Source organism: Amblyomma mixtum, chromosome 9, assembly GCF_055824585.1.
Source record: "Amblyomma mixtum isolate Tamu chromosome 9, ASM5582458v1, whole genome shotgun sequence".
NCBI lineage: Eukaryota > Metazoa > Arthropoda > Arachnida > Ixodida > Ixodidae > Amblyomma > Amblyomma mixtum.
Genome location: NC_143020.1, coordinates 29,495,522 through 29,567,610, shown reverse-complemented (window position 1 = coordinate 29,567,610; position 72,089 = coordinate 29,495,522). Strand labels below are relative to the sequence as shown.

At 47.9% G+C, this 72,089-nt stretch overlaps 1 protein-coding gene across 1 annotated transcript; it reads right to left on the bottom strand.

The window, feature by feature from the left end:
* Positions 1-15,249: 15,249 nt before the first annotated feature.
* Positions 15,250-71,752, bottom strand: LOC149328633 (uncharacterized). Its single transcript, XM_089559041.1, has 10 exons — positions 71,637-71,752; positions 47,491-47,579; positions 46,069-46,203; positions 41,473-41,749; positions 35,031-35,187; positions 33,080-33,201; positions 29,684-29,792; positions 26,735-26,896; positions 21,163-21,285; positions 15,250-15,401 (listed from the first exon to the last, which is right to left on the bottom strand). Exons 1-10 carry the CDS (start codon positions 71,750-71,752, stop codon positions 15,252-15,254), a joined length of 1,440 nt encoding a protein of 479 aa, XP_089415167.1. The 3' UTR covers positions 15,250-15,251.
* Positions 71,753-72,089: the final 337 nt, after the last annotated feature.

Here is a 72,089-nt window from a genome sequence, read left to right as displayed (position 1 = left end):
GTATCTGTTCGGCCACATTTTGTGATACATGGCTCTGCTTGGGTAGGTGTCTGTTTGTAGTCGTCTGACCGTGGTGGCCTGCTCTCTGTCGAGGATATCCGCCGGAGCCGAGTACTTATTGCGCGCTCCCAACAACGCCTTCATTGCCTCCCCGTAAGATTCTGGCGTGCTGAAGGGTTCCACAGGCAAACCCGGGTTTCACGTCCCAAAGCAATTCAGGCTATGAGAACGCCATAGTGAAGGGCTCCGGAAATTTCGACCACCTGGGGTTCTTTAACGTACACTGACATTGCGCAGTACATGGGCCTCTAGAATTTCGCCTTCATCAAAATTCCGTCGCCGTGGCCGGGATCGAACCCGTGTGTTTTGGGTCAGCAGCCGAGTGCCGTAACCACTGAGCCACCGCGGCGGGGTAGCTTAAATCTGTTTTCTTTGAAGTAATCTCGGAGAGACCAGGCATTCTCGTCGCAGTGTCGTACAGCCATCCTGCTTCCCAAATACTCTGCAGACCAAAAAGGAAAATAACATCACATTTGTAAAGATCCGGCTCAACATGCAGGAATTGTATTCCATACGGCGGCAAGGGTGAGTCTTTCATTATTGTAGTCTGGACCTCGTCCCAAAAGGGCAGCGCATCCCAGTAATCAATAAAGACGAGTTCTATTAACTCCGGTTTGTGACACAACAAGCAGTTAGCATCCCATGGTAAGAATAATCCCTTCTACTCCATCCATGATTTAACCTGCAACGTACCATTGTGAAACTTGAGAAAAAAAAACGTCTTCACACCCGCTGGCACCACCTTTTTCCGTACTCTCTTGAAGACATTAACTACTTGGCCTCCGCTATTCAGAGACCGATATATTGGCTCCGGGAAGACCAAGCAAATCGTTTAACAATTTCTTACGCGTGACATCTTATCATGGTCTTAAGGTGCGTCAAATCAAGTGTCGAACAAATGTTTATTAGAATTCCTTCTTTCCGCATGTCATATCAGTTTCCAATAAACTCACCAAAATCGTCGTTTACTGCACATCTGTTGAAGCGTTTCCTGCTTTTATTCGAGCTCTCGTTCATTAAATCACTTAATCTTAACTTTGTATTATTAATTTACGCGTGTGTGTGCCTGATTTTGCTGTAGTTTATGGCTGTTACGTTTGTTTGAATGTCTCATCTCCTGACTACAGCTCTTATAGTTCTTGATTTCATTGTACGCCCGTCTGCAATAATGCCTTCGGGCTCTGCTGGTATCTGAGAGCAAATAAATAAATAAATAAATAAAAAGGAATGCCAAACTGGAGCGAGCTTTAAGAAACCGGAAAGCAAAGACCACTTCTTTCAAAATCCTACTTGCACTGCGTCTCATCCTGTCTACAGTGGAAATAGCAGAGTTTGGCAAAGCCGAAGAAAGTCTACCTTGAATAAAAGTCCACATTAGAGGGACGCGCTGATCTCAAAATAACAATCTTTGGCATCACCTGCCACCGGTACAAGTGTGGCAAGGAAGGACCCCCTTTTCTCAAACGCAGAAATAAATTATAACGCTTAGTTCTATCCCATGAAGACTGCCAAACAAATACTGCCAAGAGACGATGAAAATTTTGAATGCTAAGTCGAGAGCATGAAAGGACCTGCAACAAATAGCACACTTTTGATACCACGTATACATTAAATATGTTTGCGCATGCGAATACAGACAGTTTCTTTCCCGACCATTTCTGTGTACGCATGGAGAGTTCTTAAATTTTCTCCTTCCAAAAGTCATGCTTATCTCCATACTTAAGAGGAGCACCTAGATATTTGGAAGTGAGAGGTGACCATTTTACACTTGCATGAAACAAAAGCGCTGGTGCCCAGTTCCCATGCCAAAAACCCGCACATTTGTCCAGATTAAAAATTCGCTGTGGCTTAGCTTGGCTAAGCCCGGTAATTGCGAAAGCAGTATCCGTACCTACGCCATGGCTCAGCTGATAGTGTAGCTGGTGGTGGTGCTTGTGGATAGACTTTTGGCGATGCATCTGTTATACAATCCAATCCAATCGAATCCAATCGAAAGTCATCTAATGTAATATAATCTAATCTATTCTAATCCAATCCAATCCAGTCCAGTACAATCCAATCCAGTCAGGCCGCCGTTCATGTGCACCGCCGTCGCACGCGGACGGCGCGAGATCGCGAAGCAATGTTATGCCGCTGGTGGTTGGCACAGCTACTGCTTTCTAGCGAAGTGAGTCGAGCCTAATCTCTTCAGCGTAACGCCACAATCGCTCTCCTAGCGGAGAGCGCAGGAGTTAGGCGCCGGTGGTGGCACCGGCGCGGCTTGCGACGGCGCGAGTCGGTGGCCGTGCTCTTCGGCGTGACGTCACAACCCCTGTTACGCTCCTAGCGGAGAGCGCAGGTGTTAGGCGCCGGTGGTGGCACCGCCGCGGCTTGCGACGGCGCGAGTCGGTCGCCCTTCTCTTCGGCGTGATGTCACACATCACGTCACACAGAGGTCAACTAAAGGTCAATGGTGGCACCGCCGCGCCACAGCAAAGGCTGAAAGTGCAAGTAGTAAAGCTTTCGCTTTAGAAACGCTATTGGTTAGATCACTGAACCTGCGAACAACCGACATCGCATGTTCAATGCTGCTAAGGTTGCTACAAAAAAAAATGTCACATCGTCGACATATGCCAATACTTTAATTTCACATGCTTCCACTTCAAAACAATGAATAGAGCTGTTATTTATTAGATTCCGACCAAGTGGCTCTAGGTACAGAGCGAAAAATAGCGCTGACAATGGGCAGGCTTGCCGCACGGATGCTCCAACGGCAATTCTCTCTGGAGCTCTCGGTTAACAACCAGATTCGTAGTCAGTTACTGTAGGCCATTTTAACCTCTTTTAAAGTATATTCTCCAACAAAAACATGTTGTTTTGAAACCCAGGAGAGCCGAACGGAGCGGACGCGATTGACTTGGGTGCCGTGAACTACAGGCTTTATTTTCCAAATTACCCTTCATAGCGCCCTAAATTCCTACCTCAGGCTTTCTTGAACACCCAAGGGACCTTTACAAGGACTCCTTTGTCCGTGAGTAGATTGTATTTTTCACAAGCACCTTACGAAGATCTCCGAGGTGGAGTCGCCGCACTAAGCCTAACCTCCCTCGGCGTCGCACGGCGGAGCAGCGTTCCACGTCAACGCATCATATGGCCGACGCCGCTGCCTTGCCATCCAGCCACAGCGGGTCGAGCTCGCTGTCCACGGCAACGGAGGGAGTCCACCAAATTGTCGACATGGAAACCGAGGACGCCACAACCGGAATTTCTACTGCCGACACAACGGAGGGGAGCCTACGGCACGACACGCCTCAGGAGGACCCGTACTCCAATTCCTCCTACAACTGGACGACACGAGACATGACTGATGCCTACCCGAAGGCTACGCCATGGTTCAGTATGATCGACGCACGCAAAACACGATTCAAACCTGTAACGGAGGCAGAAGCACACACACCTGCGTAAGGATCACGACCCGCAAGCCCCATCAAATTGCCGAGGCTGCCGCATGATGACTACAAGGTGGCAATACGTCTACGGGGAGGGGTGACGCTGCATAACAACTCCGGTAGATCACTTCTTGCTGCTTTGGAATTCAATCTCAGCCGCCAATTCACCCACGAGGCCAGGGTCAGGATCAATCCGGAAAAAAACATCGCTATTCTGAGCACCCCGGATCCGGACCTCACTGAACGGATATGCAACATCCAGGCAATCAATCTAGGAGGAAAAGAATATTCAATGAACGCTTATGCAGCCTCACCAGACAACTCATGTAAAGGCATCATTACCGGCGCCTTACCGATACCATCAGAAGAGGAATTACTAAACTGCACGGAAATATATCCCCAACAAATAAACATCATTCAAGCGAAGCCTTTCGGCACAAAGCGGGCATGTCTATATACCTTTGAAGGCAAAGTAGTACCACGGTTTGTCTACCTCAGCGGCATAGAATACAGGTGCAAGCCATTGCGACCAGTGATTCAGGTTTGCGGGTGCTGCCTGAAAACAGGACACCGTGCTGACATTTGCCCCACTCCGCAGGAGAAAAGATGCTACAACTGCGGAGTACGCAATCCTCCACCAGGACATGTCGATTGCAAAAAGTACTCCATCGTCTGCGACACATCTTACCACTCCACCATTGACACGAACTGTCCGGCAAGACAGAACTACACCAAAAGAGGGAAAAAGACAAGCAAAGCTGATGAAGCCGTCAACCGACGCCTTCCTTATGGAGACGATGCTGCACAGCGCACTCTTCTCGATGTGCAGAAGAACCAACAGACTGACCAGAAGCAAATGCAACGCAGAACAAGACTGAGCAAGAGAACAAGGCTGAAAATCGACCCAGGAAGGAGCGTCGGACCAAATTGAACCAAACCCAAGTCAACCGGCCGGGAGAACCGCAAGGATATACGAGTAGCACAACACTGCCCACGAAAGGGAATGAGAACAACGGTCCAAATAAGGGCACTCACCGTCCACCCAAAGAAACCTTCGAACCGAAACACAGAACAATGGCCACCCCTCGCACCAATGAGGAAAGAAAACCCAGTGGCCACAACGGCTGCCCAGATACCTTTGGAGCAGGCCATGGAGACCGAGAGCTCAGAACCGTCGGACAAACAAGATAGGAAAAACCACATGGAAAAGCACAAAGGAACGCCGGACATCAGAAATTGGAACGCGATTTCGCACAACTTGAACTTCTTCGGGGGCCCAGTGGTACCACGATAGACGCCACCGAGCCACGGGCCTGTACATCGAAAGCCAGTGACTGCACAGCCCCCATCCAGGAGACGCAGTCACTCCTGAACGCTACACCCGAGAAAAGGGCCAGCCCTGCTGAAAAGGGTGAGTTGTCCGTCCAAGCAGCCTCCACTCCTACCTCTTATCCAACCACTGACCCCCCCATTACACCTCAAGAGGCGGAAAATCAGTACATACGTTCCGCCGAGTTTCGCTCAGAAATCACTAGCATAATCAACACCATAGCTGCTGAACAACTCGGAGCGATGCAGCAACAGCTCTTACTAGCCCAGACACAGTTGATACAGACCATGACTGGCAGAAGCTACAATTAACACACGATTGGAAAAACATAAAGCCGGCATACCCAAGCTTTTCGAACAAGTACTAGGTGTAGGTCCCGAACTAGGGGCCTACACCTAGTACTTGTAAGGGCTGACTCTTTCTGGGCCAGCTCGTACAGAACCTCCTTAAGTTTATCTGTCTACAAATGTTTTTCACCACCACCACCATCTTCGCAGTTTTTTGTGTGGCAGTCTTCATGGTATAGAACTAAGCGTTATAATTTATTTCTCCGTTTGAGAAAATGGGGTCCTTCCTTGCCACACTTGTACCGGAGGCAGGTGATGTCAAAGTGTATGTTTTTTCGAGATCAACGCTACCCTTTCCTGCGGACTTTTATTCAAGGGAGGCTTTCTTCGGCTTTGCCAAACTCTGCTATTTCCACTGTAGACTGGATGAGATAAAGTGCAAGTAGGATTTTGAAAGAAGTGATCTTTGCTTTCCGGTTACTTAAAGCTCACTCCAGTTTGGAATGCCTTTTTATTTATTTATTTATTTATTTATTTATTTATTTATTTATTTATTTATTTATTTATTTATTTATTTATTTATTTATTTATTTATTTATTTATTTATTTATTTATTTATTTATTTATTTATTTATTTACAGATACCAGCAGCGCCCGAAGGCATTATTGCAGACGGACGTACATCAAAATCAAGCACTATAAGAGCTATACTCAGGAGATGAGACATTCAAACACACGGAACAGCCAAAAAATAAAGCAAAATCAGGCACACATACGCGTAAATTAATGATACAGAGTCAAGATTAAGGGATTTAATGAATAAGAGCACGAATATAAGCACAAAACGCTTCAACAGATGTGCAGTGAACGACGTTTTTGGGGAGTTTGTTGGAAATTGATATGACTTGCGGAAAGAAGAAATTCTCGTAAACGGTTGTTCGACATTTGATTTGACGCACCTTAAGACCATGATCAAATGTCACGCGTAAGAAATTGTTAAACAATTTGCTTGGTCTTTCCGGAGCCAATATATCGATCTCTGAACAGCGGAGGCCAAGAAGTATATGTTTTAAAGAGATTACGGAAAAAGGTGATGCCAGCGGGTGTGAAGACGTTTATTTTCAAGTTCCACACTGGTACCTTGCCGGTTAAGGCATGGATGGAGGAGAAGGAATTATTATTACCATGGGGTGCTTACTGCTTGTTGTGTAACAAACCGAAGTTAATAGAACTCGTCCTGATTGACTACTGGGATGCGCCGCTCTTTTGTGACGTGCTCCAGAGTACAATAATGAAAGACTTACCCTTGCCGCCGTATGGAATACGATTCCTGGATGTTGAGCCGGATCATTACAAATGTGATGTTATTTTCCATCTTGGCCTAAAGAGTATTTGGGAAGCAGGATGGCTGCACGACACTGCGACGAGGATGCCTGGTCTATCCGAGATTACTTCAAAGAAAACATATTTAAGCTACCCCGCCGCAGTGGCACAGTGGTAACGGCGCACGGCTGCTGACCCGAAATACGCGGGTTCGATCGCGGCCATGGCGGCGGAATTTTGATGAAGGCGAAATTCTAGAGGCCCGTGTACTGCGCAATGTCAGTGTACGTTAAAGAACCCCAGGTGGTCGAAATTTCCGGAGCCCTTCACTACGGCGTCCACATAGCCTGAATTGCTTTGGGATGTGAAACCTAAGAAAGAGAGTTGGGGTTTGATTCCCCAGCAGCTAGTGCCGACGAAGGCGAGAAAGAAGAACGAGGGCGAAGCTGACGAAGTTCGGGTTTGCGCTTCCGAACGCTGGCCTGCTGAGCAGCATCGCTGTGGCTGGTCTTTGGCGTCCAAGGGCCGTTTGCAGTTGGCGGCACACCTCCCGTCTACCCCGCACCGCACGGGCGGCGCCAGAGCTAGCCTTGGGACTAATCTCACAGCTGTGCCTGGTCGACCTGAGGACACCGCTTCGACTCAAGGTTCGGGCTGCTGACACTAAGCCTGCAACACATATTCCCAGCAGTCGATCCCTTGCCGTCCGGACCAGCCAAGCACGGCTCTCGTCCACTGACTCTTCCTGCTGCCATGGAATTTCGCTCCCCCGGCCAAGACGATACGGAGAGTTGGTCGGAAGACAGGACGCCCCCTATGATCCTTCAACTCCTCTTTGTACAAGTTTTCAAAGCTATACATTCGGCTCTGTCACAGCATGCACGATCCCACTTCGGTCGATCGAGCCACTCTGCACGGAACAACAACCATGTAAGAAGCCCCACTGCTGCGAGGTACCTTCCACTGTCGCGACGACCGTCCTACCGCTACAGAGCCGGAGCTGGCCGCTCCAGGCATGTCCTTAACCCATCTATGCCCCACGAAGAGGAAAGTCAGGGCGAAGAACTGAGCCCACAGGACGCGCCAAAGAGCGCTGCCTTTGAACACCTCCTGCGAGAAACGCAGGAAAACCAAGGTATCGACTGTGGTGTAGTAATTGACGCATCCGTTGGAAGTGCACCGCGGGAGTCGACAGTGAACCCAGTATCAACCTTTGAAGCGACAGACCCGCTGTCCGTCCCACCGGGCGCCGCGAATACGAGCGTGACTGTGGATCAGAGTTACTTTAGGGATCCAGACACTTCAACCATTGCGTTTGCGGAGGACTCTACAACGTTCAGCATCCGAGGTGTTTCTCCGCGCCTCATACGTGATTGGCATGACGGACGCATCGAGCTAGACGTTTTCATCGACATCCCTATTCCACTGGTATAGCGCAGCTTGGTCCCGCCAGCACGAACGACTACAGCCGAAATGAGAGGAGATCATCGGCCATGCTCACCTGCTTGCACCAACCGCGGCAAGAATGCGAAGCAGCTTCGAATTCCACTAAACAGGATGCCTTTTCTTTTTTTTTGCGCCCTTGAATTAAAGTCGATTGCCCTTCTCGCACTCGCAGCTGCACTTGAAAAAATGTCGCTTTGGCGCCCGACAGGTGACACTCGTAGGCCACGTTGTGTCCAAGGAAGGTATAATCCGGGACCCAGCCAAGCTCCGCGCAGTTGCTGATTTCCCGAAGCCCACATCCCTGAAATAACTCAGAAGCTTTCGTGGAATTTGTCCTACTTGCGCCGGTTCGTCAAAAATTTTGCTGCCATTATCGCCCCGCTGACACTTCTCGCTGGCAGCCACTACTTGTCGGCTTGGTCCGCTGAATGCGACGAAGCTTTTGCAACGCTGCGCCAGCACCTCCCCTCCCATCTTGCGCCATTTAGACCTTTCCGCGCCATAAAACTCCATACAGAAACCAGCGGCGTGTGTCTGGGTGTAGTTCTTGCTCAGTGGAATCCTAGTTTCAATGAGTGCGTCCTTTCTTTCGCCAGCCGTGCGCTGACAAATGCACAGACTAATTATTTGCTCACGGAAAAAGAATGTTTGGCGATTATTTGGGCGATTAGAAAATTTTGTCCTTACTTATATGGGCGCCCGTTCGATGTCATCACAGGTCACCATGCCCTTTGCTGGCTGTCGTCACTCAAAGACCGTCACTCCCTTACCACCGCGATTCGTCCGAATTTACAACCGTCTCTCAGGCCGCTGCGCATGCTGAAGAATGCCGTCAACTCGTCCGTTCCTTTACTTCTCCCGACCAGCACCGTCAGAAAAGCACCCGCGCCGCTTCTCCCGGTCTGCCGCCGTCCTCTCTTCCTAAATCCTTGGTTTGGCTTTGGGTGCGCTCCTCCAGCTCAGGAAAGTCTACAAAACTGCCGAGCAAGTATCAGGGCCCTTATCGCGTTGTTCATCAGACATCCCCAGTTACGTATCTCGTCGAGCCCATCACGCCTTCGTCTGATCATCACCGCCGCGGCCGTGAAATTGCGCACTTAGACTGCCACAAGCCCTACTACGACCCAGCTATCGTTTCGTGCCCTTAGGCCGCCAGGAGGGAGCCTTTCCACCCCGGGGGTATTGTAAAAAAAAATTTCGGGTTTGATGCCCCAGCAGCTAGCGCCGACGAAGGCGAGAAAAAAGAAGGAAGGCGAAGGTGACGAAGTTCGAGTTTGCGCTTCCGAGCGCTGGCCTGCTTAGCAGCACTGCTGGAACAAGGACTGTGGTCGTCCATACTAACTGTGCGAATCGCGTCATTACAAACCCCAATAAACCAAATCAAACATTATTCAAGCTACGTGAAGTGTACATGCAGCTATGTTTTGGAGATGAAGTTGTCCAGTTGATGGCAGAGTTGTGTTCTCTGAAACAGTTTTGATTTTTTCACGCGAATGAAACATATCTCCGCTCTTGATATTTGAGAGTGCAGCGCAGAACACGTTTGTGATCTGCTGTAATCTGTCAAAACAGGCAGTAAGGCCTATAAAAATAGCTGGCGTGGCGTGATGGTCCGCTTGCTCGTCTCGCACTGATGACGCCCTGGTTCGATTCTCAAACTCGACCAATTTGCTGCTGTGTTGTATTTATTAATGAATCTGGTATTTCTCGCTCACGGCCAACGCCACCAACGCCGACACCGGCTTTTCTGCGAAACGGGTCCCTTAACGCTGTCGAGTTAATAAATAAAAGAGTCCCCAACCGCCGTACCACCCTGGCAGGTGGCAGTTAATGGTTGATCTCGAGAGTTCGCTCACCGTTGTCAGCACTAACGCATGCAGACCACATCTCTCTCTGATTCCCCGACGTACCTTTAAGCACGATTAAGGCGTCCACCAGTGATGCCAACCCTAGATATTTTTCCCTAGATCTAAGGAATTTGGACGTCTTTTAGGAATTTTTTGTATAATCTAGGGAAATTTCGTTTGCTCGGCGATTTATTCTTTTTTTCTCCCTCAAGTTGTGAAGACAGTACAAGCTTTTCGTTGTTTTTTCTCTACAACTGAAGGAAGCCCACACTACACCGCCGCGCGCACGAGTAAAGCTTGTTTCACATGCAGGTGAAAACGCTTTGTTGCTGCAGCGCAAAAACTGTTTAGAGCCATCGCGGCGGCCGCAGCAGTCAGAGCGGCGATGTTACACAAGGTACAAATTTTTCGCAGCTTTGCGCTGCTGAATTTTTAGTCGCTTGCATGCATGTGAACGAGGCTTTACACGGACGTAGTCAGACGTGTATGGTCCCTGACATGGCCAGTGGCACCCGCTGATGTGATCTGGCGCTCCATCATCTTCCCTCAACACGCGCGCCCCTTCCTCACGCTGTATTTGGAGCCCGGTGCACGACGAGAAATCCCTATTTAGTAAGCAAATCTGCATGTTGGTTTTGATAACTAGAACAAAATAAGGGCGCCTATTTTTTTATAAAGGAGCGCCATGTTGGAAATCTGAGCTAGTCTAACTAACGGAAAAATTCCCAGTTCGCCCGCTGCGGTGGCTCAGTGGTTATGGCGCTCGGCTGCTGACCCGGAAGATGAGGCTTCAATCCCGGCCTCGGCGGTCGAATTTCGATGGAGGCAAAATCCTAAAGGCCCGTGTACAGGGCAATGTGAGTGCAAATAAAGAACCCCAGGTAGTCGAAATTTCCGGAGCCCTATCACTATTTCGTCCTCTTTGCCTGGGTCGCTTCGGGACGTTAGACCTGCAGGTCCGTTCTCGAACGCTAACCTGTTGCCTTGTCTTCGCCTTTTTCCCTGTCTTCAGTCTTCTTGCTGCGCCGTCTTCCGATGGCCGCAGGATCCCTGTCGACTGCGCCAGTAAAGTTCAGGTTCATTTCCTTCCTTGCACCAGAGGTGCCCCGCCAGAGACGGTTTGTAGACTAGAAGACTGAATCGTTATCTTCGCACCAGCGGAGCCCCGTCTGAGACGGTCTCAAGATGAGTTGGGACGCAGAGATAAAAAGGGAATACTTGAAGATTTATATGCAGATATTTACATCACATACAAATTTAGGCACTCGAGACAAATTTAGCGGCAAAAAGACAAACCACAAAAAGGCGGAACTGGCTAACACTAGGGGAGGCCCCTTCTCGGCATACCCGAATATGCATAGCACCTGACCTTAGCTCAGAGCCCTGATTCCGGCTCCGGGGCCCGGTTTTAAAGATCTAGAGGCCCGGCCCACCTTTAGTAGGACCCAATCATGTTATACTCCTAACACGTTATACCCAATCATGTTATACTCCTCGCACGTGCTGGCACTGACGTGCCAGCACGTGCGAGGTAAAACATTCTCTTCCTCGCAAAAGAATAGGAGAAAATCAAGTGCAAACACGCAGTCGTGCCCGCACGTGCGAGGTAAAATATCCTTTCCTTCGCACAAAACTACACGCGGGGCGGGGGACACCCGTACTTCCTGGTGATGGTGAAAAACATTTATAATGCAATAAATATTTACAGAGAGGTGATTGGGGTAGGCCCTATTGGCCCTTTCCCCTAACAATACTAGGTGGAGCCCCTATTCCGGGGCCCCATTGGCAAGCAACGCCGCCCGCGTCCGGTGAACCAAGTCCTTTTGGGTCTTTAGGTCCTGACAGCCGAGCAGGGCCGCCTCCCAGTCCTCTCTGGTGGGGTTGGGGTTGGGGGGGGTAGATGGGTTTGACTGACACGCCCAAACAATGTGGAAGGTGTCAGCCACCTCCCCACAGAACTGGCACGCGCCATCAAAGGATGTATTGAAATGTTTAAGCACCGCCGGGCACAGTACAGTGTTAGTAAGAATTTTGATGAGGAGGCGCTCGTCAGAGCGATCCAAACCCTTACAAGGGGCAGGGTAGCGCCGGTGCTCCTCCTTGTAGTAATCGGTGATTTGTTTGAATGTAATGGCCAGATTGTCTGATTGGGAGTACCCTTCCAAGGACAGGGAGATAGCCCGGGGAGAGAGTGCGCGGGCAGCCTGATCGGCCTGTTCGTTTCCCTGGAGTCACTGGTGACCGGGGGCCCAAATCAGGTTGCGTGGAGTTGGATCTTCAGATCGACAGCTATATTCCAGTATGCGCCAGGCAAGCGGGGGAGCCCAGCCCAACTCGTAGTTCCGATAGGCCCCTCGCGAGTCGGTGATGATGTGTTTCGACTTGGGAGTATTGAGAGCAAGAGCAATGGCAATCTCCTCCGCGTGTGTTGCGCTGTAGGCTTTGAAAGTGAGCCCGTTGACTGTGTTTGTGTTGTGTACGACTGCGGCCGTGTACCACACCCCGTGGTGTGGGCCAGCAACGTCCACGTAATACACATGTTGTTGGTTACCATAGTATCGCGCCAACGCTTCCGCGCGCGCCCGGCGACGACAGCTATGGTCTTCTCTGTACTTGTTGCGGGGAAGGGGTCGGACCCGGAGGGCGCGTCCCCAGGGTTCCGGCACTCTCTCCCTTTCCTCAATATGGTAGTCATGTTTGATGTGTAGCCGGTCCAAGAGGCTGCAGACCACGTACTTCCTGGCGCATTCGCGAGCGGCCGCGTTCCGAAAATGGAGACGCTGCGCTTTGAGCGCCCCGGCCGCCCCCCTCACGCCGGTGCCGTCCATTATAGACAGCAGCGGCGGGGTTGTGAGGGAGCAATACCAGTCCGGATGGCCCCGCGTACAGTACCGATACCTTACAGACAGGTTATAGGCATTGAGTAGGAGGCCATGAAGCGGTATTAATTCTTAAGCATTTGGACGCGCACGAGAACGAAAACCCGGCGCAGGTACTGTCGGTAATCAGCCTCCAAGGAAGCAAACGATATTTATAGCCTCGAGCGGGATTCAACCCCACACCGGCGCGAACATGTGAGGTTCAATTTCCACTTCTTTAGCACACTTTGGGCAACCAAGCACTCTTTGGAGATGGGTGGCAATACCGCCAGGCTGTCGCGATTTGCTTTGGCTAACGTTATTATTATCTTGCATCTATGCCTCTTGTGATGATGATGACGTCCTCAGGCTTAATGGCATATATCGATGGCGGGGGATTGGCCAGGGTGCATTACGGTACAAACGCACTCAAGTGCAAGGAGTGAGTATTTGGATAATCTGGGGACTTGAACCTAGAATTGGTACTGGGCTTTGGAAATCATCGTCTTCGCCAACTTTCATGCGCTTTCAAGCCTAACATTAAATATGAAGCCAGTTGGCCTAGGGGGAGATTTTAAGGTTACTGAAAGATAAAAAAAAAATTCTAGTCACTCTAAGAAATTCAAACCCCTTGCTCCATTTCATCAGCATGACGGAAGCCAAAATATTGGCAGGATATCGGGCCACCGCAGCAGATCAAAAAGGGCGTGAAATGTCCTTGGTGTGAGCGAACTGAGGTCTCCAACGCAAGGCGCTCACAGTATCTGAGCCGACATGCTAACCTATATAATACAGAGAGAGAGAGAGAGAGAGAGCAAACCTTCATTAAACAAATATAGAGGATCAGCCAGCAAAGATAGTGAATGCCGGCATCTTTTTGGCCCATGTCTCTAGTCCGGGTGCCGAGAGATCCCGGAGCGCCTCGCGAGCCCGCCCGGTGAGGGCAACTTGCGCCGTCACACGAAGCTGTGAATCCGGCTGCCCGAGCACTTATCCCCTAACACCTACTTCCGCATCTTACACAGCCGATGAGCCTATCCGACCTTTGCGGTTTTGTGAAATTATCTACCATTACAAGAACAGGCATCGCCAGTTCCCTCCACCGGTAAAGGGGCTATCGAAGGCAGACGAACGTATTATGCGACGGCTACAAAAGAACAATTACTGGTGTCCCGCAATGGCTCCTCGCAATGCCCCTAAAATGAACGCTTTGTGCCCACATCGTGACGATCTACATTTTCTATCTCTCACGGTGTAAGCCTGCCAACACTGTCCATTTCCCGCCCCACCCCACCCGCACTATTCTGTATAGTAAGGTAAAAAGTTGGACTATTTGAATCGATGTAACAGTGAAACAATTATTGGTTGTTGAGGAAATGGTGCAGTAGCTGATCAACTTCTCGGTGGATACCTCAGCCGTGCCATGAGAGAAAGGAGAAATATGGAACTGAAAGAAGAGAGATGCCCTACTGCAGCGCTCCGAATTACTTTCGACCGCCTGGGGATCTATTACTTGCAATGACAGCGCCGACCACATGGGCGCCTTTTGCATTTCACCTCCGAATCGCGGCCTCCGCGGTCAGCTTCGCCCTCAGGTACTCCGGCTGAGTAGCCGAGTGCCCAACGACCTAGCCACAGCGGCCATTTGTAGTAGCGGACAGTCCGTGGAGTAAGCGCAGTTGGTGTTTGCCGCGCTAAGAGGAGGAGGATCATGTGCGTATGTGGCATGCGCCGGCAGGCCGCAGCTGTGGCTCAGTGATTAGGGTGCTTACCTGCATAGCCAACAGCATTCCCACTTCTTGCTGTGGATCTAATCGCTCTCGCCCTACCATATACCAGCTTTCCCGATTGTGAGATAGATTGCGAGACTTACCCGTATTGTAGTGTTGTTTCCACTTCAACGCATACGCACACATTTTTTTGAATAGTCAGTGCGGGAAGTAAGAAGCCGAAGAGAATGTTTTAAGGTTCTTACAATGATGTTCTTGCGATAATACAAGATCGGGAAGCCCTTCCTACAAATGTGTTACACTAGCCAGGGTTATTGTCTACTCTCGGCGCTCATAACTGATACGATTGCTCTCAGATTTTATCGCGTTATATGGCATATTTTAAGTAATTGGGAAGCGTAGCTCCTCGTGTTCCAATGACAGCTGGTGCAGTTATAATCTAGGAGCATCCGGAGGAGCGAATATTCGACTAACACGGCAAAAACTGAAAAAGCCTGTTGCTTCTGTTGTCTGGTCGTGGTTAGTAATAAATTTTACAGGAAATAAACTTGTGGAATGCTAAACTGTCGTCTGCAAAGAACATTTATTGAATATTGAGTGGAAATGTGTTCAGCTTAGGGGGCTCAGGAAAGTAGATAAAACGACTTTCAAAACATTTATTCTGAATTTAAATTGATTAAATTATTACAACAGAAAATTAGATGTGCTTGGCAATGGTCTGAGAATACTTTCTTCTCTTCCAGGATATTCGAATTATCTGCAACGCTAAGGTGCTGCATTGCAGCGCATTTACATTTTGCCTACACCCTGATATGTGACTAAGACCAAATTTCACATTGCAACGTTCGTAACATAGATATAAATGAGGAAATATTACATTAGGACACCAAAACACAAGAAGCCATCTTCGTTTCTTTTCTCTACTGGTCGTCGCCCGTTGCGTCAGAACATCAGGTATTTCTTTATGACCTTCAGACGAGTGAATGCGGATCCCATTGAGCAATTGTTGATGTAATCATCGTAGTCGACGTCGTAGAGCGCCCAGCCGTGCTTTTGCGGGAGTGGATCGAAGGCGGAGAAGTACATCTGCATCTGGTTCAAATTAGACATGAACAGTTAATCAATATTGGGTCAATAATATATGGCAAACCTCTCTTCATTGTCACCAGCGCAATCAGCGTGAGTACACAGACGAACAAAGGCACCTATCACCGGCCTATAATTAACCCGGTTCTTAACTCACCCGACTATTTTGTTCCAACAAATTTTTGAACCTCATCCACCTACCGGACTCTCTCGGACTTGCTAAAATGGCATCACCTTTCTCTCGGACTTGCTAAAATGGCATCACCTTTGAATCCACTCATTTACTCTAAGCGATCACCACTTTGTGTTATCGATGTTGCATCCCCACCCGTGCCTATTTATTCTTCTTGATCTCAGCTGATCTCATGTAACAGTTTTTGCTTTGTGATGAAAAAAAAAACTTCAAACTTCAAATTATATTGATTCCTTCTTTCTACCTGCCGTTGTTAGCTTTTTGTTTAAGTTACAGAATTTATTACCCTTTCATTAAACCACTGGGCTATTCCAGATGAGATTTCAATCCTTTTTTTTAACTTCAGAATTAGTGGTCCTTAGTTGGCGCTGCCGGACAACCGATATGCGGCTGTTTGTAAAACAGTATTGCGTGCGACTCTCCGTTCCATTGCAACACCAGTAAAAATAAACCATGAACATAAAATAGCCCTCACTACCGTGTACAAATAACTTGGCTTTCGTATGCCGCAAAAGGAAAGTGGAGCGTTCGGACCTAATGTAAACACTTGCTATTAAGTGTGCGTTGCGACTAAAATGAAGTCAGTAATTAAGGTACAGCGACTGTCACACATGCCACAGTTATGATGATTAATTCTACGATCAGTGCGCTGCTCAAGCTCTTACGACACATCTCCAAAATAGCATCGCGGTAGATGGGCAACCTAAATTGCATTCGCAACCAACTGTGATGCCGTTCAGTGCTAGCCATTTCAACTGTGTGTAGATTTCGTGGCAACATAGTTCTCAGTATGATGGGCCGTTTCTTTGGGAAGGATTGCGCAAGCGCGGCTCAGTGCGTGCAGCTGGGCAGTGCTTACACCAGTATCACGACCGGTCCTGGCTTAGAATAAAGAATGATCAGTGTCCTAAATCAGTGCATGCAGGTAACACGAGTTGCACGGATGTTTACTGTGATTTCTCGCAATTTTCTTGATAGAGATCTTTAGATTAGTGCGCGGGTTACCTTTGATTGGCATCAAATTATTCGATATGTGAATTACGTTATCATCCCGGGTTGTGAACAGCAAATTCATATACACTGTATTAAAACAAACGGTGGAGATTTATTCACTGAGTGCATGTTTGCAAGAAACTCAGAAGAAAAAAAAGGTACTCAGGACTGCTTACATTTAAGAAGGCGTGGGCCTGCCCTCTCACTTTGTGAACGCACTAGCCACGCGCTGCGCCGCGTTGTAACCCCACGCCACGCAGTGCCAGTTCTGCCTATGCATGCATCTGCGTGGCCACCGCCGAGCTGTCGCCGCACCCTCCTGATCTGCGCGCTAAATTAGTGAATGGACTCGTCGCCGTAGCGCGGCCCGCGCTCAGCGTTATCAGTATGACGCGGCAGTTAAAAGGGTAACGTCCGTCATATTTACAACGAGCCCCTCATTCCCCTTCCTTGTTTGCTTAATTGCTTATCGAGGGCCTCGATTCTGGCAGCCTTGATGCCATATAGGAAGCATAAGAGGGTTCTCACACAGCTTCCACCCTCTCCGTTCGATGACGTTCTACGTCACACCAGCGGTAAATCAGGACGTTCTACGTCCGCCGCTTATGAACGTGGGTGGCGCTGATGAACACTCTCAAGGTTAGGTTACTTGTAAACATAAATACCCCCGAAAGCAGAAGGTTTGACAGCCGCCGCCGTAGCTCAGAGGTAGAGCACCAGACGCGTAATTCGGAAGTCGTGGGTTCGGATCCCACCGGCGGCATGGGGTTGTTTTTTCTTCTGCTTTTCTAATCAATTAGCTTTAAGCGATGACATAATATGTAATATTCTAAATTGATCAACACCACAAAATAAACAAATTAATTTAAGAAAAAAAAAACCTGTGCCCCTTGGTTTCTGTGGCTGTTGGCTTCTGTCATATATTCAGAAGGGTCTTTCTCTACTCAACGTTCATAGATCCCCTAGAGTACTCAACCACTCCTAGCGCAGTAGTGCAGCGGTTAAGCATTGCGCCACTGCTCTGGGATGAGGTGCCAGGTGCTGACACTGGTAGAATTTGTGCTATCCAGATTGTGTTAAATAACCTCGAACCACCAATTATTAAGCTAACCGCCACCTGCCAGGTTTGAAGAAGACGCCATCTTTTATGAGTACCAACGAGTGTTAACACACACCAGACAAGTTTGTGCTCAATGGGCGAGTAGAGCTTGCGCCTTAAGAAGTGGTCTTGGGTTACGTGCAAGGGCGTCCGCAGAATTTTTTTCAGGGGGGGGGGGCCATTGGTTATTGGCGCCGGAGGGGGGGGGGGGGGGTATATTCGTAGCGAAAAGGCACTATTTGCGGAGTAAATTTATTTATTTATATATAAATAAAAAATAAGTAAAATACACACATGAAAGAAAATTACAAGCAGCAAATTAAAGCGCGGATTGTAGAGATACATTGGAGTTTATCAACAAAGAAACAATTAAAATTAATAAAAATGCAAAAAGATACTATCAATACTCGAAGTGCTCAGTCTTACTGCATACGGGTTCTCGACTCACCCGAATTGATGACCAGCACACAGCGCAATATGTTCACAAACACGCAACTACAGTCACTCAGTCAGTCTTCCTTGAACAGCAACTGTAGGCGCCTCGGATTTTTCTGGGCGAATTGCGTAGTTACACGGGTGATAAATTCATTTCTGTGCTTCATTACACGCTCTCAGTGCACAGTCATCATATATATTGATTGGAAAAATGGTTGAACGCGTACGTTGAAAACAAAAGATGACTATATACAACGAAAACTTATTTACAAGATAAATGCACGCTCGCAGCTTCATACACCTCGCTCCATCTTGCTCGCGCATCCGCACAGTCGAGCAACCGCACACACACTGCTCGCCGCTCGTCGTTTTCTCGTCCGCTGTCTTGGTTGTTCTCACCTTCGTTGACAACCCGCCACTAAAAACACCGAAACACAAACACAGAGGCGCGCACATGTGCAAGGGCTTACTTGCCACAATATCCACGAATGCGCACTTTTGGGGTGTAAGGAACGCCGCGCGACTTCCGAGGGGAAGGGACACCCGCAATTAATTCGGTCGGAAAATTTGTTTTTGTGCTTTTATGGGGTTCAGAGCCCCAAAACGACTCAGGCTATAAGGGACGGAGTAGTACAGAGTTTCGGATAATGTCGACCACCTGGGTCTCTTTACCATGCACTGACACGCACAGTACATGGGCGCTGTTGTGATTTGAGGCCCAGCCAGAGGTGACAGGCGAGCCAGGCAGGCGCCATCGGGCTGCGTTGACCAAAGGCGCTGGTTTTCGGAGAAGACGCAAGGAACGCTGGTGTGGGGGCGCCTCTGGAGACTGCGTCGCCGTGAACAAAAGCAGCTAATCCCCTTTGCCGAAGGTTCTGAAAGCGGCGCTTCTACCGCACTGAGCTCTCCCGTGGATCGGAGGAGACAGCGAGCGGCGGCGGCGCCAACTCGTCGCCCGCTTGCCCCTGAGCAGCCCGACAAAGCGGGGGTGGACACGGCTGATTTGTCCTTCCCCCCTCAAGAATTCATCGGTGGCCGGCGTACGAACGTATCCTGATTCTAGCGAGCGACCTGTGCCCTCTTAGCGCGCGAGCGGCGCGAACTTGATTACTTTTGTATTTTGTAAATAGTGTACAAAGCTCTCCCCTGTCCTTTCTCGCTGTCGCTCCCCTCTATACTTCTCCTCACTATCCTCTCCCTTTCCCTTTCGTTTCCGCCGACTGCAGCTCGGGTGCTTAAGATATTAGATAGCAATTGCCGCGGCCGGCAACACTCTTTTGCTTCACTTTTTATTTTTATTTTTTTTTTTAAATAAACCACTACCACCACCACCACCTGTGCCCTGTGCACTGTCTGCCTCCGTGTCGCTATCTCTCTAGAGATCAAAGAAACAGACACCCATCTCAAGACGGCTTGAAACACATGCTCGCCGGTGCCGCTGCATGTCTGCAACAGGTCGTCCTTCAGCAGAGCTGGCGGTGGCGTGGTTTGAAAACGGCGGAACGACGCGCGCCCGGACGCGGCATTTCGCAGATGTGACCAAGCGTCGAAGCGGGGCTGCTTTTACCCTTTTGGCTGAGCGCACCACCGCCCCTGGCGTGCGGCCATCACTCACGGTTCGAGTGAGTGATTTTCCAGGGGGGTGCAGCCGCCCCCCCCTTGCCCCCCCCTCCGGACGCCCATGGTTACGTGTACGAGCACGATTTTGCTACCATAGGCCTCAAGTGGTTTCATCTCTAAGACATGAATTCGAGGTCTTGCACCTTTAATGTTAGCTTAAGAGTCGCAGAGGCAAGAACAACAGTTGTTGTGACCTTCAAGAGATTTAAAAAGCTAGAAATGTATAAAGATGCATAACAATTTTACATGTTAGATGACTACACGCGGCCCACTAGGCACCATTTTTTCACCTGTCCCTTCCAAATGAAAAATTGGCGGGGGCTTAGGTTTGGTTAAGCCTGGTATGTTGCGAAAGCAGGTGTTTTATACTGCATATGCAGGGCCTCTAGCGGGAAGAGCGCGGCGCGCCGTGCCAAGCGGCCGCCGTTACCCGACGCGCCGAATTGGTAGCCTGTCTCTCGTTCCTGGTATGACGTCACGCCATATCGTCACTAGCGCCTCTCCTCGCCGTGCCAAGCGGCCGCCGTTACCCGACGCACCGAGTTGGTAGCACGTCTCATTCCTGGTGTGACGTCACGCTGTGACGTCACTAGGCATGGTATGACGTCAGGGGTCATTCTAAAGGTCCAACGTGCTAATTGGCCGCCGCTACGCGAAAAGGCCGTTCTTAAGAGTAGTATTGCTTTCAAAATAAAAACAAGAATAAAATGGGGCAGCAGGACATCATAACTTCCACTTAGTAAAGGACGCAAGCAAGGACATCCAAGTGCCTATGTAGTTACATTTCCTGGCATTACAAGGGCACGATGTATAAGCCGATAACGGCACACCAGCGGGAGCGCTCTATGCCAAGCGCTTTAGAAAGATGTTTCGCCGCAGCGCATTGCGGCCTCGGCGGACAGCCTAATGTCCTCTTGAATATGGTGCCATGCTCCTAGTTCTCCTACAGATGACAACCAACTCGCGTAGCTCTGCTGAACAGTGCACTCGAGTCATAGCCGCTGGCTCTGCGAATGTATTATCGCCAAATTGCGCTTCTACAAAAACCTGCGGGGAAGGATGTCATCACCTGCAAGGCACACGGGCAGCTTGTTTAATCGGGAAAAATTACCTGCATAATATATTTTTCGTCGCTGCCGCGGTGTGCAGTGACCCACAATGATGACCAAATAAACGAAGGCCCTATCACTAAAGGAGCACGGAACTAGATGAGCGCAGGCATGCGGACTTCATCACGAATTACATTTTTTGGCGATTCCTTTGCAGTCGGTGTGGTAAAGAGTTCAACACTCCGGTTTTTTTTATCCTTAGCGTCGTGCTCGTAATATCCGTGCGCTCTGCATGTGATTTCAGTTTTCAATGCTCAAAATTTCAAACGTTTTTCTTTTTTTTAAATCACTTGATGTCAGGAATTTTAAAAGACGTACCTTTTGCAGCATTGTGTCTGCAGTGTCGAACGTGATGAGATCCTTGTTGTTCGGCCACCCCGTGTACATGTGCATCGTCGACGGACTAAACACGGGTCCCTGGTGGATCAGCTTGTCGCAGACCTGCGTACAAATGCAAGTCATGTTGAGGCTAGGACGAGACATTTTTGCGCGACAGTGTTGGAGCGGATGCTCGCAGCAAAAGCCATGTGCATTGTCACCAAATTCAGGATTGGTCGAGAGGATTGTGATGTTGCTAATTCAGCTCTTCAATGAAAATATTAGAACCTAAGCTAAAAGTCACACTGTGGTGACGGCATGCCTGATTTGTTTTTATGAAGTATAAGGATGCAAAATGAATGAATTAAGCTCAGAACAAAACAGGTAATTAGTTTATAATTGTACCCCTTACCATTGCGGTGATAGTCACACACGCTACCCTAGGCAGCTGATGCAGGTTCGTACGACACGGTTAGATCTTGTGTAAAACCTGTCCCCCCCCCCCCCCCCCCCTTGTGTCGACGCGGCCAACCATTTTCATCATTGTGCGTCAGGTTAGCACCAGCTGGGCGAGGAGGAAATCTCCCTCATGGTGGAAGTGAAAGCAGCGACGGGAGTGCCACCTCGAAGGTTACGCGGAGTTCTGCGGAGCCACTGAGAGTCTCTTCGGGATACGGCCAGCTTCACGAGCGGTAGCAACCGCGCGCTCTCGTCACAATCCGCGACCGGCGCACCTAGATCTGTCACGCTCTGCCGCTGGACTTCTGGTTCCACGCAGCGAAGCGAACGCACCGAACGCGCGCTCTCGTCACCTCCCCCAGCCAATGCTAGGGGATGGCTTCGCCCCAAAAAATGCGGCGCGCGCGGGTAGATCCGGCCACCATTGTCGGCGCGTACAAACGATCGCCGCCGATACCTCCCAAGACGTGCCCCTGCCCCAGCCGGTAAGTCGAAAGCCCTTCGTACGTAGCCTTCTACTTCTGAGGAATGCCTCGTGGATGTTTTATAGCTAGCTGGCCCGCTCTGTGTATTAATCGCAAGTGTAATAAATAACATATGACTTTTCGCGCTTTGTTTTCCCTCCCTTTGTTCCCTCGAGTACGAACCACTCCGCGGTTAGCGAGCGGGAACGATGCATCCGCGGAGTGGCAGTGAGGGGCGTCAGGCTGTATCCCAATATTTCTTCGTCTTCTGTAAATAGAAAGGACGCGCAAATAGAAAGAGCTCATCGTCATAATCAGCCTGACTACGCGTACTACAGCGCGAAGGCCTCTCCCATGTCTTTCCAACTAACTCTGTCTTGTGCCTGCCGCGGCCAGCTTCTCCCCGCAAAACTTCAGAACCTCATCCGCCCGCCTAAAATTCTGCCACCCCCTGCTGCTTTTTGTCTAATCTCAGAACCCATTCCATTACTTTTTAGAACCATCGGTTATGTTGTCGTCGCATTACATGCTCTGTCGACGCCCATTTCCACAGATTTTGATTAGCAAGTCATAAAGCGGCATTTGTTCCCTGATTCGCATTGCCCTCTTTCAGTCCCTTGAATCCAACAACTTTAAAAAAAGCAGCAATTGCTAGTTAACGCTGCCGCGTCTTACCTATAAGGCGAAATTTAATTTTAGCCCGAATGCAATTTTTCCCAAATCGTCATAATTTCCGCAGGAGTGAAATGAATGACACGAAGAAAACTTGAAGAAATATGTCTTCCATCGAAAGTTTGCTGAATTTGATAAAAAAGATTTCCGCAGTCGAACGCATCCTGCCCAAACAAAGTGTACTCTACAGAGGGGAACGCTGACGTCAATGACATTATGCCAACCTGCCGCCCTGTGCACCGCTCTGTATTGCAGAAAGCGTGTAGATACTAGGCAGAATCCCACGAAACATTCGGTGCCTTGCTTCGCGAAAATACACTACCGCACTACGAGCTACAAGATGACGCTAGTATTCACTTTGAGCAATAAACCGAACAATTTAAAGCCTTTAATTATCTCTAATACCCTTAGCAGCAACCCGCCAACGAGAAAAGATTCAGCCTTGCTAGTCGCACTGTCATCCCTTGGAGGAAGTCATAGAATAATAACAAATGCAAATCAATGACAGTATCTCGCACTAACCACATAAGTCCCACTTATATGCTTAATAACGTCTCATTAGAATCGGTGACATCATACCGGTATCTGGGAGTTCTCATTACCAATAATCTATCTTGGAAATCGCATGGTAGAGAGAGGGTGCGGTAGATGGTCCTTGGCGATCACAAAATGAACAAGGGAGGAGAAAACCTCAGTTTGCTAGAGCCAACGTTTCGCCAAGGGGACTTGTCTTCGTCTGGGCGAAGACAAGAAATCGCATGTAAATTATATCACTTCTAAAGCCAGTAGCACCCTTGGATATATACGCCGTAATTTCCGCCTTCCACCATCATCATTAAACTTACTATTGTACACAACTTACATTCGTCCACAACTTGAATACGCGTCATCTGTCTGGAATCCCGGTCACGTAACACTCATACATTCTCTTGAGGCAAAACGAGGGGGTACCCAAAAGAAACCGGACTTATTTTTGTTTGAAATTATTTGTTCACATTTTCAGCACAGACCTTCAATATCCTTCAAAGTACTCTCTACTTACAATGATACGTCTGTCGAATCTTTCATTTCATTTTTCAAAACATTGTTTAAATTCATCTTTTGTGATGCTTGACAGTCCCTCCGTCGTTTTTTTCTTCACCTCAGCAACATCAGAAAAACGCTTTCATTCACCTGTCTTTTCATTCTACGAAATAAAGAAAGTAGCACGTGGCAAGGTCGGGTGAGTATGAGGGTTGAGGAACAGAGGTCATGCCATTTTCGGTCGGAATTGGTCGTAGAGACAGGGCTGTGTGAGCAGAGGCATTGCCATGGTGGAAAAACCAGTCGCCCGTCTGCTTCAAATCAGGCCGCTTCCACCAAACACTGTTGCCCAATCTTTTCAAAACATCCAAGCAGAAAGCCTGGTTAACTGTCTGACCCTGCGGAACAAATTCTGAATGGACGACTCCTCTCATGTCGAAAAAACAAATCAGCATTGTTTTGAGGTTTGGTTTCACCTGACGAGCTTTCCTGAGGCGAGGTGAATTTGGAGTTTTCCATTGGCATGACGGTTGCTTTGATTCAGGATTTAATTCAGGGACACTTCAGTTGTCCCCATAGCATCGTCTTTGAACGTCTTTCTCAATATTTCAAGAGTTCCCGTTCCACTTTTTCCAAGAAAAAATCAGAATTTCACCGGAGCACACTGTTCACGAAAATCAGCCATTGCAAAAACGACACTCACACAAAACAGTCGTCACTCTAAAACTCTTCCTAAACTAGTCTGACCTCCTTCAGCGACGGCACTCGGCATACTTACTCTGAAATGTTCGTTATATGCGCTCCTAGCGATAAAACGCGGTAGCACAGAAGCTGTACCGATTAAAAAAATTAGTCCGGTTTCTTTTGGGTACCCCCTCGTACAAATATCTTAAACAACTACCAAAGGACCGCCAGTGTTACTAATATGAAAACATACTTACAACTACCACTTTTATCGGCACGAAGAAAGCTATCTCGCCTGTCTCTCTTTCATAAAATATACCATCACAACACAACCTTGCGCTATCTTAACCTATCGCTTAACGCTATCGTAACCACCGTCATACATTTCAACTCGCCGTGACCACAGCAAAAAGGTACATATTCCACACTCAAATACGCTTGCATATTCATACTCATTTATTCCTCGGACAAGCAATGACTGGAATAACCTACCAGCATCACTAACAAGTATATCTGAAATTGAGAACTTTAAATCAGCATTACACAGTTTTTTTTTCATAGCTAGTGCTCATATCATCATCATGGCGTTCATAGATGGTGTTCATATTTCCATTACGACTGTTTGTTTATTAGGAACTGCAATCCTTGTTTATTATTTGTTTTCCTTGTCATATTTTTCTGTATTTAATAACACCGCTACCGATTTCGTAACTTACTCTTTGTACTTTGTTCTTTTTCATTCTTTTTGTATGCTTACTTTCGTTTTTGTACTGGTTTCACAGAGATTGTGTATATTTTTTGCTAATAATTTTTTTCTGTACAATGTGTATGCCCCTGCATCCGCCCCTCCCCTCTATAATGTACATTTGTACCCTGAGGGTATAATAAATAAATAAATGAAACCCAGTGTAGCGTCCTCTGGAATGTTTGCTTCCGCATTTTATGAATGAATGTGCCCAAGTCCACGAATTTAAATTTGGAGCAAGCGACAATCCCCCCCCCCCCCCCGCATATATTTTTAAAAATGACCAGCCAGCATCGCAAGTCCGCCGTATGCCCGGGCAGCTTATTTTTCCTGTATTTTGGATACTGGCAATAAATGCCATTCTATTGCCTGCGGCGTAGCCCTGTTGTCGCTGGCGTATCATTAAATAATTTTTTTTTATTTACGTTAACAGTAATGATTCAAAACGTGGGCCCGTCCTAAAACCGAACAGAATTTCTTAGCATGTCTAGGAACCAATGCAGTGCTACAGACAAGCACCACACGGCGAGTAAACGCGCGCTGTGTTCTTCACAGTGCTTTGTCGTCCGTTTGCGTGGCGTTCCTTTGCTTCTAACTCCATGAACCAATGGTTGGGTCATGCCTTATATGGCTTTACGTCCAAAAGTGACTCAGGCTATGAGGAAAGCCGTAGGGAAGGATTCCAGAGTTATCGACCACCTGGGGTTCTTTAAGGTGCATTGGCATCACAGAGTACACAAGCTTTTAGAATTTCACCTCGATCAAAATTTGGCCGCCGAGGCCGCGATCGAACCCACGTCTTTCGGGTGAGCCGCTTAGCGATATAACCAATTACCCATATTACCTCGCTACATTTGTGGCCACGTGTTCTGGACATGTGGCTAAACATAGCCAATAGCAGGCACCTCCAATATATCATTTCAAAACAGCTTATTGCTCTGTGAAAGCGATAGTAAACTTTTTGTTTTAAGCAAACTTTTCTTACTGTCAGAAAACTTTCATGCAATCAGCAAATCACTTGCGTCCTTTTAAAAAATTTGAAGTAAGGCAGCAATTCCTTATTGGCACCCACCCAAGCGCAGCCATACGGCTACAAAGAAAAGCTATACAGCTTTCTGAGAAACTTCCTAGTTAAAGAAAAATTCGTCCTGATCCGGAGCTCGAACCCGAGGCCACCGCTTCACTGAAGCAGTCGCTCTACAAACTGAGAAAACCGGGACAGCAAGCTTGTGGTAGGGCGAGAGCGATTTGATCAATAGCTCGAAGTGGGAACACTGTTGGTCAAATGTTGAAGGAAATCCCCCAAAGGGATTTCAAATTTGCTGGGCGTTGTTCTGCGTTTCATCGGACGGGGTACGACCACGGCAGAATATTCTAACCGAGAAAATAATTTCACTTTACGAATTAAACATCCACCGCGGCAACTAAAGCTTGTCAAATGTTTCTTCACTGATTTTATGATCGTCTATGCTTTAAAAATCACTCGCCCTCTCTCCATCGGTAACAAAGAGGTGTGTATTAGCACCTGGCTATAAAGCACCGGAGTCGAGTAGTCGGTTTGCCAGTTCGGCCGGCTGGCGTCCCAGGTCGTGGTTGTCTTCCACGACATAGCCGCCATGGTGAAAGATGGTATAGCGGTGACCGTGCCACTGATGGATGTGGTCTTAATCTGCTTCAACGCTTCATTCTGCAATGGAAGGAAAAGTGAATGAACAACCACACATCACCAGAAAACAGCGAATGTTTACGTATCTGAACCTCCCAGAAGAAAGTAATAAAGCGCACGATGATTTTCAGAGGAACGATGAACCTGAAGATAGCGTGGACAATACACGCCTTGTAAAACGCGTGTGGGCTTACGCTGGGCCTTTCAGCTGTATTCTGCCAAGCATTAACAACGACAGTGCAATTGGAAGAACGAATCAGTGGACAAATATAGGCAGTCGTCATGGCCAGATAAGGAATATTCGCGTACGTGAAGGGCTTGCATATCTGAGCCCTTTGCGCAGTAACTTAATTAAATTACGCAGTTTTAGATTTCTTGACATTAAACGAAACTTTTTGATGGACAGGTTGCGGAGGAGGTTGAAAAATTACGTTTTTTGCGAACTTTCTCTGAGTTGTTTTTTGAGCCGTTCACTACGACGTCTCTCATAGCCTGAGTCGCTTTGGAACGTTAAACCCCATAAACCAAACCAAACCAAAATATATCCCATAAGATTTCAGGACTGTGACGTTACTGTAGCCTGCAGAGTCATCAAGTTGTCCCAAAGAATACACCGTGATAAAGTTTGCTCCGTGATGAGCGCTTGCGCATCGTTTTATTATGGAGGGTGTTTCTCCTAAGACTACACAATTTTTAAAAATTGGCTTTTCGAGTTAGATGAACGCTTTTTTCAGCACAGGATTGTCAGCAGTGTAGTCCATCAAAATACTGCTAAGTCATGCTAACCAGGAACCTGGTTAACTGATACTGAATAGTTTGTTACCTTTCTAACAAGTACTGTTAGGCTCCTTAATTATTCAAAGAGGTACAGCCCATCATAAGCAATATAATATAGCGAAGCTTGCAGGCAAAGCAACCTGTCCAGTGCGCGTAACTCGTCCAAATAGCACAAATAGGTTGAGCGACAGCGCCGAGGGTAATCGTGTTTTCGAAATTATAAAAACTGATATGGATATTACTTATGGTGGGCTATAGGCCTGCCAATAATTAAGGAGTATAACTGCAAAGGTTTAACATTTTCCTACTGAGTATTACTTAACTAGCTGGCTAGTTAGCACGTCTTACCTATATTTTGATGTACTTCACCGCTACGTCGAAGGAAACGGTCGTCTCACTCAAAAACCCTATATTTAGATATTGAGGAAAGCGTTAGGTAAAATGCCCTGCTTAAGTATGGTGCAGCTACAGAGATGGGACAATCTCAGACTACAAGCTAAAAGTGTGCAATTCCGTAAAATCTGCCGGTCGTTATGTAATATCACGATTTGCACGCAGAGAAGCCAACGCGCTGAACATGAAACCACTCTTGCATCAATGGACATGTTTATTCACTTCGACATTTTTTTATCTATTAAACCTAAATACGCTCGAAGAAATAGCTGTCAGAACTTCTCACTATCCTAAAATTGATTTTAACTTGAAAATGGGGAGCAACGTAATCCTGAACTGTCAGAAAAAAGCTGATGTGTGTTAATTTCTCGATGTGCCCCACAATATCTACACTATTTGTCACCATATAACTTTCGCTACCAAATTTTGCTTAAGCTTTCTATTAGCAGCAAGCCTAGGCTAGCGAACATGGGAGACGTTTAATCTTAAACTTAAAGTGGAGAACGCCATAGCGGTATAGAGCCCCATTCGCATAGCCTACCAAATTACCTAATTCATAGCTAGCACAGTGAATGTCGACAAGACATTACATTAAGTCAAAGCAATTCCAACTGTCTTGGACAAAAATTTGAAGATTTGAATATAAAGGTACCGTTCTGGATATAGTAAAGGGAGCAACCTGCTCTTATTGTTTTAAATTTTTGCGACTGCTCGCATCGTGTAGTTTATTCTGGCTTTGAAAAATTTGTGAAGGCAGCAAACGTTATCAACAAAAAGATGTAAGCCTGCCGAGGGGCGATCGGCGGCTATATTGATTCGAATGGTGATATATATATATATACATAGATATATATATATGACAGAAGCCAACAGCCACAGAAACCAAGGGGCACAGGGGATTTTTAATTAATTTATTTTGTGGTGTTGATCAATTTAGAATATTACTGAATATGTTATCGCTTAAAGCTAATTGATTAGAAAAGCAGAAGGAAAAACCACATGCCACCGGTTGATTCCGAACCCACGACCTCCGAATTACGCGTCCGCCATAGCGCAGTTGGTAGAGCACCGGACGCGTAATTCGGACGTCGTGCGCTCGGTTCCCACCGGCGGCATGTGGTTGTTTTTTCTTCTGCTTTTCTAATCAATTATCTTTAATCGCTAACATATTTACTAATCTTGTCCACTGATCAACAGCAAAAATAGGTAAATAAAAACAAATCCGCTGTGTTTGTTGGATTTTGTGGCTGTTGGCTTCTCTCATATGTAAAACAAGCCCCTCATCCCTCATTCCTTCTCCACATATATATATATATATATATATATATATATATATATATATATATATATATATATATATATATATATATATATATATATGTTGCGAGAGCATGAAGTACTTGACTGCTTACAGGAGTATATAGCGAAGTATACGTTTCGTTAAAGGAAACATATTTATTCGACTCGACGTTTCGATCGGAAGACCGATCTGTTTCCTTTAACGAAACGTCCGCCGCTTATGAACGTGGGTGGCGCTGATGAACACTCTCAAACAAAAAAGGTTCGGTTACTTGTAAAGATAAATAGCCCCGAAAGCAGAAGATTTGATAGCCGCAAAAAGGCTCAATCAGAACTCACCAGTGAATGGACGTGGTGGCTTTCCCACTCAGAGGTCCCCATCGAGAAAGAATTCGGTGGTATTTTGAACAAATGCGTAATTGTAATTAAAATTGTTATTGGGTATTGTCTGAAAGAAATGAATACGTTCGACATCAAGGTAGGAAACAAGTAATCGTGTTCAGACGGTAGTAACGTCTGAAGAGAATCACAGAAATACAGCACAGTTAAAAATCTTCTAGTAATAAAGAGAGCGGGCAAAGACAGACAGACAAGAGCACTGACAGGTGCTAGGAAGAAACGAAAGAGCAAGGATTTTGCTTGGAACGTATCACAAAAAATGTTGTTCAGTTTTCCAGGGAATCTTCTCAAAACTTATATGCTGGACAGTGTCGCTTCCTGAATGCATTTTACTGTTAATGCGGGTGCGTAGCACGTTTCTCGCTTTGACTATTAGCCCTTCCATGCGTAAGCACGATCTTTTTGTACATATATACACTGTTCTCGGATGAATAAAACCATTCGTAGTCCCAGCTTTCTATCTTCTTTTCGTCTGTCTCTCTTAAAGTTTCTATTGTTATATTGCTCAAAGCTGTTTTTATCGATGATCGAAACAACTCGCTGTGGCATGCTCTACTGAAAAAGGAGCTTCTATAGGAGTGGGCTACGGAACTTCCATCCGGCAAGCACTTCATTTATGAAGTTGTGTCGTCTCTGCTATGTTTCATGAATTACTTGGAGGGAGTTGGAATCGTAGCGACAAACATTACGGCCTTGGAACAACTTTGTTAGCCGTAGCACTAAGTTTTCTGCTGTGTGGCTGCATTGAAAGCACTTAACGGTCTTTGAGGCCGGACTGTATTGTGCCGAAAACGTTCCCATCTCCCCGCCTTTATCAAAAAAGACCGCTTGCAAACTCCAGAAAGGGGACTAAATTGCTTCTATGCTCACGCCATGACATCGTCAGCCTAAGAAATAAAGAAAAAAACCTGCGACAACAAGCGCTTCAGCCTGGTGAATTCTTAATGTGAAAGGTGAAGTACTTGACCGCTAGACTGACTTTGGACCTGTAGATGCATTGGTCCGTAACCTTTTGAGCGCAAAATGACGTGACAATGGACTCAGTTTTCGTGGTTCCTCTCAAACAAAATGGCCTCTGCAGTCTAATACACATGTCCGTGTTCAGTTTTTAGGCCAACAAAATATTCATGGCAATGCCAAAAGTTCACCCAGATATGTCTACCCCCATAAGCTCCAACTGTTAAAAATTCAGACTGCCTCTCCATATTGTGTTGGGCTAATTACTTGGGCATCGTTTCTTTATGTTTGGAATAATTGACAGCACGTGCACCTCAAATTTTAGAAGAAAATTACTTATATTATCCGTATCAGAATTCTCGTTTTGGCAGGTTAACGACCATTCATTATCTTTACTGTTAGTAGAGAAAGCGACAATTTTCCTATTCAAGTATCATAGACCGTCATGTTTAATTGCACTGGCTGGGATGCATTCCGATCCGCAGGCAATCCATATGTTGAACCGAAATTTAAACAATGCATATACATCAACAGTGACTTTTGATAATCGTCGCCTTATCTTCTCTTCCAGGCCAGGAGATGCTGTGGAGGCGTAGTGGCTTCGGCGTTGCACTGCAATGTTAGTGCGCTTTACGTTTCTATTCCATGTTGAGAAATCTACCTGGGTAAATAATAATGTTAAAAATTATGCTTTCTTCATCTCTTATTCCTGCCATAGGTTTAGCTTTCATAGCTTGGGGGTGGAACTCGGCAATCGAGCGAAAACCGCGACCTACAAATCATGAGCACGATATCAAGAAAACAAGAACAAACTCAACTGAAGTTCTACTTTCTCAAAATAGAAAGCCAAGAATAGTGTTAGTAAGTTCAAATTCTAGAGCGCATTAAATTTCATACAATGTATAAACGCTCTCACGAAGTGCAAATACCCTGAGCACATATTTGGAGGGCATTTACAAGACTTGAAATATCAGAATATATGACCCGGATTAAAATTTCCTGTGTCATAGATGGTTTTGAACACTTACTTGTCTATGTGTGCTTCAATACTATATTCGCTACATCAAAACCGGGGCGACTATAGAAGCCGCTGTTGGTCCTCGCGTAGGCCTTACAAATAAGGGGGCTACAGATTTCCTCACCGAACGAAGAGGGCGAGCATTACTTGAAACCAGTACGGCCATGAAGTGGAAGCCACATGAAATCGGTTCATCACAGTTGGACTTGCTTACTGTAATAATAGTAACGTACGCAAAGTTTCAATTTTTGCCGTGTTGTGTTCAAGATGGTTAGCTAATGATGAGATAACGTATTAACCACAAATGGTTTGTGCATACCGTAAAAGGGCCTCCGAGATTTATATAGATAAAAACTGAAACAAACGGAGTGAGAGAGAAAGTGCAAAAGCATTAATGAAAAGCAGAGGACTTAGCCGGAGTGTAAAACTCGCTGCTATGACAATCTTCGTGGGTACTGGACTTAATAAAAAGAATGAAAAAGAGAGGCGCGAAATATTATAAAGTAGAATCTATTGTTATCAAACGATAATCGTTAAAGCTGCATAAGCACTTAACATTATTGTTTTGAGTCTACCTCTTTGTGTGCTTTCCGAGAAAGGGTGCCACTAGACTGCGTACCAGGTTTCTATTGGAACACATAAAGAATAAATTCAGAAGTGTAGAAAGGCTTCCTCAAACAGAAGAAAAGCGTTCGTGTTTTCAGTGTTAAAACAAGTGGTGCTAATTTAATGTACTCAACAATGACGTTATATATTTTGGGGGAGCTCCTGTGGCTTCGTTATTAGCTTTTATGCAGAAAGTAAGGTTTCTGACTAGCGTATGCAACTAACTTCACAACTTCACTTCACAAAAAAAAGAATAATTGATAAAATTTCTACCGTTCTGTTAGTCTATAACACAGCGTTAACAGTACTCGACAAAGCCTACCAATGTTGATGGACTATGCTTGGTAGTTAGTTTGGTTTCTTGAGAAACTATTGATAAAGACACCTGAGTAAAAACTTTTCGTTTAGATAACGATCTATTTTAGACGTTAGTTTCGAAAGCCTTGTGAATTTGGAAGTGTTCTATGAAGCGTCCCTCATAGCCCATGTGAAGGTTCGGAACTTTAAACATCACATACCTAGCACTTTCCATTAAAGGCGTATTACAGATAGTGCAGTGGAGCTAAAATGGGTGATAATGTGGGTGAGGGCACCAAAGCGAGTAAAATAATATATTTTGAACAATATGATCAGCTTGAGCAGGCGGAGCCACGACTGACCGGATATTGTTGTATAACGAGCAATTAAGTTTCATAAAATTCCTCGCAGCAGCCGCTGATCACCCGCTGCGATTAACTTGTAGAATGGCCACCCACCTCTGAAGGTATGAAAATACGTCATTGAATTTGTCGAGGTCGCTGGCCGCTTGAAACTGGAATCCGACAACTCGGTGCCCGTTTTGATTAGAACCCAGGGCATCCTGACGGCTCTTGATTTCCTTTAAAGAAATTGCATCATTTCCACTGTATGAACACGCCTGCTCAACAGAAAAAAGAACAAAAACTAGGAGAGAGTGAGGGCTGCTTGAGAGTGGCGAGACGCATATTCCTTATGGAGCCAGCGAAGCATGCAATCAACTGTACGGGGCAAGCCAGTTATATTGCGAAAGCAGCAGTGCATCATGGAGTCAAGTCACAGACACATCACACGGGAGTGATGTGCGCGTTAGTGCGCGAATTCTGAAAGCGCAGCAGCTATGACAGCTCTCCTCACTGCTTACAAAAGCTGTTAAGGTCTAAAGCATCCAATGTACGGCGCCTTCACGTTTACTCTACAGGCTAACATCCCGTAAAGAGGGTGTTTGTGCAGCAAGTATTTATGTAGTGGTTTGGCCACAGTGCGCTTGTAATTATTCTGGTTACTTCAAGGTTGATAAAGAACACTTTGATAACACACCCCTTACTTCCTCTATCCTCCTATTTGCCCGTCTTTCTTACCTTTCAAGATTCAAATTGTGGTTGTGGAAAATAACGCCCGTATTTAATTCATAGGTGCGCTGGGCAGACCACTGGATATAAATCGGGCGTCACGTTATGACACAAATCATAACGTGTAGATTATAGCTGGAATTCCTCTGTGAGAAGCAAACACTGCTCCTTCAAGCCATTGTAATAGTGACTACTTTAAAGCTGCCTTCTTGTGTGGCTCGTGAAGTACAGGGTAGGTCAGAGGTTCCAAGGAAGCAAACTCTTCTTTTAATACTTGGGCTAAGGCATTTACGACGCGTCCAATGGTCCAAATGGCTGGATAGTAAAGAGCGGGTCCCCGCTCACATGCTTGAATACCTTGGATTCTTCACAGGCGCTGTAATTCTTTGACGGTACTGCTCAGAAATAGGCTCTGCTGCTTGTGAAATTTTAACCAACTGTGTAAATATTTCACTACAATCACTCTACCCTTTTCTACAAAGAGTTACGTGCAACTTGTCAATAATTGTGTTCATTTTCTTCTGTTTTTCCGCTGGTGTGTTATGTCCGTAGCTACTTAACCAACCAATGGCTTTAATTTATCAAGTCACTCGAATATTCGCTTGAAGTGGCCTCACCAGAGTTATTAGGCGAAAGAACTCTTCGTCAGTGTTATAGATTGAAATCAGCATGAGTTAAAATCGCACCTGAAGCTGATGAACAGCGTACTGTTGAGCTAACAAATTTTCAGCTTAAGAAGGTAACAATATCAATTTTATTGTACTCGCTGCTTTGTTGGGAGTAGTGCACACGTCGTTAATATACATATATAGAGACGCGAAATTCGTCACGCGAAAAATGTATTTCAGAATTTATTTTCTTCTGTTAAATTATTTGCTTTGATCTGGTAAACGGTGGGAATAAATTCAAAAGGTATTTTCGACCACATGATGCAGGATGCTATAAAGTTTCGCCTATATCTACTCAACTGATTTTTATTACGTCAACAATTTCGAAGAGTCAGTATCGCAAGGCAATGAAAATAAATTTTTAATTTCACTTGCTCGGTCTGATGGAAGCCGCCGAAAGTTTCATTTTGGGGAAATAGCTACAACTCGGTTTCAGAAACTGGAATTGATATAAAACTGTGGAATAAAGATAAGTATAGATCTTCCAGGCCGTAGCCCTGTTATAGGTAGCGACCCATGTTTACTAAATGGGCGCAAACGATGTAAGCGAGAAGACACGCAACAGCATTATGCGTGTCCACTTCTCAAATAAGCTTAGAGCGAGTAATGAGCCCGTTTATCCTCCTGGCTTTTGCGCTAAAGTCCTACAAGAAGTACGATCCAAAACTCACAGAGAGAAGATTCAGCCTGGCGTTGTTGGTCTTGAGTGCGTCGGCACTTTCCCAGACGTGCAAGAGGCCGTAGTGGAAGATCATGTCGTTCCAGAGTTTTGAGAACTTGTACTTCCCGTCCGACGACCTCAAGGCAGTGTACGCTGCCTCTGCGTCGCTACGCGACATGAGGGAACAGCAATTAGGTAAAAAAATTAGCCATTGCGCGTTTTGTCCGAACTACTTTTTTCGGCACACAAAAAGTTCCACCAATGCCATAGAGTTTCAAAGCAGGGTCCCAATATTTTCGGGCCATTAACGTATGGTCTCAGTGATGATATAGCAAAGGGTGCTAAGATGCTGGGAGATGTATTCTTAAGAGCTGCTTTCTAACAAACTGTTTGATGTATTGCGTCGGTTTCCCCTAGCCACTCCTACAATTTCATTTTTGGCGACATGGAGATCACTTACGAGAATAAGAGCAAACATTTGAAGCGCGGTATCAGGCATATGACTGCAGTTAATGACATTATCGGTCTGATTTCTCAGTACACACGATGGCATGCTTCTGAAATGATAATATAAACGACATTGCGTTAAAGGCCTCGTTGTCCAGAAAATCTGGTTCCGGTATCGTCGGCGTATAATAACAAGTATGACTCCAGCAGGCAACGCCCAGATTGCAATGTAGGAAGCAGGTGGGCCACCTTGGTCGCGTATACTTCCGGCGTCATCACAAGCTGCCCACAGGGTAGTGAGCAAACTCCCCATTTTTTTCAGGAGACAAATTAATGATTGGGTTGCTCGGAAAGAACAACCTGGGCCGCACAAGGCCCACCCCTGGGAGCACCTGCCGTCGCACGGCAGTGGAGCCTCACTTAACTGATGCACCATTGCGCCAGGAGGGCTATTATTTACGCTGTCGCGCATATAGTGAACGCGGAGCTTAAGTGTCCCTCGAATTTGTTTTCACGGAATTTGGCCTAGGCTGGCAAAGCTCTAATGCGCAACAGAGATCGGGTTTTCCTAGCCTGTGACACTCAGGCCCTTTTCATGGCGGCATGCGTTGCTCGGTTAAAAGCCAGTGGACCCCATACCAACGGCCCTCGCTTAAGTGCTTGAATATAATGCTCCCCGGCATACACGCTTCAAAATCTTCGCACCTTACACTGTCTCGGCGTTAGTACAGGGCAAGCTCCACGATTCTCCCGGCGCAAGACGAGCGTTCACAAAGGGAAATGTTTAACAGCACTGATGCTGTCTTAAGCCATTCTGCAGTCACTGCACTGGCTCAAAGAGACCAGCTATTGAAGAGAACCAGGCCCCAGCAGATTCGTCCCTTTTTCATTCTTTTTTTAATGTAGAGCTAATGCTAACGGTCGGAACCACTTAAAATATTTCGGTCAGCTTTCCTACTCAGCTAAAGTAGCACTTGTCGGCCCTCGGCCTCTCCCTGTACCACTGTGGGTAACTGAATGGTTGAAGCAAAATGAGGCGCAGGTTGAATTGTAAGCAACTTTTCTTCGCTTTAAACGTTTGTTCGAGAGTGAAACGGTGCATAAAAAGAATGGAAAGGGTGCCATGGTACAAGTTGGCAAAAGTAAATGTTCAATAACAAAATAGCGAACAATACAGCACCGCCTATATAATTACACGAGAACAATACATATGCTGTGGTTGGGGACATTTTATCAATAAATAGCTTTGCGCCCACCCAGATATGAGGGGCTCTTAGTCAAGGGCTCCTGCGTCTTTTGCTGTTTGTAGCGCCCGCTGAACCATCTGTCTTCGGTGCGCTATTATTGGGCTGGACAGCGCGGCCTATCCCCACTCCGGTTGTGGGTATGCAGTTCCCTTGCTTTAGGCCACATGTTGCAGTATAAATAACATACCCTTAAAGAAGGGTATCTACAGATTAGTCTGTTGCTACTTTCATACACCCGGTCCTCCTTCGAGGGAGCCCACTTTCCTACCACTTGGAATCATTTATTCTCTAAACGCTACCAGAAAACAACGGTAATCAAAGCGTGGTGTAATGCAGCTAATCTGAGTGTCATTTTAAAATATAGGTGCAAAATGGTAGGTAACCACACTTCGTTTTTGTCGACAAACCAGATACTTGACTATAATCCAGGCTCCGTAATAAGTGCAGACCTAGGCTTGCAGTATTTGTGAAAATATGCATCAGAAGTTTTAGCCTCAAAAAGCACTGAAGCAACTGCACTAGACCGTAAGCAGATAACTCAGTGAAATACCTCTTACTTGCTGTTTACATAGAGGAAGGAGTGAATGTTACGAATGCGAGAACTTAAACCTAATTTCGTCCTTTCGGTCCGAGTGTGATATTTTTATTGAATTTTCGATTATTAACAAAAAGGTACAGAGGGCTCGAAGTACTTTGCCCGCGCACTTATAGTTCAGGATAATAAATTAAAACACTGAAGTGGTTTACCATTAGATGCGGAGTTCAGATTTTCGTGCTTGAAGTAGTCGATCAAAAAGTGAAACAGTAGGAAAAAGTACCCTCGCGTATATTAGTAGAATAAAGAAAAGCTTGGTGCATGAGTATATCTCCTAACTTTTATGAATTGCCTAAACCCTGCAGTTTAACAAAAGTATTTTGCCTTGTGCGTAATCGAAACAAAGAAATTTTTATGAAAACTCGTTTTTTTCGTCTCCATTCTAGGAGGGTTTTGCTGTAGACCTTATTCCCGGGTTGCTTTGCTAGTGCAGTTCCAAGAAAAGGGTACATAGAAAAGGAAATCATTTATAGAGGACCCAGGCTGCCCTTACTCCCAGCACTCCTCCTTCTTTGTCCGTGTTAAATAACCGTCATCAATAACTCAGAAAACCTGTTTCATCACTCGGACGGGTTATTACTGCATTGTGATAGGCTGATTTGCACGCTGTTCATTCGCACTAACAATTCCCCTAATGTTTTGCAGGTACAGCGAACCACCAGCAACACGAACTTTAGCGTTCTTTTTCATGTTCTAAAGCAAATCAACGACTATACTTTATTGAATTTTTTTGACAATTCAGTATTCTGAACATCTTTGCCACTTGCGCACTGATCATATTCACTGAAGTACCCTCAGGTGCTCAATGTTGAGTACAATGCCTTTCACGCGAAGCCCTTACATCTGTGGGAGGGTTATGTTTCCATAAGAATCTTCTTAGCTGGAACAGATATCGTTCAAGAAATTCTTTATTTTATTTACAGTCGAATATGTTTTTTAGAAAGTTTATCGTGCAATATGTTATGCAATAATGAATGTTTAGCCCTAATGTAGGAACATTCAGCCATTAATGGCTTCATTTTTCTTGTTTGCTGTTCGAGACAAAAATACGAAACTTGGTCATTTCCTACCGCTAAATTGCCTAGAAACTGATTTAAAATTTATACAACCATAAAGTATACATTATTAATGAGCTAGTCAATAGAAATAATGCTGCAAGTTATGCGGATCTGTAACGTGTCACGGACGCAAGTTGTAAAAACTACCAAATTATTTATTGTTAGCATGAGAATGTCATTTGCGAATTCATGCGTCCGTAATGGGGATAAATAACGTGAATTTGGGACTTCTAACGCACCCGCGCTGAAGAAGGCAATGTACAACCGATAGGGTATGCAGCGTATAGCTTGACCTTTCTGGCCAAACAGTGCACAGCCTCAACTGTCGTTCAATATTTGCGGCGTGCATCGGTGAACGTTCGTCCCAGTTGTGAATTACGCGCCGTGTGTTTAAACTTACTCGCCCTAGAGGAGAACCTTTCGATACTGTGGCCGCGTAGACAGATTTCGACAGAATGAACCGATGGAGTACCAAGTCACACATATCACCGAGGGCTCCTAGTGGTAGCTTACTGGGGCGCTGGTTGGACAAGGTTGTGCTGCCAACTTTGATGCCATTCATGACAGCGAGGTTCCATCGTACTGGGTTTTTAAGCTCAAAGCTTATTGCGTAGCTTTCTACTAAACTTCAGCAACAGAACCACGTACCATCTTGCCAAATGTAACCGACGAGCCGCATAGGCGGCCGGAGAGGGCTCCGGCGGTGACATTTGCTGCATGGCTGCTAGTGTAAAGATGCTGACGTAAGCCTGCGCCCTCGCTCAGCATGACAGCGCTGCGAAGGCGCGAACTAACTTCTCGCAAATGCTGCCCGCTGACTTTTCACCCAAGGAAGGAGAGCGAGGGTAAAGACATGTCTGTCAGTTTACGAGGTCTGTTAGAAAAGTATCCGACTTTATTTTTTTTTGCGAATACCTGATGGATATGAAACAAGCGCGCTTGCATCAGGCGACCTTGAACCTTCATGCGCATGCACGAATTTTTTCCTGCCTGCCGATAGCGTCAGTCGCTGGGACACAGCATTTGAGTGAGGCAGTGCGCAGTGCTCTCGTCGGTTTTTTATTGCAAGGAAAATCGCGGAGTGAAAGGAGCAGCGCTACTACATCGAATTTTGCCATAAACTGGGCGACAACCAAGTGTAAACCATTCGAAATATTCAGACGGCTTTCGGTGACGATGCTATGAGCAGCACACAGATTAAGCAGTGGTACAATTGATTTAAAATGGCCGCACATCGGTGGAGAACGAGCCACGCTCCAATCGGCCATCAACATGCCAAAATGACCAGGTCATTGCCGAACTGAACGCTATGGTGATGCGGGACCGTCGCGTGACTATCCGGGAAATTGAGAAAGAGGTGGACATGAGCAATTTCTCCGCACATTCCATTATCACCGAAGATTTGGCCATCGACAGTGTTGCGGCGAAATTCGTGCCGAAGCTGCTCACGGTGGAGCAAAAGCAGCTTCGTGTTGTAGTCTCACAGGACATGCTGGATTCCGCAAACAGTGACTCCGACTTCATCAACATCATAATCACTGATGACGAGTCTTGGGTGTACAGGTACGACCCGGAAACCAGATCCCAGTCGTCACAGTGGAAGCATTCCACGTCACCAAGACTTAAGAAGGTCCGCCAAGTGCGCAGCAATGTGAAAGTGATGCTGACTGCTTTCTTTGACACCCTCTGTGTGGCAGACCACGGGTACGCACTCCACAGGGCCAAACAATGACCACAGAGTACTACAGGGATGTCCTCCGTTGCCTACGTGATGCTGTGCGGCGCAACAACCCGGAGCTGAGGTCAACAGGAAATTGGCGCACCCATCGCGACAATGCTCCTGCACATTCCTCGCAATCGATTCAGATTTTTTTGGCGAAAAACCAGACTCCTGTAGTTCAGCAGACTCCTTACTGTCCTGATATGGTCCCTGCGATTTCTGGCTGGTTCCCAAAATCAAAAGGCCATTGAAAGGAGCGCGATTTCAGACAAGGAAGAACATTATGGCTGCAACGACAGCTGAGCTAAACTCCATTCCGAAATGGGCCTTTTCGAAATACTTCCCAGAATGGCAGCACCGCTGGGAGAAGTGTGTGGAGTCCCAAGTAGACTACTTTGGAGGTGACTAGGTTTGCAACGCTCCAGTTATGCAAGTTTTTTTTCTACGGCCAAAGGTCGGATACTTTTCTAACAGACCTCGTAAACTCGCAGCCGGGGAGCAGCTGGCAGCGCGGAAGGCCGCAACGGCAACGTGGTTCCTCGGATGCATCTGGCAAAAACGGTATATTTACAATGCACGGGACAGCATTCAAAACAACCGAGTAAATACTGGCAGCATGCGCAATACTGCTAAGTAAAGAGTTCAGCGCTGATAAGTTAAATAATGGGTCAATCGTTCGACGTCACAAAGTGTCCAAGCAGCAGTGTATGAAGTAGAAGGTGGACACATTTTTCAAAGCGCTTACAGCACTTTCAAGCATAGCCGCCTGATGATGACTTAGGAAAGCAACTCTGTATTCTAAACGTCTGGGGGAGTAGTGCATTCGTTCCGATGTCATGACGCCAAAGAAGGTAACCAACCACACACGTTCACCACGGCTCGCACAAGTGCAGCCTTTCGCTCATAAGAGCACGCAACCACGCCTGGAACACTGTGGTATTCATATAGCCAAGCATAGTAATATTGCAGCCTAAAATTGGGCAAAGTTTCGCAGTATGCTTTTTGTGCGAATAGTTATATGGCCTGTACTTAAGCTAGGACTGTCGTAGAGTTGGTTTCACAAGGCCAATGCCCTCTAAAAACTTTGAGTACCTACACTTGTCCGTATGCATAATTTCGTCAACAAGACAGAAATTATTTTACGTCACCTGCTTGTCTCAACAACCGGCCCGGCAAGGGTACAAGAGATGATGTGAACGGTAGCGACGAGAACGAACGCAACAAATGGCGACTCAGCTATGGTACACTCTGGGGTCTGCCCCTTGTGCCGTGATTGTTCTGACGGGTTCACCGCCTTGGTCACGCTTATAGGCCTGATCTTATTAACTGGTTAAACTTCAAAAGAGCAATGCCATGCGCGCAAGTACCACTGACATTCCACTCACATGTAGTCGAAGGAGGCGCCGTAGCCGGTCCCGCTGTTGCTACCACTAGCCTTGGCCCTGGATCGGAAAGTGGCAAAGCTGTACTCGTCGTAGGCGCCGCGGAAGTCATTCGATCCCCTGTCGTAGTGGATAGCAGTGTAGAAAAGCAGCGTGCAGATGCCATCCTGTAGAGCATGGAGCGCGGGGTACACCCTCGAGGTGACCGTGCACAGCAGTATGTCGTCGTGCGGCGTCGTATCCAGCGGTTTAGGCTGCATTCTGGGCGTTACCGGCGGCTCTGCAGAGAGTGCGCGAACGCCACCCACTTCATAAGCGCGAAACGTGCAGGCTCGAAGGTGGAGGTGGGTAGGGCTTGAGCGATTCTCTAACGCAGTTCGAAAGGAAAACACTCTGAAACCTATGGTAGAATATGATTCGAATAGACGCTGCGAGCATCTACTCTCAAATAGGTCGGTTGCGAGTATCACCATGCACTATACATTTTTTCGTTGGTAAATGGGTACAAACTTACATTTATGTATGCGACTTAGGTGACATCTCTTCCCAACACTTTCTTTATAATGCCTGCATTCGCATTACGAACGTTATACCTGGAACTTCGGGGCCAAGCTTAGTGATGGCGCCTTCATTCGAAGCAAGATGAATATTTCTGTCTTTCAACAAATCATTCCTAAATATTCCCCATAGACCTCACGTGAAACCGCGTTTTGCATTACGGTAACACATCTATGTATTGCAGCTCAGCATGCAGACTGCTATATAAATTTGAAGAGGCAGTATAGAAGGAAGTTTAACGCAAATGAGCAGAGGTTGTGAAAATTTCACTTGTGGTCTTTACATCGAACAAACTTCTATAACTTGCGGTGGCGCTTTTACGAAACCAGGGCGGATCAATACTCTAGCAGTAGCCGTTTCATCGATGTCAGAAGAATTGGGACTCGATTCAACTGGATAATGGGTAAGGTAGCGAAATGCTCCGAGTGTCCTTTTGGTGGTATAGCTTTTAAGAAAGCAGTGAACGTTTGGTTCAAAACTGGAGAAAGTCAAGAACTTTCTGTTTTTGAGATCTGCGTTGCGAAAGAGGACAAATATGCAAGGCGACTGATAGAAAGTAATCCTCGGTGTGCAGATGTCTTCTGCAGAAATAAAATCCACTTTGCAGGAAACATGTTTTTTGCTTGGCCAGACAAGCTGTGCGCAGTTATTGTGCATTCACTATGCGCACACAGCAAGTCTCAAGCAGTGCCGTATCAGCGATCTGTTATTGTTCTGCTGCACTCAACTGTAGTCCATATAATTTATTAGCATGATCTGTGAACTCCTCAAGCACATAACGTTTACTCAAGTCATTAACTCTGTTGACAAGCACAATAATATATCGAGACATAATATCGCGGTACCAGCAGGGTTTCTGTCGCCGTTGCTCATGTGACGAGCAACCCACGTAATTTAACAAATTTTGCGCACTAGACGCGAGGTTACAGTTTGAGAGAGTGTTTTTTAATAACTCCAAATTTTTCGACGCGTTCCATAAGGCAAGATTTCAACCACGTGAACAAAAAAATAAAGTTCAGCCTAATTAAATAAAGACTTCTTGTTTCATACCAAATAGTTCCTTAGTGTGAATGCAAGTAAGCTTTCATCTGTCTCTGTAATAGAGTTCCTGAGGGCAGAATACTTATTCCCCTACTTGATAAAGTCATTTGTAGTATGAAAAACTGCTCCTCATCTGCAATTATCATTTTCGCAGATAATTACATCATTCAGAAATCGCAGCATTAGTAATCACTCTGACCGCCGTTTCTTACAACATTGTCATCTTGGTGCACTTAACACTAGCTGTAATGTCTGTTAAGGCATCGAAATAAAGCTTCACTCGTTCCGCAGCCACACTGCTTCGTTTCCTACACCTATTTCCTTAATAATGCCAGTGTGCAACTTACCACTTATAAGTGCATTGGTATTCTTCTTCAGTCTTACTTTTGAGCATTTTCATATTCTTTAACTTATCAAAAGCTAAAAGCGTCAGATAAGTACTCACTCGTCTCGTATAGGCGCAACCGCAAACGTGCACCTGCACACTAGAGAAACATGTCAAACTGAATTAAATAATATTTTGCTCCCCTCCCCTTCCCCAAGCCATGCAGAATCCTGATCATTCATGCGCATTCAACAATATTTAATCCCTGCAATACCGTTCTGATAAAACAATAACTCAATGTGCCTAGTTGGGACGACTGCTGTAGGCTGAGGTGGATAGAACTGCAGGAGAGATGAATCGACCGCGATGTGTTGCTGGTGAACACCGAAGAAGCGAGGCTGCATTCCGGAGAGCAGGCGCTGGGAGGGGATTTAATGAGCGGTTGTGGATTGTTGAGTGTTAGACTTCAGCCGGCTTCCACTAAATGGTTCGCTCAGCTTTAGCTCAGAACCATCTTAAGAATGGAAAAAGAAAGCACTGCAATGCCAATGAGCCCATGCTCAGAAAGAAGGCTATGGTTACAGAGTATATGAACAAAGTCGCCCACAACTTGAACAAAGGAGCAAACACTCCGGGTGTCCCTGTGGTGTGTTGAGAGCCATGAGAGCTCGCTGGATTATGCCGAGCATCAGTGGCCAAAATTGTCAACGAAACGGATGCCATACAAAACATGCCGAAACTTTTGTGAAACATGCAACGGGCGTGCTGTATGAAATTCCGCTCAAGTGTGGACATGTGTATGTTGGCCAGACATGCCGCTGTGTGAGTGAAAGTGCAGGTGAGCATGTTCGGTCAATTCGGACTAGAGAAGACGTGAATTTTCCCGCTCATTCCGTTGCATGCACAGGGTGTGAGCCACGGCTCAAGAGCATTTTGATTCTGGGTAGGAGCAGAGACAAAGTAGCGCCTGAGCTTTTAGAAGCATACGACATCAAGAGAAAAGGCGTTACCTGAGTCAGTGATACTTCTGTATTGCGGTATAATGCGGAAGAGATGCGCGGCTTTTGCGAACCGGTGCAAAGTTGCCTTCCTTCTCTCGTTTTCCTTTTTTTTTGGCACGTGTACACACTGCCTATATAAGCCTCAGGGCGGTTATTAAATCAAGTTGATAGTTTGAACTCTTTCTGTCTTCCTATGTTCTTCCTGTGCGTCTTCTAAGCATGCGCAACTCGTTTTTAGGAACAATTATGCGCCAACTAGCCCAGCAAAAACCTCTTCTGATGTAATTGTGTTAGGAGTAAAGAGAAATCGAATGAAAGATTGGGGGCGTAAAAAAGAGCATCATGAAATTTAAAAAAAAATGAATTCAAAATTGAGATTGCGTAAAAAAGGAAAGGGCATTGTATCATTCAGATCGACGAAATTATCTAAAGGATTTTGGAGAGATACTAGGTGAATTTAATTTAATAACAGGAGTAACGTGGAGCCTGCTACGACTTCCTTAGAAACAGTAGAGCGGAGTACCGGAGATTCTGTACTCGGCTCTCAGGCGCCCTAAGGCCAGCGAGGGCTAACTTCACGAGGCCATCACAGAGATCTGTTAGGCACTGATGCTTAGGAATTGCCAGGACTTGATCATCTCCCATAAAGATAGAAGTAAGTGGTGATCAGCGGACCGGGTACAGAAAGCCAGGTTATCCAAGATAGGGCAAGCAATTTTCCAGTAAATGGCAAGAAATTTCCCCTCGATATATTAGCTCGTGTGGATTTATTGCATTGCGATAAAAAAGAATGTAACTAATTATATCCACTTATTCATATCTATTTATCTATCAATTCTCCCTACCCATCTTTATACCCAACAATCTTCACATCTATCAACATACAAATTTGCCAATGTATACATCAAATAATCTATCCTTCTATGATTCTATCATTCCTTGAATCCCTGAATCTTTTATTCGGTAATCCTACCTAGCTACCTACCCACCCACCTAACTTCCCACCCGCCCAACGTCTGTCTGTCCGTCCGTCCGTCCGTCCGTCCGTCCGTCCGTGTCCGTCCGTGTCCGTCCGTCCGTCCGTCCGTCCGTCCGTCCGTCCGTCCGTCCGTCCGTCCGTCCGTCCGTCCGTCCGTCCGTCCGTCCGTCCGTCCGTCCGTCCGTCCGTCCGTCCGTCCGTCCGTCCGTCCGTCCGTCCGTCTGTCTGTCTGTCTGTCTGTCTGTCTGTCTGTCTGTCTGTCTGTCTGTCTGTCTGTCTGTCTGTCTGTCTGTCTGTCTGTCTGTCTGTCTGTCTGTCTGTCTGTCTGTCTGTCTGTCTGTCTGTCTGTCTGTCTGTCTGCCCGTCCGTCCGTCCGTCCGTCCGTCCGTCCGTCCGTCCGTCCGTCCGTCCGTCCGTCCGTCCGTCCGTCCGTCCGTCCGTCCGTCCGTCCGTCCGTCTGTCCGTCCGTCCGTCCGTCCGTCCGTCCGTCCGTCCGTCCGTCCGTCCGTCCGTCCGTCCGTCCGTCCGTCCGTCCGTCCGTCCGTCCGTCCGTCCGTCCGTCCGTCCGTCCGTCCGTCCGTCCGTCCGTCCGTCCGTCCGTCCGTCCGTCCGTCCGTCCGTCCGTCTGTCTAACAACCCATCCATTCATCCACTCATCCATCACGTGCAGACTATTCGCCGAATCCCTTGCTCACCCTGGAAATCGTCAGGGGTCGGTGACGTTGTCATGGCCGGCGGTGTGGCTTCCGTCTCCGGCGGCCCGACCACTGGCCCGGAGGACCCAGACTGAATGCTAGGCAGGAGGTGGTCTTCCATGGTGGATACGTCGACTGCGCACAGGCCGCACGAAGCCATTCTCATTTCATGCAAAGCTCAGAAATAGCGTGCCGCACTAATTGCAGTCCCTCGTCAAAACTAAACACAAATCTGCAGAACTGGTAGCATATATTTAAACACTGTGTAAAACTAAATGATGCCACTTACGTGATTCACAAATTAAGTAACCCGGCATTTGTAAAAGAGTTACATAACGTGTTTACAACTGCGCACGTTCAGAGCAGAAACTTGGAAGACAGTGAAAAACAGCACTGGCGCTCCTTCCGGGGCTCGTGTTCCTTTTGTGCTCAGAGCATGGACAGCCACTATAGACAAGCAGTTTAGTGTGTTTTACAAGTAATCAGTCTTCACTTGCCATATTGAAGTGACCATGACTCGTTCAGAAATACATAACCCCTTTAACGCTCATGCTACAGCTTGAGCTAGACTTTGTTTAGTTTATGAGGTTTAACACCCAAAGCGACTCAGAATATGAGAGACGCAGTAGTGAAGGACTCCAGGAAATTCGACCATCTGGTGTTCTTTATCGTGCACTCACAACGCACAGTACACGGCCCTCTAGAATTTCGCCTCCATCGAAATTCGACCGCCGCCACCGGGATCCAACCCACGTCGTTCTAGGAATAGGAAATTTCTAGGAATATTAATAATCTTCTGTGTTAATCGGAAATCCTGAGCGTCACACCACCGGCGCAGGAGATCTTTATCTTTGACGTCTCGTAGTGTTGAGACATCAACAGTTTTCGATTTATCCAGCGTGTCTAAAAAATTTGGACATGGTGTATGTCAAGGAATAAAACAAGATAGATGGGCAATACGGGATCTGGAAAAAGAATACCCCCTCCCGGTCAATGGCACTGCGGTCCCTGTGGAGGCACTGAGGCCTATATTGAAGCTAACCAAAATGCAAATAAATTCACCACATCATTCGCATGAATGCTGCTTGTGTGTTTGTTTCGTTTCTGATTTTATTAGGTTTACCGCTCTAAAGCGACTCATGCTACGAAGGTGCCATAGTGCAGGCCTGCTGATAGTTCAGACCAGCTGTCGTTCTTTAGCGTGTGCTGACATCGCACAATATACGGCCCTGTTGCATTTTGACTCCATTAAATTACGACCGCCATGGCCCGGATCGAACACACCTCTTTATCATCCGTTCAGTAGTACCCGGTAATAAAAGCGTGAAAACACTATGAACCCCTTGTTGTGCGCGTCTAAGGTGGATGTTCGAAGCTAACGGGCGGTGCTTAGTTTACAAAGGAACAAATCGTGTGGCTCACCTTCTGCTGTGAAGTGGACGATGGAGACTGTGCCAACCGACAAGAACAAGAACAGCAGAACACCGAGACCAACTAAGAGCTTTCTATTTCTGAAATGAAAATAGAGGCAACACAAAGCAGACGTGTTATTCGTCGCGTCTGACGCTCTTCCAATATTTTCAACAAACTGAGCGCGCAGGCACGTAGTTTCTATCATGCGTAAGTAAGTTTGCCAAACGTTACTTAATGTGAGCTGTTGGCATTGGAGGTTATTCGCGGTTTAATAGTGCACAGAATGCAACGCGGGCGCACAGAAATAAGGTGGAACGAGGACTATCGGTTCCTTTCTTGTTATTCACACTTTACGGTCATTTCCCCTTACAGCACACCTAGGCTTCATAACGCTGACGTGAACAATGCACACTTTAAGTAGAAACACCTTTCTGGTGGAAAAGCCAGGCGTACAAAAAGCAATCTATATTTTGTTTATACAATACTGCTAGCCCTAAGGTGAGGCTGTAAGCAAGAGTGGGAAGTATGAAGTACAGACACAAGAAGTACGTGCTAAAGACGAAGCGTGGTACAACAAGACTGCCTCCACAAATAGACGCAACCAACCGAACAAATGCACTTAACTACTGTTGCGGAAAAGTTAGGCTCAGAACTTGGGCGCACGGTAGGCTACAAGCTGGGCCCGGCCAAGCAACTAAGTCATCACTAAGATATCAGGCGAGCACCAGCGAGCCCAGAGACCACATTACACCACGTGGAGGTCCATGAAGTCAGAAATATAATTCCGGTAAAGAATAACGTCTGGCAGGGAGTCACAATCCAGGCAGTTTTATTCAATCCCCTCTATAGAAGGTATTGAAAGGCCAGAATTAATAACAGTTGGAAACGAGAGTTTATGGAGATAACCGTTTGTAATTTGGAATGCACTAATGAAATTGCATTGCTAAGTCACTCAGGGGAAAGACTACAAAGCACGATGAAAGGCTTAGACACGTACAGCATAGCCTTTAGTTTAAAAATTAATAGGCAGACACCAAAGTAATTTTCAACAGTCGCAAGGGTACAACAGTTTAAAATTAGCGAGGTTCTGGAAGCAACTGAGGAATAGGTTTACAAATGGCAGATATTTACCGCTCAGCTGGTTCACCACAAAGAAATAACCAGTAAAATAAGAATGGGGTGGAGCGTATCTGGCCGCTTGTGTCAGGTATTTAACAGCAACTTAATTCAAAAGAAAAATATATAAAAGGCGAATCTTAACGCAGCTCGCCTATAGGGTAGAAAGGTGAAGGCTAACGAAATGGGTTCAACTTAAGGAAAACACTGCGAGCTATGGAAAGCAAAATGAGGCGTGAAGTTTTAGAGACAGGAAGTGGGTCATGAATTAAAGGCGGGCATTGACATCCTAGTGGAAATCAAGGCGCTGAAATGGGCTTGGGGAGGGCATGTCCGAAGGCAAGATCACGTATGGCCGTTGACGGTAACTAATTGGATAGTAGGTGATGATAAGAGCTGCAGCGGACAGCGGAAGGTTGCGTGGGCAGATGAAAGGTTACGTGGGCAGATGTGATGAAGTTTGAGGGGCTAAAATGGCCGCGGCTGGCACAGGACGTGGTTAACTTGAAAGATATTGGAGAGGCCTTTGACGTACAGAGGGGGTAGTAAGGCCGATGATGTTATTACTACATGTGAAGGAAGCAAACACTCAGAGGAAGCAAAGAAAACGTAGGGGAATGTTTTAAATTTTAGCTGTTGATAATGGAAATATTAGGTAATTATTTTGTCGCTGAACTCAAAGTTCGTGGGTTCGCAGCCCCCCGGCGGCATGTCGTTTTTCCTTCTCTCTGTCCACTATTATCTTTCTGCGATAAAATAGTTGCGCTAATATTTTCCAGTTCGTCAACAGCCCAATTTTAAAAACATCTAAGGGGCTTTCATCACCATATTCTTCAAGAAGACAATGCCAAAGCATTTGGGCTGCCTGCTATGGTGTCTTCAATGATTGGGGAATGTTGCTATTGTGATATTCATGGCCGTTATAACGTCGACATCATTAAACATTTCAGAGAATGTTCCAGTACCTCCCACTAAGTTATATCGCAATCTGCCTCTTTTTCGCACTAATCCACTTGTTTTCTGAGCTGGGCGTGCTTCTAAAATAAGAAGAGTTTCTTGGAATTTTTGCTGATGGGCTCAGTTTCAAACTATCAGGGTCCTTAAATTTTAAAATTTGGCGGTGTCAATGATGTCATGACCCTCTAAACCAATGAGAAAACTTCTGACAGAGAAGCCGTAGATTTTTTTTTCGAGGACAACCTAAGTACTAACGGCTTCAAAAGGTGTTCAAGGAGAGGGCTGAGTCGGGCTGGTTGGTTCATGTTCAATGTTGTCAGCTCATGTGTCTGTCTCGCCTTCTTCCGTCCCGTCCGTCAGCGCTGTTTTACCGTACCATTCAAAACGTGTAATTATCACGTTTCGATGACTTTTGGCTTGATTCATATGTATGTTGTCTCGAGGCCCTCAGCCCCTTAACATTGCCTGCTGATAGCAAGGTCCCCGGTTCTTGCTGTCGTGATGTCAAAGGTAGCGAAACAGTGTTCTCCACAGTTTCCGCCATCCCCGTTCCATCACGTTTCACACGACACTCTCGGTAATACAGGACTTGCCACGTCCACCGCTATGGACAAGGGTAGCGCTGGTTAACACTCTTAAGGTTAAGTTACACACAACATAAAACGGCACTGAAGTACACCTTTGGGCATTCGCCTCCGTGGTCTGTTGGGGGAGCTCTTGACGCGGAATTCGGAGGTAGTTAATTCAGATTATACCGGTAGCATGTGATTTTTTTATATTGTGAATTCTAACCACTCATCTTTCAGCAATAAAATATTTGCGCTACCATTTCCCATTTATCAAATGCAAGAGTTTGCAAACAATCTACTGTCCCTTCCCAGGTTTCGGACACTGTTGGCTTTATTCATATTGCTGGGCACATGTCCAGCAATCTCGGACACAAATTTTGAAAATTGCAAGACGCTTTCATAGAAATATTGAAAGTAATGGTGGATTCCTGCGATATGTAGCAAAATTCCTTTCAAAGTGTTTCCATCGATCGCATCGAAAAGTTAAGGCTGTCTTAAAAAACCAATGGGGAACTCTTTTGATGAGAACAAAAAAGTTATAGAAAACAAAATGGAAGACCGGCGTCAGGTTATCTGCGGACATACAGTCTGTTATGAAAAAAATCTTGCATTATATGAAAAAATTGCGTTCATACACGGCTTTCTGCACTAACATTCTTTAGCCGAGAAATATATATCACCGCGAAATCCGAGAAAAAAGCACAAAGAGAAGCAGAGTAGGAAGAGGGTCGTCCACACTTAGTTTCACCACTTAGTGCGTTGCCGCGCACTTCGGCGGGCCACTGCGTCCGACACGGCCACGCGCCGAAGCAAAAGTTGGAGATGACGCTATGAACCACCTCCCACTCTATCTTCGCCTGTCCCCATTTGCTGATCAAGAGGCTCTGTGAGACCTCTGCAGAGTGACTAAGAGGCCGTAAAACAGTTTAACGCAAGCTTTTCTATCCAAATTCAAATCACGCTTAATATTAGAGATACGCCACCGTTAACAGCATCAAATAAAAACCTTTTGTGTCTCTAACATTAGGGTTCCTTAAGTTGCCAATACTAAGAAAGCCATTTCCTTGCCGTAATCCTGCATGCTAATAGCTAAGACTTAAACTATGAATAAATTTCCCTGTTCACAGTGAGTGCTGCAGAGGGTCTTGAATGAGAAAATAGGGCAGCAGGGAAAACTAACGCCGGGGACGCCAACTAAAAAGGACAGTCGAATGGATTGACGCGAATGAAATGTGATAGTAATCTTTCACTGGCTAGTCTATTCATATTACCAGTCTATGCCAATTCTGAGCCCGCTGTCTCTGACTCCTCAGTCTAATCTAGTTCTCATTGTATTCTATTTCCGAATGCATAGCTAAGTAAAATGTTCCATGTCATTACATCGCGATGAGTCCACGTACAACAGCTGATGCTATGGAGAAGGTGTTAAACGAAGAGCCACTGCCGCAACAGGCGGCTACTAACACAGCTGCCCATGGGTCTTTTGATACCCAGGTTGTTGTTCTCGAGCATTTCGAGATGGAATTATTCCCGCAGGCCTCACTTTTGAGCACATGGTTCTTCGGGAGACTGTTTTAAACGTCTGCCTTTCGTTGCGTTAGCCAATTTCTTCAGACCCATTTTATTTTTTCTAAGTCATTCTACGTACGAAGTCTGCCTCGTCTATTTTACAAGTGGAGAGGGGAGTCAGGAATCGCTGGCAAATAGAAGGTGGAGAGAGACCAATCGCCTAAAGTGCCTCCTGCCACGGCTTGCTGGTGGAGGCTTCACACAGACGCCATCGATACCGACAGAGTTTTCGTTTTCATGGACTTCTCACTGTTATCGCATTTCAAAATGCACGCTAAGAGTTGCCAATGGGATTAAGTGCTCGTTCCCTTTCCCTTTGTGTATCTGTCTCGTGTTTTGGTTGGTTCCTCGAAGGTGAAGATTGTCATTGCCTGCACGCTGCCAACTTGGGCGCTTAACACGGCGCATAAAATTTACACGTGATGCTTTGCGCAATATTTCAAGTTGCCTGCAAGAAGAAGAAAATCGGCCCACATCGCCGCCTGCTAATTACTTTCACATCAAAGTTGCTGTCAGAAAAGTATTCGAGAGCTAGATCAATAAAATAAGCAGGAATTATTTCGCTTTCTTGATGTTTGTGGTGCTAGGGCAGGTAGACATACCGGCGCCATGGCACTCTGAGTTTGAGTTTAGGCAAGGGGCTACCCGTCGGCTGTGGGGATGGAAACACGTTTCTTCCGCATGCGCGATTGATGTTCCAGCCAGCATAGCACCGCTTGGGGTTAATGATTTCATTCCACACCACCGGTTGCAACCGTACTCTGGTAACTATGTTTGTTTTTTATGAGAGACTGCCTTGATTGACAGACTGTCCCTGTATTTCTCGTTCCTTCTCTCCTCCCTTTTAATCCCCTCATTCCCTTTCCCAGTTTAGGGTAGCCAACCGGAAACCTTTCCGGTTAGCATCCCTGCCTTTCCACGTCTCTGTATATCTCTCTCTGGTAACCTTGTTTGGAATAAGGTTTTTGCTTAAGAGGGAAAGCGTATACTTACCCTGTTGTTTCAAATAAACGATGCGAATGAAAGAAGAAAAAAAAGGGTCGTTAACGATGGAAATGAAGGGGACCAAGTTCTTAACAAGAACAAAAACCTACCTTCGTCCTGTTGTCCCCCGTCTTCCATGGTACCTATATTGAAAACCAACTGTGTGGTCAAAACAAGCCAAGTAATCGTCACCTGTATGGTTATCACTACGAAAGCATCAATCTTTCCGGCCTTCATACTTTCTTATTCTCAAGAATGCTCTCTAGGCATCCGGCTTCCATCGCTGCACCACGTTGATGGCGCACAACAAAGAGGAGGAAAGAATTGAAGATTAGCTCACTTACTATCCACCACCATTTCCGAGACCATGGACATCGGTTCAGCTGCAAAATATACATGAGAATATAACTACTACTGACAGCACGGTTACCAACTCGACAAATGTGATATCCGTTATCCGAGGAAAAAAATGGAGTCCTAGCTAAGACTGAAGGGCAGTGCGTCACCTTCAACCGCGACTCCAACCTGCTGTACAACTCCCCAAGGAACCACACGACAGGTGAACTCTCGAGCTGATCCTGGCAGCGATGGCAGGCACACATCTATGTTGTTTTACACGGTTCTGGAAACCTCTGGTTTCCTATACCGTGTGTGCAGCTTACCACTCCAAAGAAATTAAGCACGGAATATTTTCCCCAGACACGCACTCACTGTTGTGTCATTGTTGACAGCTGTTAACTTCTCTCCAGTGAAGCAATTATCTGCCTGCCAATAGGAAACACCGCGAAACTCAATCGGCCCCGGCCGCGGCGGTGGAATTTCGATGGAGGCAGAATTCTAGAGGCCCATGTACTGTGCGATGTGAGTGCACATTAAGGAACCTCAAGTGGTAGAAATTTCCGGAACCCTCCACTATGACGTCCTTCATAGCCTTAGCCACATTGGAACGCTGGTCCCCATAAAGCAATCAATGGGGATATTATCACCTGTGATTGCGGGAAAGCATCAGGGGGCAGGGAGAAGCTGCAGGACCGTATTGATATTCATGACCTCTCACTTCTTCTGCAGGCAAAGCCTAACTTTTAAATTGGTTCCTAGGCTCGTACAAAAAAAACCTGGCATGGAAAATGCGTGCTCTGGCCCAAGTCTTCGAACTTGGATGAACATTGTCATGCAGTGTGTGTCGGGTGCCGCGCAATCTAAGCGCGTTTGTCCAAATATTAAGCGCTTCTTTTCAACAGTGCCGGTTGTGCTTCCTGTGGTTCCGCTTTCCGCGACAGGAAGACGAAGCAGGAGCAGAAGGTAGAGTCGTTCTTAGTTCCCGAAATGCTAGTCTCCGTCCTTCCCCAGGTCATGAAATATAATAGGCCGCGCCAGAATATATCGGGATTGTTTGTTATACAAAGTAGGACTACCCGTGAGAAGCCAGGACCATGTGTAGCTGGGCGATTATACGTAATACTGCATATCAAGGCTACGGGCTCGTAGGACGACCTAGAATGAACAACCAAGTAAACGCCTCGTGTTCCGCTCCTATCGATGCTGACCAGCGAGTTGCGAACTGCGAAATCAATCTTGAAAAGCTGAGTGAAGGCGCTCTTGTAAACAGACAAAATGGGTGACTAGCTGCTTGAGTACGCAGAGAGATTAAGTGAGGTTCACGTTGTTGATCTTGTGTGCAGTGATATAACGACGTATCCCGGACAAGTGATCAACGAGAAATCTGGCCAAACAAGTATATTTCAAATGGGGACCGTTTTTCATGAGCGCTGTTGCAAGCTAAACAGCCACTGAGGACAAAGCTGATGCGACTTAGGCCTAGGGCTTAAGCGGTAGCACCTAGCGTTTAGCACCTAGCGTCCGCATGTAAGTGATTGAATTCAGGTGCAGCACGCACAAGCGCGCTGTAGGAACACTGAATGGCAGTTACAACTCACTCATGGCTGCGCAGATTGGACAGGGACTCAGAGCCGAGAAGAAGCTCGAAGCTGGACAGGCGCAGCTGCTGTCAACGGCGCTTGTAGGCTGTCACGATCGGAAGGCGGTGCGATCTTGAACGCCCGGCGCTCGCGCTCTGCCAGCCGCCCAGCCGCGTCTACAGCGCCACTTGCGGTGACTGTTGGAGACGCGGGAAAGTTTCAGTGGAATCGAGGAGGAAGATCGACAGAGACGCGTGTAATGTGCTGCCTATGAGAGGCTCCATAGCTTCATGCGTTTATTTTTGAACTGATGATTATGCAATGCGTTCTGTCATCCTCCATTTTGTGTGGTTTCTGTTCGCGGTAGTATATATGTCTGAAATGTCCGCCAACAAACCGGCCCTTTTCTATGGCGCAGCAGGTTTTCAAGAAGCGTTTTTATCTTTTTTATTTTGTCCTGTCTCCGATATGACCTTCATTGCTTAGCGAACACGCTTTGGCTTTTCTTCCTGGGCAGAGTCCCGTGAAACCGCCACCTTTGACGCAATGCCTTCAAGAACTTTTTATTCTACGACTGAAGAAACCTCCATAAGAAATGTGTTTCTTTAATGCAGAAGTTGATATAATGTGCTAAGACGTGGTTGAATTATTACTGGTTGCACTTCTTTTTTGTCGTCTCAAGCAGTAAGCTGGTTAACATAATTTTGTACAAATTTCTGAACTAGTAGACATAGGCACCTAGTTGCCGCGGCGGCTGAATTTCTTTGGAGGAGAAATTCGAGGCCCGTGTACTGTGCGATGTCAGTGCACGTTAAAGAACCCCAGGTGGTCGAAATTTCCGGAGCCCTCCACTACGGCGTCTCTCATAGCTTTAGTCGCTTTGGGACGTTAAACCCCATAAACCAAACCAAACCTAGTTGCAATTGGAGAATTGTAGCCGGTCGTTAGTAATAGAGATGCAAGGTTTCAGAATTTCGATTACACGATTACCTTTTAGCTGTGGCTGGACAAAATTCGGCTTTTTCGACTAGTTACATGAACTGGAGGTGTTGCATTGCATGCACGCTTTCGAAAGCGCATACAATTTCGCAAGCTGCAGCCAAATTTTTCGTCACAACGGCGAGGCTAAGCGCGTCTTCGAAACTCGAAAACTTACATGGCTGTTACTAACGACCGGCAACAAACCTCCAATTACAACCAGTTTCCTTGCTCTTACCGTTAAAAATTAGTTATCAGAACTCATTTAGCCAGTTCTTTAGACAATACAACAGCTTTACGGTGTCCGCCAACACTAGTCATACTGGGCTGCAAAAACCACATATGTACCCCAAAAGCCACCTATTTGATAATTGTCCAGAATCTTCTCTGAAGCACCTGGTATAAGCTTATTCGCCTACAGATATTTAATGCCCTATCATTAGGGGGGGGGGGGGGCATAAGCTTCAAACCTATCCTGCGGCGTCGGCGCGTATGTGAATGTTTCACCTGCTAGGTGGTGTTTAGGGAGATTTGGGGAGACGAGCCACCTTACTTAACAACTTCTGGTGGCTAGTGACAAAAGCATGTTTGCAGCCTTGGACAAGAAAGTGCTAAAACAATCATTAAAGCTAAGAAATAGTCTTTGTATGAAGTTCAGAGAACAGAGCCTGAGTGCGCAAGGAACTCAAGAAGCGCAGTCAGAATACAATGCATACTTGTGACATGCTGAAGTGACTATGTATACTATGTCAAACCAGATTCTACCACGCAATGATTTTCTTTTGGTTCACCGCACCCAGGAACAGAGCGGGCCATGTAGATCGTGTTGCTATCCTTTTGCGCCAGCGGGCGTTGGGCTTGCAAGTTGCTTTATGCGAATTTCGCGCAAAGAGCACTTAGGACTGCTTACGAGCAGTGAAGACGAAACCATCAGTGTGCCATCGTGTGTTCGACCTCGACGCTGGCTGCGCACTGATAAGTGAAGCGATGACGCGCCTCCAAACTCTGATTCTATGAACACTCAATCCACAATGCTGCGAATCAAACACTCGGACACTAGCTTACAATACCTGTCATGAGCTACCCTCACATCCTACAAAAAGACGTCTGGTATGCGCAGCAAGAAATCCTATAACGCCACCCGCAACGGTGTGCGACGAAAGGTTTCGTCTCAATGATTGATTTTTGTGCAACTGAAATGGTGCAATAACAGCCTAACTACTCAGTGGACATCTCAACTGTACCTTAATGTAAGATGAGGTATAGAATCTGGGAAGGCATATCGGCGCAAGGCATGTCGTCGGTTTGAATCCCCGTCAAAAGCTAACCTCAGACTTGACTAGCACACTCAAGCTATCTGAAACGAGAAATCATGGCATCACCCTGACCGCTGTTCGGCAAACGGTTTCTCACAATTTTGGCGCGGATGTAAACTGCCGCCCCACTAATAGCAGCCCATGAGGCTAAATGTAGACGAACATCTATACAACTGCATAAAATAACGGTGCTCGGCTTCCTATGTGCGCCCTGCGGTCGCGTGATGACGTCAGCTTTCATTAAGGCGAAAGCCTTTAATGGCTCATCCTGTCGTAACCAAGACGTGTTAGAACATTTGTCCGCGTTTCTGATTGGTCGAAATGGTCGTGACGTAACAGCGCGAATTTTGACGGGTGTCCACCGAAACATGTAAGACAGTTACTGCGCAATCTCCTTTCCTCAAATACAATTTTCCACGTGTCCACCGAGATGTGTGAGACATGGATGGATGGAAAAACTTTATTTTCGTCAGAGAGCATGTGTGGACGATTCCGTGTTAGATGACCATCAACCCATGGCTGACGGCGACCTGGGTGGCCCACTCCACGGCCCTGGTCTGGACGACCGGGTCTGAGCAGGCCAACACGGCCTCCCACTGCTCGAGGGAAGGATCACGCATAATGTCCGCCGGTGGCGGTGCTATGCTACAGCTCCATAATATGTGGTCATAGGTTGCCAATTCGTGACACCATTTGCACTCCGGCTGAATGTCCGGGTAGATTTTGCTCAACACGTATGGGTTGAAGAAACATCTAGTCTGCAATCGTCGCCAGACGCATTCCTGCGCCTTCACCAATTGCTTGTCCGGGGGTGGGTAAATCCTCCGCTCAAGTCTGAAATAATTAGTAATGTCATGAAAGGATACCAGCCCATCTCTCGTGGACCTTCCCGGGACGTCCGGCTCACCTACTCGGCTGACGAAACCTCGAGCATTCATGTGAGCCGTCTCGTTCCCAGGGTTCCCAGAGTGTGCAGGTACCCAGACAATTTCCGCCTCCGTAATCCCTCGCTCCGTGGCCCGATTCAGCAACCGCGCCGCTGTGACAGATATTCTGCCCCTCGCCAAATTTAGGATTGCTGTTTTTGAATCGCTGAAGATCAGGTCAGCATTACTACTAGTCATAGCTAGTGCTATCGCCGCTTCCTCTGCAGTTTCTGGGGAGCGGGGTTTGACTGATCCAGAGGCGATCAAGCATCCCCGCCCGTCCACCACCGCAATTGCAAATGCATCCTTCTCCTTATACTCGGCGACATCTACATAGACTGCCCCGTTGTACTTCCCGTACTTAGCATGTAAAGCTTTGGCTCTTGCCTTCCTGCGGGCCTCGTGATGTATTGGATGCATGTTCTTGGGCAAAGGTTTTATATACAAGCCCTTGTGCATTTCCCGCCTCATCTGAATTTTCGTGTCACCGGCTGGAACGTCAACTCCAATGCCAATCCTTTCCAATATGTCCCTTCCTGCTTTTGTTTTTGAAAGCCTACCGAGCTGCATCACCAAGTGCGCCTCCCGTAGTTCTTCTAGGGTGTTGTGCACCCCTAATCCCAGCAGCCTTTCGGTAGACGCATTCTGAGGCAACCCAAGGGCCGCTTTATACGCCTGCCTAATCATAGCCTCCATCTTTCCTTTTTCCGCCGCGTCCAACTTCAAATAAGGCGTCGCATACACTATTCTACTGAGCACAAATGCCTGCAATAGCTTACACAAGTCTTTTTGCCTTAACACCTCTCTTACGATTGGCGATTCTCCTGATTAGCCGCACGGTAGCATTGACCGTATTTTTAAGCTTTTGCAAGGACTCGCTATTCTTCCTGTTAGTCTGCAGATACATACCCAGGATCCTGATCGTTTGGACCTCAGCGACCGGTACTCTCCCAACTTTCACCTCCAAAGGTGCTGGCGGCATATAGTGCCTCGTATGTATCCCTCTTGGTTTATCCCTCAGCACAAAAAGCTCGGACTTGGGCTGAGAGCACGACAGTCCTGCTTCCCCTGCTAGCTCCTCCACAATATCCACCGACTGTTGGAGAGTTTCTTCCAATTGTGCGTCACTGCCTCTTGTTACCCATAGAGTAATGTCATCTGCATAAAATGTATGTTTAAGTCCCGATATCCCTTGCAGCCTGGGTGGTATCTTGATCAAGGCGAGATTAAATAGGAAGGCCGATAATACTGACCCTTGCGGTGTCCCCCTGCCCCCCAATGGGAAGGGATCCGATTTCATTTCTCTGACTACAATCTCAGCAGTCCTACCCTCCAGAAACGATCTGATGTACCGGAAGGTTCTACCCCCCGGTCCTATGTCCGATAGGTTCCTCAATATTGCCTCATGGGTAACATTGTCAAAGGCCTTAGTGAGGTCGAGCCCCAAGATAGCCTTGGTGCACGTGCCGTACCCAGGATCAACCACGTCTTTTTTGAGCTGTAACATGACGTCCTGCGTCGACAAATTAGCCCTGAAGCCAATCATTGTTTCAGGTATCAACTCATTGTCCTCTACATAACCCTGAAGCCTGCTGTTCAGGACTACATGCTCCATCAATTTGGCCAAGCACGACGTTAGCGAGATGGGACGCAGATTCTCAATGCAGAGCTTCTTCCCTGCTTTAGGAATAAATGTAATCCTAGCATGCTTCCACTCTGGCGGAATCTCCCCGACCGTCCAATGTTTATTCATCAAATTCGTGAGTGCCCCCACTGACTTGAAATCCAGGTTCCTCAGCATTTTATTAGGAACCCCGTCCGGACCCGCTGCTGACGTGGTACGAAGCTGGCCCATTGCAAACTCCACCTCCGCCACCGTAAAGTCCGCATACAATCCAAGGTTTTCCTCTCCCAAGTAATCCGGCAAGCAACCGCCCGCCCCTCTGTTTATGTAACGATTTCGGAGTTCATGTATAAATTCCTCGATCGTGCCTTGATACCGATGCACTAACCTAGCCATTTGCCCCTTCTGCGCAGATTTGGTTGCCGCCGGTTCGAAAAGGTGCCTCAACAACTGCCATGTTTTTTTGCATCCGAATTGCCCATTCATCCGGTTACAAATCTGCCCTCACTGTTTGCACTGCAACTCCAATATGTAGGTTTCGATTTCTCGTTCTAGCTTGGTCATCTTCCTACGGAGGACACCATTATGCCTTTGTTTCCTCCACCTCCGAAGGAGACTCGCATGTGCTTCCCACATGTGCAACAATCTAGAGTCAGCCGTAAAGCCCTCCTCCTCCGTCGGAACCTCTTCTGTGGTAGTCTTCACGGCCTGCTTGAGTGTGTCAATCCAGGCTCCTAAGTCCTCGATTTCCCCGTTCACTGTGTCATTCCTGTACTGCCGAAATCGGTCCCAGTCCGTCACTCGAGTTCCTTTCACCGTGTCTTTGTGCTTAGCAGCACTAAATATCGTGGAAAGGATATAGTGATCACTTCCCAGTGGCTGTCCCGTGTTTACCCACTTTGCATCCCTGATACCATTCACATATGTGAGGTCTGGAGAGGTGTCTATGCTCACGCTGTTGCCTATCCTGGTATGATCTAGCGGGTTGTTCAAGATCGTCCATCGCAGGTCCTGGGCAACCTGCCAAAGCTTATTTCCCTTCGGGCTGGCTCGGATGTAGCCCCACTCCGGATGAGGCGCATTGAAATCTCCCACCACGATGAGTTGAGACCTAGCCGCTAGCCGTTGCGTCTTTATCAGAAGGTCTGGCAAGCCCACCCCCTTATCTTTTGGAGAAGAGTATACATTAAGAACAAATAGACTCTTATCGTCCTTTCTTTTGGGCAAAATCTCCAGCAGGACGTAGTCCTCCCTGCTGCTATCAATGGTATGCTGAATCACTGTGGTGTTGCGATGGACTAACACGGCCGTGAAGACGCTCGATACGCCCCCTCGATCAATCTCTGGTGGTGTGAATGTCTTAAATCCCGGTAATTTCACCGAGCCGCTAGCCTCCTGCAATGGGAACACGGGGTACCCCTCAGGGAGCGGTGTTATCACCGCTCCTGTTCAACATAGCTATGATGCGCCTCCCAAGCCAACTGGCCCGGGTGGAAGGCATTCAACACGCGTTATATGCAGATGACATTACAATTTGGACCACTGAGGGGAGCCTTGGGGACATGGAGGCCCGCCTTCAGCAGGCCGCTTCCATAGTCGATGCGTATGCTATTGACTGTGGGCTCCAATGTGCTCCAGCGAAATCAGAGCTTTTGCATGTCAGAGCGAACCCAAAGGATAGGAAAGCAATTCACATCTCTCTGTCAGGAGGTCCTAGTAGAGAGGTGGAGGAGCTCCGTATTCTGGGCCTTTTCATTCACCACAGACTCAGACCGGACTCCACCATTCTGAAACTCAAGAGAGTAGGCGAACAAGTAGGGCGCATGATCCGCCGCGTTTCCAACAAGCGGGGCGGTCTGCGGGGCAGGGACGCGCTTCGGCTCGTCTATGCCTTCGTGACTAGCCGGATCCTCTACGCCGTGCCATATCTCCGCACTACTAAGCAAGACGAGGCGCGAATAGACGCCGTCATCCGCAAGGCAACTAAGCGAGCCCTGGATCTCCCGGTGGTTACCTCTAATGCCAAACTCAAGGCATTGGGGGTGCTAAACTCCTACCAGGAGCTGCGGGAGGCCCACCTCGTGAACCAATACACGCGGCTCATGCAGACGGCCCCTGGGCGCCGCCTGCTAAACCGCTTACACATCCAACACGACTGCACACCAGAGGAGGCGGAGCGTAACCCAGTACTGTGGCGCCATATGCTCTGGGTCTCCCCACTCCCCCGTAACATGGACACCGACATGCACGTAAACAGGCGACAAGCGCGGGCTCGGGCTCTTGAGAGACAACACGGCTCCCGACCCGGTGTATATTATGTAGACGTAGCAGGCCTATCGCCAACGGGGTTTTACACGGCCGCTGTCGTTCACCAGGAAATGCACGTTGATGGACTCTCTTTTCGAGCCCCGAATTCAATGCGAGCCGAGGAAGTAGCGATAGCGCTTGCTGCCGCCCACGCCAATTCGAGAATCATCATTACGGACTCCCGAAAAGCATGTGATCATTACTTGGCAGGGGAGATCTCCCCCTTAGCTGCTTGCATTCTAAGACGGACTGCCACTGATCCAACACCCAAAAGAATCATTTGGGCTCCTGGCCACCAGGGCTTACGAGGTAATGAGGCCGCTGACGCGGCTGCCCGAGCGCTTACTCACCGGGCTCCTCATCCCAGCTCTTCTGGCCCGGCTACTAACCAGCCGCTGCTGCGATTCAAGGAAATTATAACGCATTATAGCGACATCCACGGCCTTTTCCCGGCCCCTGCAAAGGGGCTGTGTAAGACGGAGGAGCGAACTTTAAGGCGCCTGCAGACAGGTACTCTACTCTGTCCTGCAATCTTAAAGCATTACGATCCTAACACGGATGGGCGATGCCCACACTGTGGGGTGACCTGTGATATCTTCAACATGGTGTGGGCATGTACTCAAAATCCCCACCTCCCCCCTTCCCCTACCCCTTCCAGAGAGGCATGGGAGACTGCCCTCCTCAACTGCTCCTCGCTTGAGTCCCAAAGGGCTCTGGTGAAACGGGCTAGATACGGGGCATTGTCATGCGGTGTCCCGGACTAGGGACGCCGACCATGTAGCGGGCCACTCTGTGGCTCCCAAACACTGTTTCAGTAATTAAAAGTTTTCACCACCACCACCACCTCTTGCAAAGCTATAATGTCCGGCTTACTATCCAGATTTTGTATGTGCAACTGCAGGTTCCCCCGCTTCCGACGGAAGCCTCTGCAGTTCCACTGCCAAACCTCAATTTGCTGGCGAGGGGCCATGGTGAGGCCCTAGGTTCACTAACATCGGCTCTTGGCCGACTACGGGAGGCAATCTAACCTCTAGCATAGCATTTAGCTGTTTAAACATGTCCATTACCTGGGTCTGGAAACCCCGCATGTCATTGGTGAAGGCGTCAAGACGCTCCTCAATGTTGCCTAGTCTAGCTTCTATCCTGTCGACCCGGCCTTCCAACCTATCCTGTCTTTCTTCCAGTTTTCCTACTCTCTCCGCAAGGGTAAGCATGTCCCTCTTAAGACAAGTGACTTTAAATACTGGCTGCGGCGTGTCCGCCGCCGAAGTTTCTGCTACTCTCTTTGCATGAGCTCCCTCATCTGCCGGAGGTGGCATTTTGACCGTCCCCCGATTCTCCACTTTCTCCACTTCCATAGCTGTGTTATCGTCCACGCGAGAAGCGTTCGCCTGCGCCGCTTGCTGTGGGGCCTGGGCCAACAGCGTCTGTACACTTTCTACTCTGCCGGTTTTAAGCGCGCGTTCCATCTCTGCTATCCTAGCTTCCATCTTTTTGATAGTTTCGGCTTGCTGCAGCAACCTGCCTTTGTAGCTCCTTCTGTCGAGCAGTCTCATTTTGGGAGCCCGCGTTGGCCCAGCTCACCTTTTTCCTCGTGGCACTTGGGCTTCTTCCATGACCGGAACCTTGCCCTCCTCCTTTGCCAGGCTCGGGTCCGGGCAGTGGCGACAGTTACTGCGTAATTTCCTTTCCTCAAATACAATTTTCATTTTCTTCATTACTACCCTCTTTCTCTTTCTTCTTTCACTCCGACTTCCTCCCTTCCTGTAGGGTGCGGTTCATGTGTCCACCGAGATGACAGAGAATTACAGTGCCATTTCCTTTCCTCAAAAACCGTTGCGTTCAAAGGGCAAGGCATCCCGCTGAACGATCGGCGGCGTTCCATGGAATCCCTGGCAGCGCTACAACCCGCAGTCACGTTCCACTCCTAAAGGCGAAGCTTAAGCCTCATTAATTAACAGTTAAGTAGTATTTAGTCGTTAATCAATAATTAGACAAAAATATCAAGTTGCCATTAAACAGTGATTATTCATTAAGTGTGCCGTCATCCAGTGGTGACGTCACCAGTGCCAGAGAGGTAGTCAAAGTGGTGCGGAAAATTCTTTCGGCTCTGGTTTGGTTTGGTTTAGTTTATGGGGTTTAACGTCCCAAAGCGACTCAGGCTATGAGGGACGCCGTAGTGATGGGCTCCGGAAATTTTGACCACCTGGGGTTCATTAACGTGCACTGACATCGCACAGTACACGGGCCTCTAGAATTTATGCACTTTACACAAAGTGCCCCCTGAATTTTTGAAGCGAAAAGCTTCACTAGGCTAGTCAACACCGAGGCTAGCGTGGGCCCCGTCCTCATAAAAAGCCACAGCTGTGCATGCGCGAATTGCGTGACACCATGGTGGACACCCGAGCCGCGCCGTAGGGGAAGGAAAATTAAAAGAAAATTGGTTTTAAGGAAAGAAAACGACGCCTGTCTCGCTCATATCTCGGTGGATACCTTGGACCGCGCCGTAAGGGCCTTAGGGAAAATGAAATGAAATGAAAATTGGTTTTAAGGAAAGGAAGTGCCTGTCTCTCATAACTTGGTGCACACCCGAAAGGAGTGATGTCACGCGCTGCACAAATAAAAAAAATAAAGAAAACACAAGCAGTGCGTGAGGAACATCTCATATCTCGGTGGACACCCGAACCGCTCGGGTACACCAAAACATACAGCAACCACTCCGATATCCTTAATCAGAATTTGTGCACTTACGTCCCTCCTCTCGGGACACAACTCCGCTTCGCATCAGTCTCCCCTCGGGACCTATGCGGGAGGCCAAGGAGATCCGCGTCCTTGGCTTCTTCATACACCACCAACGCAGAGTCGACACCACCATAGCCAAACTTCGCACGGTGGGAGACCAGGTGGGCCGAATGGTCCGCCGGGTCTCCAACAAGCGGGGCCGATTACGAAGCAAGGATGCACTGCGGCTTGCCCTTGCTTTCGTAACGAGCAGAATCCTCTACTCAACTCTCTACTTGCACCTGCGCAAACACGATGATGACCAACTGGAGGTCATCCTGCGGAAAGTCATCAAGCGGGCTCTCGATCTCCCGGTCACCACGTCCAACCAGAGACTTCTGGCCTTGGCCGTAGTATACACATTCCGGGAGCTTTGAGAAGCCCTCTTAGTCAACCAATACACGCGTCTTGCACAGACCACGTCTGGTCGCCGCCTCTTGGACCGGCTACACATCAAACATGACTACCACATTGAGGAAAGGGAGAGAGTGCCAGAACCTTGGAGACGCGCCCTCCGGGTCCGACCCCTTCCCCGCAACATGTCCAGAGAAGACCATAGCGGTCGTCGCCAGGCGAGCGCGGAGGAGGAGGAGAAAAACTTTTATTCCTATTTACAGTGAAAGGTCGATGGGGCGAGCCGGAAGGGCCCGCCCCTTACAAACACTAGGAGGGATCCCTAGTCCGGGATCCCTGTAGCTGCTGCAGCGGCCCGGGCTCTAGCTAACAATGCCTGTTGGGCCTGGAGTTCGGAGCAGCCGCGCAGGGCAGCTTCCCAGTCCTCTCGAGTGGGGTGGAGGTGGGGTGGGTAGGCAGGATTGGAAGGGCATGCCCACACCATTTGGTAGGTGTCCGAAACCTCCTCCTCACAGTGTGGGCACGCGCCCGAGAAGGAAGAATTGAAGTGCTTAAGTACTGCCGGGCACAGTACAGTATTGGCATAGAGGCGGAGAAGCCAGCGCTACTCCACCCTCGTGAGGCCTTTACAGGGAGGGGGAAGCGTTGGCGCGATACTATGGTAACCAAGAACATGTGTATTACGTAGACGTTGCCGGCCCACACCACGGGGGGTGGTACACGGCCGCAGTCGTACACAACACAAACACAGTCAACGGGCTCACTTTCAAAGCCTACAGCGCAACACACGCGGAGGAGATTGCCATTGGTCTGGCTCTCACGAATCCCAAGTCAAAACACATCATCACCGACTCGCGAGGGGCCTGTCGGAACTACGAGTTAGGCTGGGCTCCCCCGCTTGCCTGGCGCATACTGGAATATAGCTGTCGATCTGAAGATCCAACTCCACGCAACCTGATTTGGGCCCCCGGTCACCAGGGACTCCAGGGAAACGAACAGGCCGATCAGGCCGCCCGCGCACTCTCTCCCCGGGCTATCTCCCTGTCCTTGGAAGGGTACTCCCCATAAGACAATCTGGCCATTACATTCAAACGAATCACCGATTACTACAAGGAGGAGCACCGGCGCTACCCGGCCCCTTGTAAGGGTCTGGATCGCACTGACGAGCGCCTCCTCAACAAAATTCTCACTAACACTGTACTGTGCCCGGTGGTCCTTAAACATTTCAATACATCCTTTGATGGCGCGTGCCAGTTTTGTGGGGAGGTGGCTGACACCTTCCACATGGTTTGGGCGTGTCAATCTAACCCATTTATCCCCCCCAACCCCAACCCCACCAGAGAGAACTGGGAGGCGGCCCTGCTCGGCTGTCAAGACCTAAACAGCCAAAAGGCCTTGGTTCAACGGACGCGGGCGGCGTTGCTTGCCAATGGGGCCCCGGAATAGGGGCTCCACCTAGTACTGTGCGGGGAAAGGGCCAATACGGTCCTACCCCAATCACCTTTCTGTAAAAAATTTAATTGCCCATGAATGTTTTTCACCACCACCACCACCGATATCCTTTATGTCGACGCGGTACAAAATTCTAAAGCAGCATATTTAACGGCATTCGCAGCCTATGAAGACGGCAAAGTGGGGGCCTCCGCCACTATCCGAACTAATTCGCCTGCAGAGGCGGAAGGAGCCGCCATCGCACTTGGTCTGGCCCACTTTACCATTGATAAAAACATAACCGAAATTTGCACAGATTCGTAGGCCGCGTACCGCCACTACCTAAAGGGCGTGGCGACGCCGGCAACACACCGTATTCTTACCACGGCCACCTCTCTCGACCGAACGGTTACTCTGTCGTGGGTCCCTGGGCATGCCTCGATCCCCGGTAATGAGCGCGTTCATGCGCTGGCCCGAGAACTCTCCTCCCGGACCCCGGAGGATCAGGCACCCTACCCTGCGCAAGAAGCCCCAGCGGTCCTCTCTACATATCACCAAATCACCACATTTTACAAATTCAGCCGCATGACACTGCCACCACCCCACAGTAACTTGTCGCCCTTATCCAGCGCCACATGGCGGTAATTACAGACAGGCTGCTTTATTTCACCCCACCGTCTCTTATGCTTTCACCCCACCTTTCCTCCTGATTGTAACACCTGTGGCGTGCCCAAATCCACACTTTTTCACTACCTTTGGGAATGTCCTTCGCCAAAGGCAGTATCCCCCATCCCCAATCCCACTCATTCTTCCTGGGAGGCTGCTTTACGGACCGCTCAGCCCGCCGGCCAGAAATGGCTAGTGGATCAGGCTTTACGTAAAGCACAAGCCGGTGGACTCCTGGACCAGTAGGGGACCACCCTGGAAGATTTTTTTTTTGTGTGTGTGTGTGTGTGTGTGTTAAAGTTGTTTCCATCCATCCATCCAACCGCGCCGGAAGGAAAGGAAAATGAAAAGAGAATTGGTTTTAAGGAAAGGATACAACTCCTGCCTCTCTCATATCTCGGTGGCTACCCGAACCACGCCGTAAGGGCCTTAAGGAAAACGAAATGAAATGAAAATTACTTTTAAGGAAGGCAAATGCTTGTCTCTCATATCTTGGTGTACACTCGAGAGGAATGCACACCACAGTACATCTCTCTAAAGCAACCTTCTAAGACAGCACCGTATTCACTACACGCGCGCTCCTCCTCCGCCGTGCCGCAGCTGTTCACTTCGAGAATTAGTCCGCCTGAGTCGCACAGAAACAGTACAACGCCTACTGCGACAGCTACGTCTCAATCCACCCAATCCCACCCTAACAAGTCCTACACCTGACATGATTTCTCGGCGAACTCAGGATTACATATATCAGAAGCCCCTACCGCGCAATATGAGCGCTAGTCTCCATCAGCGTAGGCGGCAGTCACAAGCGAGCTATTACACTAAAACATACAGCAACCGCTCCGATATCCTTTATGTCGACGCGGCAGAAAATTCGAAACCAGGATATTTCACGGCAGTCGCAGCCTATGAAGACGGCACAGAGGGGGCTGCCGCCACCATCCTGACTAATTCGCCTGCAGAAGCGGAAGGAGCCGCCATCGCACTTGCTCTGGCCCACTCCACCATTGACAAAAACGTAACCGAAATTTGCATACATTCCCAGGCCGCGTTCCGCCACTACCTGAAGGGCGTGGGGACGCCGGCAACACATCGTATTCTTGCCACACTCACCTCTCTCGACCGAACGGTTACGCTGTCGTGGGCCCCTGGGCATGCCTCGATCCCCGGTAATGAGCGCGTTCATGCGTGGCCCGAGAACTCCCCTCCCGGACCGCGGATGACCAGGCACCCAACCAGGCGAAAGAGGTCCCATCGGTGCTCTCTACATATTGTTGCGGAACTTATGCCGGGTCGCTACCCAACTTACGTAGGGCCGCGCTGCGGAGCAAGTGAAGGAGGAAGAAGAAGGGTGCAGCGGAGGAGAAGAGGACGACGAAGGGGCGCGTACTTGAGACTGGGACTGGCTGGACGCTGGCCGTTCACCGTTTCACTCTTTGCTCCCACATCCCCGTTCATCCTGTAAATAAACCCATTCCCTTCGTCACAACTTGGTGAAGGCGCCGGGTAAGTCGTCCTGGACTCTGCAGAACCTCGACGGAGCAAACGCTTGGCTGGGCTACCCCCTGACCTACCCGACATGGCGAGCCAAGACGGAAGCGGTCCTTCTTCGGGTACGGCTGATACTGTTTCGAACGCAGGCCGTGAACACCAAGCATCGACCAATTCCTGGCCTCCTCAGCGTGAGCCTAGAACGTTTTCCGGTGGCGTGGACGAGGACGTTGAAGATTGGCTCAAACACTACCAACGGGTCAGCAAATACAACCGCTGGGACCCAACCATGCAGTTCGTCAACGTGGTTTTTTATCTCACCGGTACCGCACTACTGTGGTTCGAGAACCACGAAGAATCCTTCTCCACGTGGACTAAGTTCGTGGAGGAGATCGCAAAGTGCTTCGGCGACTCCCTTACAAAGAAACGCAAGGCAGAGAACACCCTATCTCAACGAACACAGTTGTCTGGAGAAACCTGTACGACATACATCGAGGAAGTCTTGCGGCTCTGTCGAATTGTGAACAGAAGCATGACCGAGGAGGACAAGGTTGGCCATATTTTGAAAGGAATTGCTGAAGACGTGTATAATTTTCTGATCACTAAGTACACCCTCTCCAGCACGTCTGACGTTATTCAGCATTGCCGCACGTTCGAGGCGTTGAAAATGCGGCGAATTTCACAGTTTGGGCGCCTTGCTAATGTTACCACTGTTGCTAGCGTCGACTATTCTGCCCATGACGATCGTGCCACGCTCGTCCGCAGGGTTGTCGCCGTCGAGTTGAGCAAGCAGTTGCAAGGCGTCGGCGTACCACCACCGCCTGTATATCACGAATGTGCAGTCCAACCACCGCCTTCCGATCCCCAAGCCTCGTGGACCTGGCCTCCAGACCATCAGCGGTACTTCCACAGTTACGATCGTGTCTCCGAGCCCCCGTACATCCGGGGTACACCCGTACCCGGTACACCCAACGTGCGTCCTGCAGCTGCCTCCGACTCCCGAGCACCGCCCGCTCCCGTCGATACCTACGGTTTTCGTGAGTCGCCGACTTGCTATCATTGCGGCCGCCGCGGACACATCCCGAGGTTTTGCCAACGCCGGCGACCAGAGGCTTCACGATCCTGGACCCGATCTTCGATCAGTTTCCGGGACAACACTGCGTGGAATCAACCAGCCAGTTTCCGGGAGAACACTGTGTGGAATCAGTCGGCCGGTGTCCGGGGAAATGCTGCATGGGTTCAGCCTCCTCCCCCGCCACTTCGCCCTGGCGCCTTCCGGAGTGACTCTCCTGCTTCTGACCGTAGCTTCACTCCACCACCGCAGCGACGGGGCCGGTCCACATCTCCACGCCAGCGCTCTTCTTCGCCCCCGCCGGGAAACTAGCGGGAGCGGCCGATGGGGGTGAGGTCGCAGGACGTTCAGCTTCGCCAATTCCTCCGCCTGCTGTGATGTTGAAAAATAAAGTGCCAGTTAGTGTAAATGGTGTAAATACTCTCGCTTTGGTGGACACCGGTGCCGCAGTGTCTGTAATGAGTTTGTGTTTTAAAAATCGGTTGGGGCCAACGGTTATGTTTGCTTTGGAGCGCAGCGCCAGTTTTCGCGGGGTTGGGGGCGAACATTTGCGACCTGTGGGACTCTGCTGTGTGCCGGTCGAGATCGCTGGAGAAACGTTTAGGGTCGAGTTCACGGTTTTGGAACGAGCCACGCATGACGTTATTCTCGATATTGACTTTCTGCGTGAGTGTGGAGCGACGCTTGACTGTGCCGCTGGCGAAATTATCCTTCAGCGGAATATTCTGCCTGCTTTAGTTGAAGATTCAGCCGCCCCTGTTAACGGCGTATTGTGTGTCGCCACAGATGTACTGTTACCAGCTCAGGCGGCAATGTTTGTGCCTGTACGCTGCTCCGCCGACCGATCAGGCATCCGTCGTTTGCTCGTTGAACCCAACCATAACAACGCCGTCAAGAAACATCTCCTTGTGCCCCGTGCGATTGTTGAGGCATCGATTGTTGCGCCCACGTGTGGACGGTGAATATTTCGTCGGAGCCCGTTTGTATACCTTCCGGCCTCAAGTTGGCGACGTTTGGCGACTACGAAACCCTGGATATTCGGTCCGTGTCTCCTCTCCCGTACCAGAGGGCAGAACAATCCGACTATCACGCCGATATTAACCGCTTGATCAACAAATCTCTCCCTACGTCCGAGCAGCGTACCTTACATGAAGTCCTGAGTCACTACGCATCCGTGTTCGATTTTGCTCACAAAGCTGATTTGCCTGCTCCGCCGGCATCACGCATGCACCATCAGATAAACACCGGTGACGCAGCCCCTACCAGGCAGAAGCCATATCGTGTGTCCCCAGCGGAGCGGCGGGTAATCAGCGAGCAAGTCCGAGACACTTCTGGAGAAAGGTGTTATCCAGGAGTCAGCAAGCCCTTGGGCTGCCCCTGTCATCTTGGTGCGGAAAAATACAACTCATGGAGGTTTTGTGTTGATTATCGGCGTCTAAATGCCATCACAAAGAAGGACAACGTTTTTACTGGCCAAGAATGTACACAACGACACAGCACTACGTAGCAAGCTGTACTCCCTGCCAACGGCTGAAGCGGTGCAACACACCACCGGCCGGTCTTCTGCAACCGGTAAGGCCACCGAGCTTACCTTTTGAGAAAATCGGAATAGACTTGGTGGGCCCGTTTCCGAAGTCGTCTGCAGGCCACCGCTGGATTATCGTAGCTGTGGACTACTTGACCCGCTATGTGGAAACTGCTGCACTTGTTTCCGCCAAAGCTGCAGACGTGTCGGAATTTTTGCTTTCCCACGTCGTTCTTTGCCACGGTGCGCCTCGTGTAGTCATCAGTGACCGCGGCCGGCAGTTCACTGCCGACGTTGTAGAAGCACTACTCCGGCTGTGCGGCTCCGAATACCGCCATTCTACACCCTACCATCCCCAGATGAATGGGTTGACAGAGCGCGTCAACCGGACTCTGATCAACATGATGTCCATGTAAGTAGCATCAGACCAGAAGAATTGGGACGCCGTGCTGCGATTTGTTACGTACGCCTATAACATAGCAAAACACGAGGTCACGGGATTCTCCCCTTTCTTCCTGCTCTACGCACGCCTCCCGCGGACCTTCTGGGACACTATTCTGCCATTCTCCGCACATGAGGACATCACGCTCTCGCAACACCTCTGCCGCGCTGAGGAAGCCCGTCGACTTGCTCGTCTGCGACCCATCAAAGCTCAAGGCCGCGCCAAGGCTCGGTATGACGATGCGCATATGGCAGTGACCTACGCGCCCGGAGATCTCGTTTGGCTTTGGACACCATTACGCCGTCGGGGCCTGTACCAGAAATTCCTTTGGAAGTACGCCGGGCCCTTTGTCATTATCAGCCGGCTGAGTGAAGTCACCTATGTTATCGCGAAAGTAACCTCGGCGAATCGCCGCTCACGAAAGCCCGAGGTCGCTCACATGGCTCGACTGAAGCGCTGCCATCCTAGGTCCTAACTCGCTCGGGGCCGAGCTTCGTGTGCCCGGGGAGAATCATCAAATCACAACATTCTACAAACTCAGCCGCATGACACTGCCACCATCCCACAGTACCTTGTCGCCCTCA

Excerpts from the sequence above, each read along its gene's own strand:
- LOC149328633 (XM_089559041.1), bottom strand. The coding sequence starts at position 71,752 with ATGCGCATCGTCATACCGAGCCTTGGCGCGGCCTTGAGCTTTGATGGG. Across the intron at positions 41,750-46,068 it reads GACCCCTGACGATTTCCAGG|AGCCGCCGGTAACGCCCAGA; the intron begins GTGAGCAAGGGA and ends CACTCTCTGCAG. Across the intron at positions 29,793-33,079 it reads GTATTTTCATACCTTCAGAG|ACAATACCCAATAACAATTT; the intron begins GTGGGTGGCCAT and ends CATTTCTTTCAG.